This window comes from Nicotiana sylvestris, chromosome 8 (assembly GCF_000393655.2).
Source record: "Nicotiana sylvestris chromosome 8, ASM39365v2, whole genome shotgun sequence".
Lineage (NCBI taxonomy): Eukaryota > Viridiplantae > Streptophyta > Magnoliopsida > Solanales > Solanaceae > Nicotiana > Nicotiana sylvestris.
The window spans coordinates 99173853-99245941 of record NC_091064.1 but is presented as its reverse complement, the minus strand read 5'-3'; the positions used below and the strand labels follow the sequence as shown (position 1 = coordinate 99245941).

Genomic DNA, 72089 nt, shown 5'->3' with positions numbered 1-72089 from the left:
ATATATCGGTCTTTGAAGGTTTAATCTTTCCTTAAGCACTTCATTTTTTTCATTTTGGATCACATTTTCTTGACCCTTTGAGTCATTTACTTCTTCATAAGTGGCTAGAGAGACATACTGTCACTCTTTCTTGTTCATCTCAATCCTTTTTCTCCTTTCTAGTCTTTCCAATCCTCTCACTTTTGCTTTTATTGAATCCCTTCATTTCTTCTGCATTGTTCGCTTTCTTTTTGACTTTTTCTTTCTTTTTCTTTTGCCTTCCCTTTTCTTCCTTTTGTGCCTTATATCACTTTTGCATTCTTTGTCTCTTCCCCCAAACTTATACTTTTGCCAATTTGTGCTAAGGAAGATCGAGTGCCAAGATAGAATCATTTTAGAATGGATAAAGACTTGTATTATGGTTTTTGAAAGAATAAGGGCTATGGCTCAACGGGGTTTACTAGGGATATCATTTTTGGTGGGCTATGGATGTTTTCAAGTCTCAATTTGGATCAAGGATAGACTATAATCACTTCTCAAGTCGAGCTACACTTAGGATTTCGCCTAGCCAAACATTCAGGGCAAGTTCTAGACTTATTGGCACGGGACTTGGACTTGAAAATCAATACCTCACCACACAAGCTATATGATTGCTAAAGAGATATAGTCGAGGGTCCACAACAACCTTGGATAAGATTTGAGCAACACAAATAGTTCCGGGAAACCACTCGATGATTGTTTAGTCAACACAAGAGTCTCAAGGTCACAACTATCACCATCCTATACACACCAATTTGTTTTTAACCATAAGGCCAAAGGTAAATTTTTTAGGCTTAGGTGAAGCTTTTCCTGAGGCACTATGGTTCACTAGCTACTATTTGCACAAAAACAAAAAGGAAACAGACCCAAACCCTTAAGAAGATTGTTATGCCATCCATCATTAGGAAGAGCCACCCGGTTCACACAAACTCCACCTTTGGAAAGACCGTGGTATTAAGAAAACCAAAGGCTTATTGATTACGAAAACTTGTAAAAATAAGAAGCTACAAACTGAAAAAGAAGTTACTAAATGAAATAAGAAGCTATGTTATTAAAGAAAATTGCAGAAGAAGTTATGAAGTAAAATACGGAAAGTAAATTGAATATGTACAATAGGGGATTGAGATAAATATACATAAGAGAGAATAAATATATACATGAAAAAGTAACTTTATATATATACTAAAATTGAAAAATAACGAAAAGTTAACAAAGTAAATGGAAAGTTATATACATACCAAAGTGCAAAATAACAATAATGAAAAATCAGTATCATAATTACAATCCGATTGTCAATTCATCAGAATAGAATAGGACCACCCCCTCAAATGAAAACTAGCATTGCCCTCAATGCTAAATAGCAAAAACAAGATCAAAAAAGGGTTAGAGAGTAAAGAAAACTCCCTATGGGTCCTCCGTCTTCATGGGGTCTTGTGGTTGGGTCCCTAGATCACCTCTTTCGGGGTCCTGTGGCTGGCCTGAGGCACCTCTCTCAGGGTCCTCCAGCTCAATCTCCAAGACATCAGCCTGGGGAATCAGTCTCCTCCTCCTAGGCTTACCCGCAGCCTCCTGCTCTTGTACCTGCTCTGCCTGAGCTGCTGGTAGTGGATCCTCCAATAATAGCTCCAAAGGTATATTGCCAGTTGACTTCATCTTCTCCACCTCTCCTCTCAACAATTGCACTGACTCCTGTGAGGCCCGAGTCTTTTTCAACTTCTTCGTCTGCTTGGTCAGCTCCTTAATTGATTTTCCTTGAATTGCAAGACCATCAATGATGAGCTTATGGTTATCCATGAGCTTCTTCTGGTTGTCCAGAAGCTCCTTGAAATATTTCTCCACTGAAGCTGACACTTGGGCCTGTGCGGGAAATGACTGGGCTACCACTGAACTGGATAGTACAGACAACTTAGAAGTTGCTGCCTGCATCCAGTTGTTGATGCTGGAGAATGTCTGCTTCAACTTATGAGCAGTCAAAGGATATGCTAACGAGGAAGGCACTAAGGAAGGCATGAAAGTAGATGGTCCGGAGGAAGGATCTGGTATGGCAGTGGGAGGCTCAAAAGTAGTGACCACCACTGCTGGCTCTTCAGACTAGCCAGTAGAAGTAGTCATTTTGCCTTTGGATTTGGGGTTGCGTGGACCCTGAAGGCTGTACCATGAGAAGGGCTTCTTGGGCTTCACCTTGGTATCAAAATCCCTTTTCTCAACCTCCTGATCTTCTATGTATATGGTGAGGAAGTTCGGAAAGGGGTAGGATCTCTCACCCTTGTTGACCACTCTGGTGATCACCCTGGACATGATATTCCTGGCATTGATCGGGAACCCCACCATGATAGCCGCCACTATAATCACCCGGGAAACTGGCATGTCACTGTCATTAGTAGTGGGGTCTAATCTGTTGCACATAAATGTCTCCCAACCCTCTGCCTAGAATTTTAGGGTGTTCCTATAGATAGGGACCCCCGTTGCCAACCAAGCTGGAATAGTATCCAGAAGAGTTAGTATTGATGCTAACCACAGGCGGGCTGCCTCATCCATGGCCACCTTCTCTAAGTACAATGACTCATCTTCATCATTGAAACCAATATAGTCGTTCAGAGTCTTCCCACCAAACCTAATCTTCAGGATTTAAACCTCCAATCTGGGTATCCCCCCCTCCTGTAATCCAATCTCTCAGCATCTACATCGATAGGGTCCTGCCCAGGTGAAGAAGCTGTAGGAGAAGCCGGTGTTGTGGACTTACTACTCTCCCCTAAGCCATCAGACGACTCAGAAGAAACAGGAGCAGTAAGATAGGCTGGGGGTGTAGGCATGTCTGTCAATCTAAATCTACCTGGGAAGTCTGGTACATATATAGGCACAGAGTCACCCTTTGAGGCCTCTCGGGAGGGAACATAGTCACTTCCCTCGGAGTGGGATGCAGCTCTATCTGCAGCTCTGATACTTTTCTGCATTTTCCCAATTGATTGCCTGACTGCTAGGGGTAACTTGATTTGCCCTCGTCCCCTACCCCGGGAGGACTCTGCTTTCCCTTTTTGTTTCTCACTGGCTCCTCAAGATTTAACCATTGTCTGCATACATAATCAGTGGAAGATTGTTAGTAGTGGTGCTAGAAGAAGCAATAAAGAAAAGCTGATGAACAATTAACAGTGATTTAAAAAGTTGCAGAATCGCTAACAACGGATAAAGAAGGGCGGCCGCGGAATGAGCACCGCTGAGAACGAAAAAAGGGGAGCGGTCGCGGAGGCATGGGGTTCAGACTACCCATCCTCTGATTCTACAGAGCCGCTGACCGCAGAAAATTAGGCACGACAGCAGAAGTTGTACCGCTGTCCGCGGAAAGACAATCGCCTTCGCGGACCCATTTGGTATACTTCTCTGAACATGCGTACCGCTGACCGAGAGAAATGCAGCGCGGCCGCGTAAAGCGGGCCGTTGTTAGAGGAATTTCCCACCACTGACCGTGGTATTCAAGACTTCCAAACTTAATTTTTTCTCATGAACGCTGACCACGGAAAAACATCCGTGGCTGCAGAATTCAAAAATGACCTGATTAATCCTAGGGTTTCAATTTTTTCATGTATTTAGCGGTTATCATTTACACTATTAACCCCAACTAGGTATTTATTAATCAATCCTAACTATTTAAGCATAAGTTAATTACACTGATAAACCCTAAGTTAAAATTAAAAGAAAAAGAGGAAGAAGAAATAAAAACTAACAAACAAATGAAAGAACAATTAGAAGTGAGATTAGATTTGTAATGAGTGATGAGAATAGACTTTAATTTTGTGTTTGTGCGGATTAGGGCTTGGGTGAACAGTAAAAATTAAGCCGGAGAGTATTAGAGATCGAAAAGGGTAACATGTCTCTTGACCTTCTATTTATACAAATTACCCTGGGACCCACAGATCTTACCTGGCGTGGCCGCAGAATATCACTCCGGACCGCGCCTTTTCATCACAAAAGGGATGCATATGTGGCACCATTGCTGAGAGCGGAAAATGGGGCGCGCCCGCGGAAAGGCATCGCTGACTGCAAAAAATGCTCCGCGGACGAAACTTCAGAGAAGTCTCACTTTAGACTTTTCAAGCCCGCATCCGCTGCCAAATTACGCCTCCGCATACTGGCTTCCGCTGACCGCAAAAAATGGGGCGCTGTTAGCGGTCCAACTATAGACTTGTTAGATTTTCCAGCTTTGTCCTGCACTGCATCAAATATTCCTACACATATCTCACAACCAGTTATTTTAAAACAAATCCTACACTAAGAAGAAAATCAAAAAGAAGAAAAACACATGGGTTACCTCCCAAGAAGTGCTTGATTTAACGTCGCGGCACGATGCATGTTACCATCAATCATTTGAGATGGATCATTGCACCACGTGGCTGTCAACAAACTTGCCAAGATAGTGCTTCACTCTGTGCCCATTTACTCTGAAGATTTCACCATTTTTGTTTTTCAAATCAAGAGCACCAAACGGAGTTACAAGCACCACCTCAAAAGGTCCACTCCATTTTGACTTGAACTTTCCCGGAAACAGTCGGAACCAGGAGTTGAATAAGAGAACCAAGTCACCTTCCTTGAATTCCTTACTACGGGCATACTTGTCATGTAAGTACTTCATCTTGTCCTCATACAAGGACAAGCTGGAATATGCATGAAACCGAAACTCATCAAGCTCATAGAATTGCTCTACCCGGAGATTTGATGCAACATCTTATTCAAGATTTAACTTTTTCAAAGCCCACATGGCCTTGTGCTCTAACTCAATCGGAAGATGACAAGTTTTCCCAAATACCAATCAGTACGGAGATATACCAATTGGAGTCTTGTAAGCAGTCCTGTAAGCCTACAAAGCATCATCCAGTTTCTTTGACCAATCAATCTTATTTGCATTACAGTCTTTAACAATATGCTCTTAATCTCCATGTTAGAGTCCTGAACTTTCCCACTAGCCTGAGGATGGTAGGGGTTGAGCTGGTTTTGACTAGTCAGATAGATAGCCAAAACCGGTTCGATCCCCAACAACGACTCTAAAAGTGATCGGCTCCAACCCTATACCACTATAGAATGGCAAGAGTGGTCGATGCAGCTTTTACCCGAAAGGTCGGGATCGAATTCACATAGTGCTAATATTGATTTGGAATTGGGTTTCTATCTAATCTAGCTATGTGTGATGTTCTTAATTGCACTTCCAATCATGCTTTGTTTTGGTTACTATTCCACTTTTAACACTAATGAAGAATGAATATAAGCTAAGTGTGATATTTTTGTAAGGTTTTCTCAATTGGTCAAAAGGCACTAGGGAAGTGACTTACACCTAGGTGAGTGTCTAACAGGGTCTAAAACTTAGGACAAACTTATTGTAATTGGGATCATTTTATAACCATTGCACATAGTTACTCACTCTATACCTCTCGGTAATTTGAGTGACTTTTCCCTAATTGGCTTTCTCAAGCCCAATTGGGTGTTTACACAATGCAAGCAAAATTGGTTTAAGTCAGGTATTAATATCTCTAGGTTTAACCTTTTAATTGGGGCTATCAATCTCTTGAATGCACCCCAATTCCTTGTTAGCCTAAATTTCCTAGACTTAGTGTCTCTTTCTCGAGAATAGCCTAAGTCAAAAAGGCATAAATCAGTGTTTGCAACCACCAATTCAACAATTAAAGCATAAATCAAGCAAAATATCATTCACCCATAAAGGTTTAAGCCCTAAAATTGAAGACCCATGAAATACCCATACTAGGATTGGGTCACAACCCTTGCTAAAGGGTTTAGCTACTCATAATCAAAGATGAAGATGAAATATAAGCCATAAAAAGTAATTACAAGAGTAAAATCTAAGATTAATTGTTAAAGATGTTCTAAAATTACTCAAAAAGGTAAAAAACGGTTGTTCACGTGCACTACAAAACAACAGATACCCTAAAAATTTGAAAAATAACTATTTATACACAGCTAAATTTTTCGGACAAAATTGCCCCTACATAGATTCCACTAATAGCAATAAATAAGTTGCCTCGGCTCTTAGACTTCCACGGCCGTGCAAAAGCAAGCGCGAACCGTGGTTCTTCTCTTCTGAGCTGGATCTGAGCATGAGTTCGTTGGGAGCGGAAAATCAAACGCCTCAGATCTCCGTCAACCGAAGCCGTGAAATATGTTTGCGGACCACGCTTTTCAATTTGAGCTCAAACAAATGTTTTTGATTCTTTATTCCGCCGAGGGCGACAATTGGACCGCGACCACGTCAGATGATACCGTTGCCGTGCAATTTCACCGACGGCAGCGGTGACTGTTAAGCCCAAAATATGACTCTTTGAACCTTGCTACCACTGAGAGAGTAGTTAAGATTGCCTCAGCAGTGGGCCCTCCACGTTCGCATCTCTTTCTTCGCTATCGGCGCCCTTTTTACTCAGCTTTGAACTTGTGCAGGTTTCACTCCTTTATGAGCTAGTTTTGACTTTCTTGTCTCTTTCTAACCAAACACTGCAAACAAGCACAATAAGTTAGCTTTTCATAATACTTGTATACACTTTTAATCCAAAACCTAAGCAAAAAGGAGCATAAAATATGCTAGAATCCCTAGGTATCAGTCATATCAAGATGTATTGTCCCCGCCTTATGGGAGGTTCATCTCAGCAGAGGAGTCAGCCTTCGACTTTAGCACCATTTACTTGACCACCCACCCAGCCAGCTCGGGGTGGAGGTTAGTCAGCTAGGGGTCGCCCTAGAGGGGGAGGCCGATCATATGGCAGTTAGGCCCATTTCTATGCACTCCTTGCCAGACCAGATACCATTATTTCAGACATAGTGATCACATGTATTATATCCGTATGTCATCGAGATGCTTCTGTATTATTTGACCGTGGTTCCACCTATTCATATATGTCGTCATATTTTGCTCATTATCTGGACATGCCCTATGAGTCTCTAGTTTCATTTGTTCGTGTATCTATGCCGGTGAGCGATATTATTATTGTGGACCGTGTATAACGGTCGTGTGTAGTGACTATTGGGGAATTAGAGACTAGAGTTGATATTTTCTACTTAGTATAGTTGACTTTGATGTAATATTGGGCATGGATTGGTTGTCTCCGTGTCATGCTATTCTGAACTATCACGCTAAGATGGTGACGTTGGATATGTCGGGGTTGCCACAGATTGAGTGGCGAGGCTTGTTGGATTATGTTTCTAGTAGAGTGATTTCATTATTGAAGGCCAGCGGATGGTTGGGAAGGGTTGTCTTTCCCATTTGGACTTTATGAGGGATGCCAGTGTAAAGACTCCTATTATTGATTCGGTTTCAGTGGTGCGAGATTTTCCGGATGTGTTTAATGCAGACCTACCAGACATGTTGCTGGATAGGGATATTGACTCCGGTATTGATTTGGTATAGTGCATTCAGCCTATTTATATTCCACTGTATCGTATGGTACCGGCGGAGCTAAAAGAATTGAAGGAGCAGCTTTAGGAACTCCTTGATAAGGGGTTTATTCGGCTAGTTTGTCACTTTGGGGTGCACCAATTCTTTTTGTGAAGAAGAAGGATGGCACTATGAGAATGTGTATTGAGTACAGGTAATTGAACAAAGTCACAATCAAGAACAAGTATCCTTTTCCCCATATTGATGATTTATTTGACCAGCTTCAAGGAGCGAGGGTGTTCTCCAAGATTAACTTGAGGTCAGGGTTTCACCAGCTGAAGATTAGGGACTCAGACATTCTTAAGATAGCTTTCAGGACCCGATATGGTCATTATGAGTTCCTTGTGATGTGTTTTGGGCTGACCAATACCCCAGCAGCGTTCATGCATTTGATGAACAACGTGTTTTGACCTTATCTCGACTCGTTCGTTATTGTATTCATTGATGATATCCTGGTATACTCTCATATCTAGGAGGAGCACGTCGAGCATTTGAGGGTTGTATTGTAGTGGCTGAGAAAGGAAAGGATTTATGCCAAGTTCTCAAAGTGTGAGTTTTGGCTCAATTCAGTAGCGTTCTTGGGACACGTGGTGTCCAGTAAGGGTATTCAGGTTGATCCGAAGGAGATAGAGGCGGTTCAGAGTTGTCCCAGACTGTCCTCAGCCATAGAGATGCAGAGCTTTCTTGGTTTGTCTAGTTATTAACGTTGGTTCATTCAAAGTTTCTCATCTATTGCATCGCCCTTGACCAAATTGACACAAAAGGGTACTCTTTTCAGGTGGTCGGATGAGTGTGAGGCGAGCTTTTAGAAGCTCAAGACTGCCTTGACCACAGCTCCAATGTTAGTTCTGCCATCGGCTTCCGATTCTTATACCATATATTGTGATGCTTCTCGGATCGGCATTGGGTATGGTTTGATGTAGGAGGGCAGAGTTATTGCTTATACTTTGCGTTAGTTGAAGCCCCATGAGAAGAACTACCCTGTTCATGATTTGGAGTTGGCTGCCATCATTCACGCATTGAAGATTTGGAGGGACTATCTCTATGATGTGTCTTGTGAGGTGGTTACTGATCATCGTAGTCTCCAGCACTTGTTCAAGTAGAAGGATCTCAATTTGAGGCAACGAAGATGGTTGGAGCTTCTAAAAGACTATGATATTACCATTTTGTACCATCGGGGAAAGGCCAATATGGTGGCTGATGCCTTGAGTAGCAAGGCAGTGAGTATGGGTAGTCTTGCATTCCTTCCTCTTGGTGAGAGACCCCTTACAGGTAGATGTTCAGGCTTTGGCCAACCAGTTCATGAGATTGGATATTTCAGAGCCCAGTCGGGTCCTAGCTTGTGTGGTTTCTCGGTCTTCCTTATTTGATCACATCAGAGAGTGCCAGTATGATGATCCTCATGTGCTTGTCCTCAAGGACAGGGTTCGGCACGGTGATGCCTGAGATGTGACTATTGGTGATGATAGGGTATTGACGATGCATGGCCGGATATGTGTGCCCAATGTGGATGGGCTACGGGAGTTGATTCTTAAGGAGGCCCACAGCTCGCGGTATTCCATCCATCCGAGTGCCGCGAAAATGTACCAGGATTTGAGACAACACTATTGGTGGGGGAGGATGAAGAAAGACATAGTTAGGTTTGTAGTTCGGTGTCTCAACTATCAGCGGGTGAAACATGAGCATCAGAGATCGGGTGGTTGCTTCAGAAGATAGATATTCCAAAGTATAAGTGAGAGCGTATCACCATGGATTTCGTAGTTGGTCTCCCACAGACTTCGAGGAAGTTCGATACTATTTGGGTGATTGTAGATTGGCTGACCAAGTTCGCGTACTTCATTCCTGTGAGTAATACTTATTCCTCAGAGCGGTTGTCTGAGATTTACATTAGAGAGATTGTTCGCCTTCATGGGGTGCTAGTTTCCATTATTTCAGACAGAGGCACACATTTTACATAGCAGTTTTGGAGAGCCGTGCAGCGAGAGTTAGGCACTCAGGTTGAGTTGAGCACAACATTTTACCCTCAGACTGACGGACAGCCCGAGCGCATTATTCAGATATTTAAGGACATGCTACGCGTTTGTGCCATTGATTTTGGGGGTTCATGGGACTAGTTCCTGCCACTCGGAGTTTTCTTACAACAACAGTTATTAATCAAGTATTCAGATGGCTCAGTATGAGGTTTTATATGGGAGGCGTTATAGATCTACAATGGGTTGGTTTGAGCTAGATGAGGCTAGGCTTTTTGGTACAGACTTGGTTCAGGATGCATTGGACAAGGTGAAACTGATTCAGGAGCGGCTTCGCATGGCGCAGTCGAGATAAAAGAGTTATGCTGACAGAAAGGTTCGTGATGTGTCTTACATGGTTGGGGAGAAGGTCTTACTGAAGGTTTCACCTATGAAGGGTGTTATGAGATTTGAAAAGAAGGGCAAGTTGCACCCTCAGTTTATTGGGTCGTTTGAGGTGCTTCGGAGGATTGGGGATGTGGACTTTGAGCTTGTTTTGCCACCTAGCTTATCGATTGTGCATTTAGTATTTCATGTTTTTATGCTTTGGAAGTATATCGGCGATCCAACTCATGTTTTGTATTTTATCATGGTTCAGTTGGATGGTGATTTGACTTATGATGCGGAGCCGGTGGCTATTTTAGGGTGTCGAGTTCGAAAATTGAGGTCAAAGAACATAGCTTCAGTGAAAGTACAGTGGAGAGGTCAGCCCGTGGAGAAGGCTACTTGGGAGACTGAGTGAGATATGCGGAGTAGATATACACACCCATTTGAGGCTCCGGGTATGTTTCTAGACCCGTTCGAGGACAAACATTTGTTTAAGAGGGGGAGGATGTAACGACCTGGCCGGTCATTTTGAGATTTGTAGCCTCGTTCCCCTATTTCCTGCTTATTTTGTGTTCTTCAGCTATATTATGACATATTGGGTTATCTAGTTCGGGTTCGGAGTGGTTTCGGGGCGAATTGAGACATATAGTCTCTTATTTGAAAGCTTAAGTTGGAAAAGTTGACCGGATGTTAACTTATGTATAAATGAACTCGGATTTAAATTTTGATGGTTATGTTAGCTCCGTTAGGTGATTTTTGACTTAGGAGCGCGTCAGGAACGTGATTTGGAGGTCCATGGTAGATTAGGCTTGAATTGGCGAAAGTTAGAATTTTGGCGATTTTACCCGACAGTGGAAATTTTGATATCGGGGTCGGATTAGATTTCCTGAAGTTGGAGTAGGTTCATGGTGCCATTTCTGACTTGTGTGCAAAATTTGAGGCCATCCGGACGTGGTTTGGTAGGTTTTGACATCGTTTGTAGAATTCGGAAGTTGAGAAGTTCTTTAGGCTTGAATTCAGGTGTGATTTGGTGTTTTGATGTTGTTTTGAGTAATCCGAAGGTTCGACTAAGTTCGTATGATATTATGAGACGTGTTGGTATGTTTGGTTGAGGTCCCGAGGGCCTCGAGTGAGTTTCGGGTGATTAATGGATCATTTTTTGCCTTGGTGAGATAGCTGATCTGGTGCTGTGTTTTGTTTCTGGTTTCCTTTTACGTGTTCGCGAGAGGGGCCTCGCATTCGCGAAGAGTGTTTTCTGAGATGGTGAATTTTTGTTCTTCACGTTTGTAAAGGAGAGGACGTGAACGCAAAAAGTAGGGTATTGTGTGCATCTCGAACGCGTGAGTGGTGTCGCGTTCGTGAACAGGAGTGAGGAAGTTGGGGACCCCAGATCCTTGGTATACGGGTTCGTTAGGATGAGGGTCGCGTTCGTGAAGATTTGAGCAGGTAAAGCATCATGTTCGTGAAGCTGTTGTCACGTTTGCAAAGAGTAAAGTGGAGAGGCAGTCTGAGTTGGTCTATGCGAACGCGAGAGGACAGTCGCGTTTGCGAGTAAGGAAATCTGGGCACATAGTTTCAATTTCAAAATCGAGGGTTTGAGCTCATTTTTCATATTTTAGGCTAGAGATCACAGATTTGGGCGATTCTTGAAGGTATTTTCGCGGAGTTGATTGGGTATGTGTTTCTCACTTGATTTTGGTTAAATCCCATGATTATATCTATAATTTTATAAGCTAATTTATGATTTGGGATGAAGAATTGGGGAAAAAGAGGAAGTGTACGTGAGATGGAATTTTGAGGTTTTGATGGGAATTTATTGTCGGATTTGAGTATATTTAGTATGGTTAGACTCGTGAGTGAATGGGATTTTGTGTTTTGTGACTTTTGTCGGATTTCGAGACGTGGGCCCGGGGGCCGGGTTTGAGCCAATTTCGGATTCATATAATTTGGTATTTTTCTTGTGAAATTGATTCTTTTAGCCTATATTGATCGTATTGTATTGCTTGTGGCCAGATTTGGGACGTTTGGAGGCTGATTTGAGAGACAAAGGCATTACAGAGTAGGATTTTGCTTGGTTTGAGGTATGTAATACTTTCAAACTTGGTTCTAAGAGTGTGAAACCCCAAATTATATGTTATGTGATTGGTATTGAGGTGAAGCACATGCCAAGTGACGGGCGTGTATGTGTGCACCGCGAAAATTGTGACCTGGGTGATTCCATGGCACCATTTAGTGATTCTATCCTGTTGATATCCATGCTTTCATTATGTGATAAAGTATTTGAACTGTAAATCATGCTAGATATAATGTTTAGGCTTTATGTTGGTATTTGTTGGGATCCTTAGTGGTCATTTCTTGTCGTCATCTCATTATTTTCTTTAATATTCCGTACTCAGTCATGTTCATACATTTTTATATCATATCCTAGTCTCAGTTAGTTATTGATTCATAAAATTATTATTTCGGGTTTGTTTTCATGACATTGTGAGCCCCTGGGTGAGACTGGAGAGATTGATGACTGAGTGAGTCCGAGAGCTTGGTTATGAGTGACAATTATTGGATCAGGCTGCACGTCGCATCGGTTATATTGATGATTATGATAGTGCTTGGGTTGTAAGAGCCCCTTCGGAGTCTATAACACACTCTTAGTAAGCGCGGATGATATTATTGAGGGGTAGATTTCCCTGGACATGGATTTGTCCGAAGTACTTGATACCTGCAGATGGATTTCTCCACAGGATTAGATTGACCTTTTTCCTTGGTACTGGGTAACTTACAGTCAGTGTTGTATATGTTCTGCGATGGATTTCCCTGGGCTGGATGGCCATATACTGTATCGAATGGTTGAACAATTGAGAGTGGGAGCACATGGTTCATTTCATATAGTCTGTGCATTGGCATGTAGAGATAGCTGAGTTGTATACCTTACACTGTTCAGATCTGTATTTGCTTTATTGCCTTGAGATGTCTATTTAACTTGAAAGCATGCCTACATTTCTGCACATTTATTCCTATTATATTTGTTGCGGTTGAGTTCGTCACTACCTTTCTGTCCAAAGTTTGAACTTGTTACTTACTGAGTTGGTGTATTCATATTACTTTCTGCACCTCGTGTGTAGATCAAGGCGATACTGGTCGCAGTGGTGGTTGCTCATTGAGGTTCCAGAGTTTGGAGACTATCGAGGTACCTGCATGGTATTCGTGGGGTCTTGACTCCCCTTCTCTATCTTGTGTTGTACTTTCAGTTTATTTATCTAGACATTGTAGTTGACTGTATTCTGATCTACACGCTCATGTACTTAGTGACACTGCGGTTTTGGGCTGGATTGTATCGTATATTGGGATTTCTTATGTTTCAAACAGTTTTCTTTAAATGTTAAATGCTTTCATTAATGTTTTCAAACTTATTGTTGTTGTGTTGGGTTTTGTTGAGTTGAGGCTGACATAGTTCCATGATAGGGCCCATCACGACGGTTGATTTTGGGTCGTGACACAAAGTCATTTGACATGAAAGAAATGGGTGAGGCAGACTATACCCTTGGAGTTAAGATCCAAAAAGACCGTTCCAAAAAGTTATTTAATATATCTAAAAAATACTTACAAAAAAAAGGATTTTGGAGAGTTTTTGCATGAATAGCTGCAAATCTATGGATACTTCTATAAAGAGAGGTGAATTTTTAAGTCTTGAAATGTGTCCTAAGACTAAAAATGAAAAAGAAGACATGTCTCGAGTTCTATATTCAAGTGTTGTCTGGAGCTTGATGTAGACTATGATGTGTGCTCGTCCGGATATTTGTTATTTAATATGTTATTGTGGATATAATTTATACTTGAGAGGATATATAATGCTGATTGGGCTGGTGATCGGAATGATAGAAAATCAATATCTGGTTATACTTCCTTACTTAAAGGTGGTTCTATTAAAGTAAGAAACAAACTTGTAATATCCTTTTAAAGATAGAAGTTGAGTGCGTGGCTTGTGCATCTACAATACAAGAAGTTGTTTGGTTAAAGAGATTCTTTGAGCATTTGCATATTACAAAGAACTCTCAAGGTCTCATTACTCTTTATTGTGATAGTCAAGTGGCTATTGCATACACAAAGGATCCTAAGTATCACAGCAAGAAAAAACATATTGACATCAAATATAACATTGTGAGACATATAATAGCATATGAAGAAATAAATTTACAGTTGTTCCTATGCAAAATATGATAGCTGGTCCTTTTACAAAGGCGACATCTAGAGACCTGTTTGAGAAATATGTTATGCCTCTAGGTTTGCAAATGATATGAACATGATTATGTGTTGTAAAATTAATTGATTATTATAAAATGCTCATCAATTTTTGACTCTTGAATTTGTGTTCATATCTCATATGCATGTGATAATATATTTTTTTGACAAAGTGTTTCGAACAAATCACGAGATTAACTCTCTCACACGAGTAATCGCCTCTTACGTTGAGAATCGTGAAGTGGTGAGACCTTATAGAACCTTGAATAGTGCAAGGTCATATTTCACTTGTAAAGGTCGGTCTTGGCACCTAGTCATACTTACAAATTCCTCCATTCGATTATGACTTGTTTTGTAAGCCAGATGCGAATTTCTCTAAGAAATTGGATTTGAGGATTATTAAAGTGAGAAACTCAAGTTAGATATCTGGAGGTGTCTAGAAAAGATTCGTACGATGTTGTATGGGTAAAAACTATTGAGACATGTGCACCAATACAAGGCAAGATCACCATAACACGTATTTCATACCACATATGCTAAGAGATCGATGGGTTAATGAAAGAGTAGATTCCTGGTTTTTCATTGTGTGAGACCCAGAAAGTCAAAATTAGATTTTTATTGGAATACTCTTTGACTTTTTACTGTATTTTGAAGTACCAATCAATGCTGCTACTTTAGCATGTCACTAATAACTATGACTGATTTGGCAATTCATTGCATGTCTAGGAAAGCAATTGATCTGGGGTAGATAAATTCGAGTAGAAAAGAAAGACAACAAAAAATTAATAATTTAACTTATATTTATAGGCCGGCCATTACACTAATAGTCTAATTATAAATATAATGTTATACATTAATAGGTTCATCTCTTTAGAGGACGAGGGATCGGATAACTAGCTACTGGAGTAGCGAGTGATTTTTGGGATACTACGAGTAATGAAATCTTCATATTAGTAGTGAATCCTTTCCGCTTGTGATTGGATTCTACATGAAGCTTATGTATAGCCTTAAATAGTTTGATAAATTATAGTTCTTGATGGTTGCAGGTCACACGAACTACTTGTCTGTATGAGTTTTATGTGTTATTTTCATGATACTGATTTGAGCACAACTCATTATGAGCAAAGTGGGAGATGTTAAATATTAGATCCGGGTATCAGTTCACTTCATATGGGCTGACCCAAGCTATTTGAAAAAGAAAGAATTTAGAAAAAAGATAAGGTTTAAAATAACTTCTTCCGAGAAGTTGCTACACGTTTAAGTGTAGTGGGAGCAGTTTTCTCATAACTGCTATTTTTCTTCTCTTCATCAATGTGATATTTCTTCTTCTTCAAAACAAGCAGAAGAAAGAGTAACAGAAAAATCAAAAAATTCTTTCTTATCTTCTTCTCATCAACACCAAAATGCATTTAGTTTCGTAGTAATTTTGCTTTGTTTCCAAGAGAAATAAAGTGGATTTAGGAATAATTTATGGGTTGAGATTTGATTACGTTGCATTAACATGTACAAATTCATGTCCTTGTTACTGTATTTTGTTTACAGGAAGAAACATTAATTATTATTTTTCTTCCCATTATCCCTTTCTCTTTCCTAGTAAATCAATTAATTTCTACCCTCAAATTTTGGAGAAAGGACATTTGGATCCCAAAAATCTCATAACTGGTTTGGTTTGATTTTAATTAAAAAAGAATTCAAATCGATACTAAATCAATTTGATATTATATGTATATATTTTTAAATAGTATTTTATACATAAAAATATTTATTGTAATGTAATTTATAAATACTCTTTAACTTTGTCATACATTTTAACATCAGGTTTTGGCTTACAATTTTTGCCCAGTATTCATATATGTCGCACAATTTAAGTAAAGCCCAAACAATAATTTTCTTTACACCCCTAATGTTATTAAGTACTTATAATGGTAGCTTCACAAGGATAATTTATGTCACTTGAATTCTGCCCGAGGTTCACCACTACGCGGTGTGAGCACGTGATTTTTGTTTCGCGCGACAATAGCTCCAAAAGAAATAAAAAATGTGACAAATGGTCCTGCTGTACAAGTTTTGGATTTTGTGTGGCATATTCGTTAGTTATCTGTAATCCCGTCCGTGTTTATTTTTAAAATAAATAAATAAAAAATGTGCATCTTTCATTTTTATTTCTGTCATTAAGTGATGTTAGTATAATTAATGTCAATTGTATGTAAAATGTTGTTTATGGTTTTATATGGTATTATTTGGTAAATTAATTCAAAAGAAAAAAAAATAATAATAAAAGAGAAGAAAGAATTCTCGGACTTGGGCCAGTCCAATTTTAAATAAATTGGCCCAAACAACTCAGCCCAAAACCCGTGCTTGCCCCGGTCCAGACCAGCCTACTTTAAGAACGTCCAAACGACGCCGTTTTAATCCAGTCTGATCTGGGCCGTTGATCTCAGATTGATCAACGGCCAAGATCACTTCCCTATAACCCACTGATGAACCCGACCCGTTTCCACCCGGACCGACCCAAACCCCTTTAGGATGAAACGACACCGTCCCCCATCAGCCAAGAGAACCTGACCCTTCATCGCACCCCATCCAATGGCTAGGAATCAACCCCTCACTAACTATATAAACCCATAACCTTTACCCTGCCCCCTATCCGAACCCCCAGCCTTAGGTCACCTTCGTCCTCATCCCCTTCCCCTCCAAACCCTAGCCGCCCCTGTATTCTTCACCATGAAAGCCGGCGGCATGAACGCCGGTGGCCTTCACCTTAACACCATAGGACCATCTCACCCCCCTGAACATGGATCTGTGGACCGTTTAGTTCGAATCATCCTCTAGGTCCTCGAATCTTCATTTGAAGATTCGAGCAAAACTCGATCTACACCGATCTGCCCTAGATTCATACCAGACAATCACCGGACCCCCCTCGTGACCAAACCATGCTTGGTTTGGTCCGAATCTAACCAAGAAAGCCCAAAACCCAAATCTGCCCTCTAGAACCCTAGGTTTCCTCGTGCCTGTTCCGTGCCTGTTCGAACCAAGAGATTAGGGTCTAATGGACCTTAATCGAAGTGTTTCTCATTTGAGAAACATTTCGATTAAAGTCCGTTCAACCTTGAGAAAGGGTCTGTACAACACAAGCTGATTTTTTCTGTTTCTGCTTTCAAAGTTTAAGGTAAGTTTGTTTTCTCTTTGTTATTCAGTACGTGTGTGGTTTAAAGGTCTGTTCGTATTGGCCGAATGTCTTGTGTAATTTGTTGTCTTTGAATTTTTTACCAAATGTATCCTGTCCACCTTTCCTGAACCTATGTGTTTGATTAAAGGCCTTCTTCTATTCACTGATAACATGTATGTATGTATGTGCTGTGCAATTAGCTGAATTTCAAATTTGAACTGATTAACTGATTCCTCGAGTACAATTCTGCTGGGTCAGTATGACTCGAGTCATGTGTTCGATACTATTAAACATCTGATTTTTGGTTACGATTGTACATGTTATGATTAATATAGTCGAGTCGACATGTGTCGTCAATTAGTTTCAGCTGCCTGAACAATAACAAATCGATTTGCTTCTGCTAAGCATTGCCTGAATCAATTAGGAACTGATTTTAGTACTTATAATTGTTAATTTGAATCAGAAATGTAAAATCAATGTTTTGTTCAGTTACAGTTCTGAAATAGGAGGGCATGTGCACTTGTGCACCACATGTGCATTTGTGCACAGCCTGTGTCCTGCATAAGGGCTTTTTGAATTAAATAGTTTGACAGCATATGCTGTCAGACTACATTCTGCTGCCCATACTCTACTTTAGTTTCAGAAATAATAAACATTACTCAAAAGTGAGTCTGCCAGGGAATATCATAGGGTTTTGTTTATACTTAATTAGCTAAGTGGAATCTGAAATAGGAGAGCACATGGGAGGGGTGTTCTAATGGTCTGAACAGGCTGTTAAAGGTTTTAGGTTTATAAAAGAGGGGACTTCCATCAGTTTTGGGGGACATGAGATAGATCAGATAAGAGGGAGGAGCTGAAGACATACACTTATAGACATAGATACACACACACAGACATGGACAAAGAGAATACATACAGAAAACTTAGTTTGGAGATTGAGAGTTGAAGTTCTGAAAAGCAGAAAACTGGAAAAGAACTCTGTTTGATAACACAGACAGACAAAACTAGAAATTGCATTCTTCTTTGCTGTCTTGATTTCACTGGTCTTGACCTGTTTGTCCGATACTGTTTTCTTCTAAATCCAACTGAGTCTGTTGGTTGCTTGTTTGGTTTACTCTGCGACTTGGTCTAGCTAGGATCTTGATTCTACTCCAATTATTTTGTTTGTTGCTGCTGCTGCTATTCTGTTTCTTGCTGCTGCTGATTTCCCCATCTTCTTCCTCTTCTCCTTTGCATTTTCAGTATTTCCAGGTACACATCTCGAGTCTCACATTGGTGTAGCTGATTGTAACATTGAAAAGCATGAATCGAAAGATCTGAAGAATTTTAATCATCTGTTGCCTTACTTATAGCTTTGCGAATATTGTTAAAGTTGTATAGATCCTTTAACTTGTAGCCTAATAGAGAATACATTAGTAAGCTTGTACTTAATTAATGTTTATGTTGATTTGAAACTGTGGTGTTTGATTCGTTTAGTAGCATACAAGATGTAAATATAACTCATGGAATGTGAAACTATTTAGTGCGATTGTTAAAATTAAATTAACTCTTTCAGCATGCTTTGAATAAGTAGGGGCAAATGGCTGTTAAATCTAGCCAAATATAATACAGTTTTTGAATCACCCAGTTTCGATTTCTTTAGGCAGTTTATAGGACTAGTTTTGAATATCATCGGTAGTATTCTTTAATAAGGAATCCTATTAACCCTGTTTAAGCAAGTTAATCTAAATTCGACTTAAAGATGTTTGTTCGGGTTAAGTGTTGTATTTTGTTAGAATAAACGGATTTCTTTGTCAAATTAAAGCATTTTTCCATTGAAGTATAATGTCTTCTCAACTTTGTAAATGATTAACCATAAGAATCCGGATTGGGCCAAAGCATATAATTAAATTAGCATGTACCTTCTTTCTTCTAGTTTTAGGAACAAACGCATTAGAAATATAGCCACTTTAGGATATCCTTTCTAAAAATAGAGACGAGCCTCGCCAAATAAAACGCAAAATTGCGGGGCCCTCAATAAATAACCACAATAAATTTTTTAGAATTCGGGATAGGCCGTTTAGTGAATTTCATGGCCTTCTACAAAAATAATAACGCGTTAGACTCTTTAGGCGCGACTTAATAATTTAACCTTCTTAAACACGGGTGCACATTGATGTGACCCAAATCCAAATCTCAACGGAGTCAAAATGTGTCGACGAACACGGGTGCATTGATTGTGACGCGGTTCGAGATGCATTTTCACGACGTTGCAATTCTATAAAAATAAATGATAATAATAAAAGCAGTTTAAACTTAATAAAAGCACATAGGTCACAACATGTATTTGAACCAGATATTTAGCCATTATAACAATTTAAGTGACCGTGCTAGAACCACGGGATTCGAGGGTGCCTAACACCTTCCCTCGGGTCAACAGAATTCCTTACTTAGAATTTCTGGTTCGCAGACTTCATTTGGAAAAGTCGAAAATTTCCTCGATTTGGGATTCGAGATAAACCGGTGACTTGGGACACCAAAAGCCAAACCTTTCCCAAGTGGCGACTCTGAATTAAATAAATAATCCCATTTCGTATATTGTCACTTAAATTGGAAAAACTCCCTCGCGCATTTAACCCTTCGGAGCGGGGCGCGCAAAAAGGAGGTGTGACAGCTCTGGCGACTCTGCTGGGGATTATTAACCCAGAACCACTGGTTCAGGGTTCAAGAATTCGAGCTTAGAATAATTGTTATATTTGGCTTTATTATCTGATATTTATTACATGTTTTGACATAACGTGCTAAATGTTGTTTTTTACCGCTTTGATATTATCTGAACTATATATAAACTGTGCCGAACCATTCTCTCTTCACCTCCGGGGAGAAGCTCGCTGGCCGAGGCTCCTTATTCTGTTAGTGTCGATACCTGAAATAAGAAAGAGGACGGATAAGTTACGAAGCCGGACGGCCTTTTGGTTCCCGGTAAGTTGCCCCTCCTCGACCCGAGTTGTCCGCTCGGGTACACAGTCTAGAACATCTACCCAGGTTATAAACTTAGTATAACGAAACCTCATGCCGGATCCCTAGTAGGAACGCTTATCTGCATCATGTTGCATTTGACATAGGGGACTCAACACAGGGGTTGAGTCCGTCTAGGACAGGCAACCTGGAATGAAAAGACCATCCTGCTGCATCCCGTTTGTTTTGCGCATCTATTTGCTTCAGATTTGCGTGTTAACCGGTTTCCGAAAAATTTTCAAAAATAGCAGGGTAGGTAGATAATTACTTATTCTTTTGAAAAAAAAAAAACCATGTCCGAGCAATGTTAAACCTAACCGGAATTTTCTAAAATATATAAAAAATGATAAAAAAAAGCTTGCCTTTCAGTTCGACTATTCCTTTTAATCACTTTCAAAATCCAAAAAATATATAAATAAAAAATCAATTTTTTTTTATTGTTTCATTTGTAGCACCTCTTTAAAAGATTTTCAAAATTTCAAAAAAAGAGGAAGTTTTAAATGTGTAAATATTTCCTTGGTCTCTTTTCAAAAATAAATAGTAAAATGAAAAACAAATCATATAACAAAATTTCAAAAAAAGGGTTATTCTTCTTTAAAGGATTTTATTTTTTTTTCCCCTATTTTGATCCGACCGAACTACGCCGGTTTGATTCTCGCACGGGATGAGATACGTAGGCAACCCTCGGCGGGTCCAACCTCCCGTTTTTGCAAAAAAAAAAAATCTAGATAATTTTAATTTTTGAGTCTAATAAAGTTTATCACCCTAAATAAATGTGCAGGATGAGCACGATACAAAACGAACCGTTTTCAATAATGACCAAGATCCCTTTTGAGTTGCGTTATGGTGGAACGACTTAGGCAAGGAGGGGCAAGGCAAAGTGAGGAAATATCTGAAAAATCTCCCGGATTTACTAGACATTCAACCTCGGGGCGATATTATCAGATCATTGGTCACTTACTGGGATTCGGCACACAATGTATTTCATTTTTCAGACTTCGAACTCACTCCGACGTTAGAGGAAATAGCGGGATACATTGGGGGTGATGAAGCTCCATTAAGGTTCAAATACTTGATTGCACCTAGGGCCGTCACGGTACACCGGTTTCTGGATTTTCTGAAAATACCCCGAACATTTCACCATCCAGATCTTGCCAAAGGTTTCTGCAGTCTCCATCTCATGTATGCTAGATATGGTCATGAGGGCGGGTTCAATAAGCCGGATTTCAAACTGTGTAGTAAAGGCAACCGACAAAAGTGGGACGAACACAAGCAGTTAGCTTTTATGACAACCTTCTTAGGTCTTATAGTGTTCCCAAGGAAGGACGACAACATCGATCTAAAAGTAACTGGGGTCGTCAGTACTTTGCTCACCCAAGATAAAAGTACTCTGGCACCTATGATTATGGCTGACATTTTCCGGGCTCTCACTGCTTGTCGAGCCAGGGGCGACTTTTTCGAAGGATGTAACCTACTGTTGCAAATATGGATGACCGATCACTTATGGCACCGCTCTCCGCTCTTGGGTTACGGTTCGCCCGAGAAGACTTGTATTGGAGAATTCTACACTAGAGTCAAAGGTTTCAATCTACTTGAAGGCGTCACATCATGGACCTCATTTTTCCGAACTCTCACTGCTAGCCAAATCCAGTGGACGCTCGGATGGTCGCCTATTGAGGAAATCATATACATGCCAGCAACCAGGCCCCACTTTCTGTTGATGGGACTTAAAAGCATCCAACCCTACGCACCATATCGGGTTTTGAGGCAACTTGGGAGGTATCAAGTGGTGCCGAAAGATGAAGATCTGAGTACCCAAGTGATTGGGATCAGTCCAGACGGTCGTTTTCCCGAAGAAGAAGTTCGCCAAATCTGGAGTGAGTGCCAACATCTGACGACAAGCACTTGTGTAATGGATATAGCAGAAGGGGAAGTTGCCCCAGGATATCACGCTTGGTTCAGGGGCGACCTGTCTTGTGAAAGACCGACTAAGAGACCGCACCTCAAAGATTTTGTGGAATCGTCCCAAGGGCAATGGAACTGGTTAGCAAAAGAAAAGGGGTATCGGGCCGAGATCGGTGATTTGAAGCTACAAATTGACAGTCTGAAATTCAATAACAGCATACAAATTGCGGCGGATCGAAGCGAAAAGAATAAATTGGTCCGAGAGAATGAAGAACTTGAGGCCCAAATCCAAAAATTGAGATTGTCTCTTGATGAACAGCCCAGAAGTCGATCAGACCAACAGTTGATTAAGGGTTTGAGAAGAGAAGTCGCGGAATGGCGAGATGGTTTAGAAGAATCGGGAAAGATTATGGCGAAGCTCAAGGCACAGTGGGGAGTAAAAGTAGAGAAGCATCGCCGATACTTGAACCAATCGAAACGCGACCACGAGAAAACTGTTGCCAGAATGAAGAGAGAGATGGCTATACTTGAGATCAAAGCAGCTAATCAGGCCAAGAATTTCCAAATTGAGAGCAGATACTGGTACGACTCATTAGCCCAGATGAAGTTGGAAGTACGGCGACTGAAGCACCAGCATATACAGGATGCTCAAGTATTCAAGATATGTAGCGATCAGATAAAACGCCTACTCATAGAGAAGAAGCAAACCAGAGATAGGATCAAGGCCATTGCCCATGCCATCACCAGACGATGTCTACGATGTGAGAACATGACCAGCGTTACCGTCCTCTCGGCAGTGATGAGTTATGTCAAGCAGACCATGCATGAGCTGGAGCAGCTCGAGAGGGATCTCACACCTGGGACCACGGCAAGGCCGAACGATGCCCCGCGGACACCAATTTTCAAAACCATAATGTACTCATAAGTCAAGTCTGTATCTTAGCATCTTCTGCCTGTTGTTCCCATCAGGGTGATTTTTAGTCTATTTTGAGTCCATGTTTATTTTTAAAGTTTGCTCCTTCTTTCGCAAAATGTAGTTTGTAATAGACCGCTTCAACAATAAAAAGGTTGCTTCTTTTACGCTCATTTGTGTTTTTGAACTACATGATGATCTGATTCAAGTGGCGTCGTGATACGTAGGCAATCCTCATCGGATCCGGTCGCATTTTTACCGCAAAAATAATAAAAAAAAAACATAAAAGAAAAACAAAAAGAAAAAATGATAAGAAAAGGGAAGCCTAAAAAAAAGAATGCCGGAATGACGCATGCTTTCGTCGCAAACATGTAGAATTCACTTAACTGTATAGGTGCATCATGCTCAATGTGAGGTTGCCTATCTGTTATTTTGTTTCAAATTAACCATGCGTTTGTCGTTGAGTACCATCCAGGTTTTGGAAAAGACGGTTGGTTTGGTGAAAGTCTGGCCTCGCACTCATACTTCACGAGGTCAAGGAGAAGTGTTCAACTACCTGTTGTTAGAACCAGAAGCAGTACTCACACTTACTTCACCAGGTCAAAAGGAAGTGTGGAAATGTCTTCAGAAATTCCGTTGCAAACAATCCCTGTCTCCGAGGAGAGCTCGATCTCAGCCGTCCTCACACCTGAATCCGCAACTGCGGAAGAAAACAGAATCTTACAACTCCGCATGTTGGAAATGCTGGACGACTGGAATAATGGGAAAGAGTCGCCAAGTGTCGTCCCCGGATTCCCTGAGTTATTCTCCAGGTCAAGCGGGACTTCTAATGTCCCCATAAATTATCCTGCCACCCCATTCGGGTACCCAGCCACTTCAGCCTTCTCTGCTGGATCGCCTTCTGGGCCTCATCCCCGAATGTCAGCCACCGATGCAAGCATGAACATCTTTACTGCACCGCCCTGCCCGATTACGGCACAGCCTGCTACGTACAAGCCAAGCTTTGACTCATCTTCTTTTACATTCCAAGCACCCTCATTCTCAATAGAACCAACTAGGTTCGCTACCAGCGCTAATCCTTCACCGCGTCAGTGCGAGCTTGCACCCGGGCAGGATCAGAACCCCAGAATCGCAGAACAAAATGAGATTGCCAAAAGAATGAGAAGCCTTGAACAAAGTTTGAAGAATATGCAAGGATTGAGCGGACAGAAGAGCGTCTCTTACGCCGACCTATGCATGTTCCCTCACGTGCACCTGCCAGTAGGTTTCAAGACCCCAAAGTTTGAGAAATACGATGGGCACGGTGACCCCATTGCACATCTTAAGAAATATTGCAACCAATTGCGGGGAGCCGGCGGAAAAGAAGAACTGCTAATGGCATATTTTGGGGAAAGTCTAGTAGGGATAGCTTCGGAATGGTATATGGACCAGGAAATGTCCCGATGGCATATATGGGATGATCTCGCCAGAGATTTTGTGAAACAATTCCAGTATAACATTGACATTGCACCAGACCGAAATTCTCTGTCGAATTTAAAGAAGAAACCTTCAGAAAGCTTCAGAGAATATGCTATTAAGTGGCGTGAGCAGGCGTCAAGGGTGAAGCCTCCCATGGATGAAGTGGAAATGGTCACTACCTTTCTCCAGGCTCAAGAGTCTGACTATTTCCAAAACATGATGTCAGCCATGGGAAAGCCGTTTGCGGAAGCAATTAAGATTGGAGAGATGGTGGAGAATGGCCTGAAAACAGGTAGGATTCTGAGTCAAGCAGCCATAAGGGCGACCTCCCAAGCCATCCAAAGCGGGTCCGGAGGAATGGCAAGAGGGAAGAAAAAGGAAGAAACGACCATGGCAGCCTCGGAAGCAAGGGAATATTGTCATCCCAGGCCCCGTTTTCCGGAAAGAACCCCACAACACTACTACCCCCACTCAAATCTGGCATACGCTCATCAACCCTATATGGTCATGAATGCCCAGCCTTATGCCCATCCGCCGCAACAAGCCAACCGAGGCCCAGCTCCACCTCCCAGAAATCAGCCTCCTTACCGCAACCACTATAACCCACAACCCCCGCAGAATAACTTTCGCCCTCAGGAGCCACCTCGAAGGCGGACTTTCACGCCCATCGGTGAACCATACTTTACTTTGTTCCCGAAGCTAGTCCAGTTGGGTTTCTTGCAACCAATCCCTCAAACAAGGCAAAACCCGACGTCACCTTCTTACAAAGCTAGAGTCAGATGCGCCTATCATTCAGGGGCCGAGGGACACGATACAAATGACTGTTGGTCGTTGAAAAGAGTGGTCAAGAATTTGATAGAGCAAGGGAAAATAGTGCTAAGGGATGAGGAGATCCCAAATGTGACTAACAATCCATTGCCTGCTCACAATAATGGGCCGCTGATCGGGATGATTTGTGAAGACAAAGAGTTCGACCCTGCTCTGAAAGCTATAATCGCCATTGTCGACATGGGGAAAAGGCCCGAGACAGACCAGAAACCAGAAAAGGGGGAGGAGGCCAAGGCTATAAAGAGCGAGCCTGAAAAGAAGGTGGAGAAAAAAGTGGTACCGGTAAAGGATGGAGTTCTTTACATACCACGAGGTCGAGCTGAGAAGACGCAGAACTTCGGGATCGAAAAGACAAAACCTATGTACGTGCCAAAAGGGGCCTATGTGGTCCGGGGGACGATTCAACCACCTCAGCTGAATGAGCCAGTGGTTATCGGACGCGTGCCACAAAAGCCAATGACCAACTCGTCCACAGTACCATGGAATTATCAGAAGACTTTGGTAATGTACAAAGGTAAAGAGGTCATGGGAGAACTTCCAGAAAATACTTTCATTGGAAGGTATTCAAATACCCAAGAGATGAACAACGCCACACAAAGGCGCTTCCCACCAAAGAAGCCTGTAAGCGTTGAAGAAGCGGAAGTGTTCTTCCAACAAATGAATATGCCGGATTACGAAGTGATAGATCAACTGCGCAAGTACCCCGAGCAAGTGTCTATGCTATCATTGTTGATGAGGTCGGCTGAGCATCAAAAGATCTTACTGAAGACCCTGAATGAAGCACATGTGCCAGTTGAAACCTCGGTTGAACAACTAGAACGGATGACGAAAAGATTCTTTGCCGTCAACCAAATCTCTTTCAGCAAGAACGATTTACCCCCAGAAGGAGAGGCACACAACAAGGCCTTGCATCTAACAGTTAAATGCGAGGACTACTATGTCAAGCGGGTAATGTTGGATGGGGGATCAGGTGTTGACATTTGCCCGCTCTCCACGCTACAAAGAATGGAAATTGGGACCGGAAGAATCCGACCCAACAATGTCTGCGTAAGGGCTTTCGACGGCATCAAGAGAGATACCATGGGGGAAATAGACCTGTTGTTGGTCATAGGACCAGTCAAGTTTGAAGTAACCTTTCAGGTGCTCGACATGGATACATCCTACAATTTCCTCCTCGGCAGACCTTGGATCCATGCGGTAGGAGCCGTGCCTTCCACTCTTCACCAGATGGTGAAGTTCGAGTACGAAGACCGAGAGATCGTGGTCCATGGGGAAGACGAGCATGCTATCTATCGGGACCCATCCATCCCATATCTTGAACCGAGAGAAGGGAGCGAACATACGGTCTATCAAGCTTTCGAGATTGTACTAGCAGAGCAGCACAAAGAGGGAATACCCTGCCCCCAGCCTTTCTTGTCTAACGCCTCAGTTATGGTGGCCAAAGAGATGATCCGGCACGGATTTAGGCCAGGGAAAGGGCTTGGACGAGCCCTTCAGGGAATAACAGAACCCATTACCTTGCCAGTCACCAAGAAACCTTTTGGACTAGGCTTCAAACCTACTCCAGCAGACAAAGAGTGGGCAAAGAAAAGGAGAAATGAGGGTTGGAAGTTACCTCAACCATTGCCAGATTTGTATGAAACCTTCATCAGGCCAAGATACACCGAAGAAGAGGACGATGAGGTCTTCACGGCTGAGGAAATCGAGGAGATATGTGGGGAAATGAGAGAAATGCTCTACGAGACTCACATGGTTCAACCAGGTGAAGGCACAAGCGCTGCTGAGATGCTGTACGTAGGGCCGAACGCCAAACTTCGAAACTGGGAGGCCACGCCATTCCCGACTAGACGGAAGTCCGGGTAGACCTGTCCTGCCACCTTTCCTGCGTGTCGCAAGTTATCTCCAGGACATAACTTGAACGTTTTCTTCCTTTCAATTGTTGTTTTGAATTCCTAAGTTGTAAACATTGTTGTCTTCCAACTTCCCAAAGAAAAATATAAAAAAAAATCGTCATTGTTTTCCCATTTTTTCTTTTGTTCTGATTTTTGTTATTTTTCCTTTTATCTTTCCTTTCAGTTATAATAATGCGGCTTTAAATATGACATGCTTGCGGACTTCACGCCTAGATCACAACGAGCTATTTAACTATGAATTAATGAACTCAGAACCAAAATATGACGAAGAAGAGGCTTTTAGGGAAATAAACCGAGAGTTGGAACATTTCGAGAATAAACCTAAGCCAAATCTGAATGACACTGAACCGGTAAATTTGGGAAATCCTGAAGAAATCCGGATGACCAAAATAAGCATTCACACGGACAAGAAAACGCGAGATGCGATAATTCAACTTCTTTTTGAATTTAAAGACGTGTTTGCTTGGTCATATGATGACATGCCGGGACTAGGTGTTGATCTCGTGGTTCATAAATTGCCGATCCATCCTGATTGTCCTCCAGTTCAACAAAAGCAACGAAAGTTCAAAACTGAGGTCAGTGACAAGATTAAGGAGGAGATCACCAAACAACTGAAAACGGGAGTGATTCGGGTAGTCCAATATACAACATGGTTGGCAAATGTGGTTCCAGTACCGAAAAAGGACGGGAAGACTCGGGTATGTGTAGATTACCGAGATTTGAATAGAGCAAGTCCCAAAGATAATTTCCCACTGCCCAACATCCACATCCTCGTTGATAATTGCGCCAAACACGAGATACAGTCTTTCGTAGATTGTTACGCTGGGTATCATCAGGTATTGATGGATGAAGAGGACGCCGAGAAAACTGCCTTCACCACGCCTTGGGGCACCTACTGTTATCGGGTCATGCCATTTGGTTTGAAGAATGCTGGGGCTACTTACATGAGGGCCATGACTGCCATTTTTCATGACATGATGCATCAGGAAATAGAGGTGTACGTGGACGACGTGATAGTCAAGTCCAGGACGCAGGATAATCACATCCAAGACTTGAGGAAATTCTTCGAGAGATTAAGGAAGTATGACTTGAAGCTGAACCCAGCCAAATGTGCTTTCGGAGTTCCGTCGGGCAAACTTTTGGGCTTCATCGTAAGCAGGAGAGGTATCGAACTAGATCCAACTAAGATAAAATCTATCAGAGATCTACCTCCCCCGAGAACGAAGAAAGACGTGATGAGTTTGTTGGGCAGGTTGAACTACATCAGTCGGTTTATTGCCCAGCTGACAAGCACATGTGAGCCCATATTCAAGCTGTTAAGGAAAGATGCGGCGATCAAATGGACAACTGAGTGTCAAGAAGCCTTTGATAAAGTCAAAGAATACCTTTCGAATCCCCCAGTCTTGGTCCCTCCAGAACCAGGGAGGCCACTTTTCTTGTATCTGACAGTCTTGGAGAACTCTTTCGGTTGCGTCCTCGGGCAACACGACATAACCGGAAAGAAGGAGCAAGCAATCTACTACTTGAGCAAGAAATTCACCGGCTACGAGGCCAAATACACTCTGCTGGAAAGGACATGTTGCGCTCTGACGTGGGTTGCTCAAAAGCTGAGACATTATCTCCAAGCCCACACTACTTTCCTCATAAGCAGGCTGGATCCTTTGAAGTATATATTTCAGAAACCGATGCCTACTGGGAGACTGGCCAAGTGGCAAATCTTGCTTACTGAATTCGACATAGTCTATGTCACTCGCACGGCAATGAAAGCCCAGGCGCTAGCAGATCATTTGGCCGAAAATCCGGTCGATGAGGAATACCAGCCATTGAGTACCTACTTTCCAGATGAAGAAGTAAACACCGTAGAAGTGGTCTCGGAGGAAGCTCATGTTTGGAAGATGTTCTTTGATGGAGCCGTGAATGCCAAAGGTGTAGGAATTGGGGCAATTTTGATTTCGCCTTCTGGTCAGCATTATCCCACCATAGCTAGACTGCGTTTCTTTTGCACAAACAATACAACTGAGTATGAAGCCTGCACCATGGGCATGCATATGGCGATCGATCAGGATGTTGAAGACTTACTGATTATGGGAGATTCTGACCTGATTATCCGGCAAGCCCAAGGCGAATGGGAAACTCGCGATGTCAAACTTATCCCTTACCGACAGCATGTGGAGGACCTCGGCAAGCGCTTTGCATCAATAGAGTTCAGGTATATCCCGAGGTGTCACAATGAACTGGCGGACGCACTTGCTACTCTGGCTTCAATGCTGCCCTACCTGGGCAACGCCCACGTCGATCCTTTGGAAATCCAAATCAAGGAAAGACACGGTTACTGCAATGAAATCGAGGCGGGATCAAATACGCAGCCTTGGTACCATGACATCAAGAGGTTCTTGAAGACACAAGAATACCCCGAGCATGCTACTGGAGATCAAAAGAGAACCATTAGGCGGCATGCAAGTGGTTTCTTTCTGAGCAGTGAATTGTTGTACAAGAGGACCCCGGACCTCAACCTCCTAAGATGTGTCGACGCCAAGGAGGCGAGAAAGATCATGCACGAAGTACACGCAGATGTGTGCGGACCTCACATGAACGGGTATGTCTTAGCAAAGAAAATCCTTCGAGCAGGTTATTACTGGATGACCATGGAAAAGGACTGCTTTAGTTTCGTTCGGAAGTGTCATCAGTGTCAGGTGCACGGTGATTTGATTCATGCACCTCCCACGGAGCTGCATCCCATGTCTGCACCTTGGCCATTTGTCGCCTGGGGCATGGATGTCATTGGACCAATCGAACCAAAGGCTTCGAATGGACACAGGTTTATACTGGTTGCCATCGATTACTTCACAAAATGGGTAGAGGCTGTCACTCTCAAGTCGGTCACTAAAAAAGCTGTAGTGGATTTTGTACACTCAAATCTTATCTGTCGTTTCGGTATTCCTGCGACTATCATTACAAATAACGCGGCAAACTTGAACAGTCAATTGATGGGAGATGTATGCGAGCAATTCAAGATAACGCATAGGAATTCTACTCCTTATCGGCCGAAGGCCAATGGTGCTGTGGAAGCGGCGAACAAAAACATCAAGAAGATTTTGAGGAAAACGATCCAAAGTTCCCGACAGTGGCATGAACAGTTACCATTTGCATTGTTGGGGTATCGCACTACGGTACGCACGTCAGTAGGAGCAACTCCTTATCTTTTGGTTTATGGGACAGAGGCTGTAATACCGGCAGAGGTAGAAATTCCTTCTCTTCGAACCATTGTCGAAGCAGAAATCGAAGACAGCGAGTGGGTCAAGACTCGATTAGAACAATTGACTTTGATCGATGAAAAGCGAATGGCCGCGGTTTGTCACGGACAGTTGTACCAACGAAGAATGGCCCGCGCTTACAACAAGAAAGTCCGACCCAGGAATTTCGAAGTAGGTCAGCTGGTACTGAGGCGTATTCTGCCACATCACGAGGAAGCGAAAGGGAAATTTGCTCCAAATTGGAAAGGCCCATACATCATAAGGAAGATATTACCGAGAGGAGCATTGTATCTAGGTGATATCGAAGGAAATGACCCCGAAACAGCAGTAAATGCAGATGCAGTCAAGAGATACTACGTCTGAATTATACTCCAGTGGTCCTGACACATTTGAAAATGGCGAAGGTTTTACTCCCCACTACCCCCAAACACTACCAATTCTCTCTACAAGCCATTTGAGCCGGTCACATCCCTTCAGCGACCAATATTTAAAAAAAAGAAAAGAAAACAAAACAAAACAAAACATTGATTGAGGCCTGAACTACGTTTGACTTGATTGTGAAAGGGTACGTAGGCAGCCTCTCCCTGAGGTTCAGTCACACCAACAATAAAATCCCATTCACCCTGAAATTGAAACCGGGGCACGTCGAGTAGTTTAGAAGTTAGTATCATCTACCTCTCTTTACCAAGCGCAAGCCTTCAAATCAATTACCAAAGATAGTGGGAAGCCAATAAGCGTCACAAATGGAGACCGACACACTTTGAATTGAGAGAGATAAAATGAGAGAGTCTCGTCGGTGAAAACCTTCGGGCACCGCGAGGCGACGGGAGTAGAGAGACCGAAATGAGAGAGCTTGTTTAGTAAAAACTCACAAAGGGTGCTATCAAGCGATGACAGGAAGAGAAATGAGAGAGGTCAGCCAGCGAAAACCTGCAAAGGGCGCTGTTGGCCGAAAGAACGACTCCACCCCAAGGAAGTTTCGGCAAAGTTTCACCGGTTCAGAATCACAGATCCGTTTTGTTTCGGCAGGAAACGCAAGCTCATTGAAGATCAGGCGTCCAGTCCAAAAAGCATGTCATGTCCATTTAAAGCCAGTATTGTCTTCCTCATCTAAGTCTTTCTCGTCCCGAAGGCGATACTCCTTTTCTGAAATCTGTTTTCTCTTTTCTTTGTTTTTCTTCAAATCTCTTTCATGTTTAACCCCAAGTTCTAGATATACCGGAAAGGACAGGTGGCAGGTTTGTTTGCACGGAATTCCGTTTCATGAAGGAAAACACCTCGTTTCGTTGGTACGTCTGTCTAAACCTGAAGAATCATGATGTCTGGCGGCGTTCGAAGTAAAGAGAAAAGAGAGAAATTTCCCCAGCAAGACCGCTTCGGACAAATGCCCACAGAGTTCCCCCTTGTACAATTCCCCACAGAGTCTCCCTAATATATAAAAAAAAATGGAATCTCCCCAGCACATCCCCAGCGAGTCCCTTTGTAAAAATTCCCCAACAAGCTTACCCCAACAAATCCTAGAAAGACCGCTTTGAAACAAATCCCCAGCATGACCCGTTGTACAAAAATCCACACAAAGAATCCACTTTGTAAATATTCCCCCACAGAGCTTCCTTTTGTACAAATCCCCACAGATTACCTCCAATAAAATCCCCGTCGAGAATCTCCAAGCAAAACGGGACACAAAAAAAAAGGAAAAAAAAAAGGCCTTACGAGGCAAATCATCGCAGAATCTGGAAATACAAGCCTGAGCAGTCTAAATGGTTTCGCCATTCGAATCAAATCAATGACGGGACTTCACAACAGAAATAAAGACGCAACAAAGCAGCTGGGAACGATCAAGGTCACCGAACCGACTGTCATTTCCGAACTAACAATTGTTCTTTGTCTGAAAAGTTGAAACATGTATAATCCAAGACAACCGTGCAAGAAGCAGGTGTTGCCCAAAGAAGAAGGTTCACGGGTACGAGAAATACTTTGGCAATAATGAATTCACTCGAAAGGTAAGTTTCCACGAAACTCCCTTTTATCTTCTACTAAAACAAGAAAATTCAAAAAAAAAAGAGGTCGCTTAGTATTCTTGAACTTTGTCCCAAGCTAGCCAGCATTAGGGTTTTAAACCCTAAACTGGGCTTCTCCATGCAATCAGCATTAGGGTTTTAAACCCTAAACTGAATTTTTCCTTTAGTCAGCATTAGGGTTTTAAACCCTAAACTGAGCTTTTCCTTCCAGCCAGCATTAGGGTTTTAAACCCTAAACTGAATTTTTCCATGCAATCAGCATTAGGGTTTTAAACCCTAAACTGAATTTTTCCTTTAGCCAGCATTAGGGTTTTAAACCCTAAACTGAGCTTTTCCTTCCAGCCAGCATTAGAGTTTTAAACCCTAAACTAAGTTTTTCCATGCAATCAGCATTAGGGTTTTAAACCCTAAACCGAATTTTCCCTTCAGCCAGCATTAGGGTTTTAAACCCTAAACTGAATTTTTCCTTTAGTCAGCATTAGGGTTTTAAACCCTAAACTGAATTTTTCCTTTAGTCAGCATTAGGGTTTTAAACCCTAAACTGAACTTTTTCCATTCAGCCAACATTAGGGTTTTAAACCCTAAACTGAGCTTTTCCATGCAATAAGCATTAAGGTTTTAAACCCTAAACTGAATTTTTCCTTTAGCCAACATTAGGGTTTTAAACCCTAAACTGAGCTTTTCCTTCCAGCCAGCATTAGGGTTTTAAACCCTAAACTGAGTTTTTCCATGCAATCAGCATTAGGGTTTTAAACCCTAAACTGAATTTTTCCTTTAGCCAGCATTAGGGTTTTAAACCCCAAACTGAGCTTTTCCTTTAGCCAGCATTAGGGTTTTAAACCCTAAACTGAGGTTTTCCTTCCAGCCAACATTAGGGTTTTAAACCCTAAACTGAGTTTTTCCATGCAATCAGCATTAGGGTTTTAAACCCTAAACTGAATTTTTCCTTTAGCCAGCATTAGGGTTTTAAACCCCAAACTGAGCTTTTCCTTCCAGCCAGCATTAGGGTTTTAAACCCTAAACTGAGTTTTTTCATGCAATCAGCATTAGGGTTTTAAACCCTGAACTGAACTTTTTCCTTTAATCAGCCTTAGGGTTTTAAACCCTGAACTGAACTTTCCCTTTCAGTCAGCATTAGGGTTTTAAACCCTAAACTGAATTTTTCCTTTGGTCAGCATTAGGGTTTTAAACCCTAAACTGAATTTTTCCTTTAGTCAGCATTAGAGTTTTAAACCCTGAACTGAATTTTTCCTTTAGTCAGCATTAGGGTTTTAAACCCTAAACTGAATTTTTGCTTTGGTCAGCATTAGGGTTTTAAAACCCTAAACTGAACTTTTCCCCAGTTGGTCAGTATTAGAGTTTCAACTCTAAAAACTGAACTTCTCCCCAGCTATTCGGTATTAGGGCTCCAACCCTGAACTGAGCATTTTTATCTTCCTTCCTCAATTTTATGAACTTCCTGGCGAATAATTAACGAAATTTTCCTAGTGAAACTGGGGCAGAAAATTTCGTTCGTTTGTTTGTTTTCTCCCGCAGGTCTAACCTCGAGCCACACGGATCGAAATGACCCACGAGATGAGTCTCAACTCAGAATCAAAAAAGAAAAAGACAAAAAGAAGATGTCCCGAGATACCGGAGAAAATGGAAGGCGGATCGTTCCAAGATTTGATTAAGGTCCAGAACTCTGCCAGTCACGTCTCACTGAGTATCCCAGAGGTTAAACAAGCACCTACAACTCGCAAGCATCAAGATTCGGATCGAAGTCTCCAAGCAAAATCAGCTAAGACCCATGATCAAGTCGCAAAAGAATCATAGATAGGGATCTTGTAACTAGCAGTTGACATGCATATAAGTATTTAGTTCAGTTTCAATTTTTCTTTGGTTGTAATAAGGCGGTCAGTAAAGCAGGTGACAACAGCAACAGCAGTAACAACAAGCATTGCAATCCCATGGTAGTCCCAGCTACCGAAGCTTCCCGAACTACATTGACCTGATTCCTGTTTAGCCTAGGATATGTAGGAAATCTTTGAAGCAAAGATTCGGTCAAATCTTTCAAACACATGCTTCACACGGAGTAGTCCATAGGCAAAAATCGCTCATATCTGCTCACTTTATCTTTGCACGAAAACTCTTCGTGTTTCCGAACAAAGAGGGGCAGCTGTGAGCACGTGATTTTTGTTTCTCGCGACAATCGCTCCAAAAGAAATAAAAAATGTGACAAATGGTCCTGCTGTACAGGTTTTAGATTTTGTGTGGCATATTCGTTAGTTATCTGTAATCCCGTCCGTGTTTATTTTTAAAATAAATAAATAAAAAATGTGCATCTTTCATTTTTATTTCTGTCATTAAGTGATGTTAGTATAATTAATGTCAATTGTATGTAAAATGTTGTTTATGGTTTTATATGGTATTATTTGGTAAATTAATTCAAAAGAAAAAAAAATAATAATAAAAGAGAAGAAAGAATCCTCGGACTTGGGCCAGTCCAATTTTAAATAAATTGGCCCAAACAACTCAGCCCAAAACCCGTGCTTGCCCCGGTCCAGACCAGCCTACTTTAAGAACGTCCAAACGACGCCGTTTTAATCCAGTCTGATCTGGGCCGTTGATCTCAGATTGATCAACGGCCAAGATCACTTCCCCATAACCCACTGATGAACCCGACCCGTTTCCACCCGGACCGACCCAAACCCCTTTAGGATGAAACGACACCATCCCCCATCAGCCAAGAGATCCTGACCCTTCATCGCACCCCATCCAACGGCTAGGAATCAACCCCTCACTAACTATATAAACCCATAACCTTTACCCTCCCCCCCCTATCCGAACCCCCAGCCTTAGGTCACCTTTGTCCTCATCCCCTTCCCCTCCAAACCCTAGCCGCCCCTGTATTCTTCACCATGAAAGCCGGCGGCATGAACGCCGGTGGCCTTTACCTTAACACCATAGGACCATCTCACCCCCCTGAACATGGATCTGTGGACCGTTTAGTTCGAATCATCCTCTAGGTCCTCGAATCTTCATTTGAAGATTCGAGCAAAACTCGATCTACACCGATCTGCCCTAGATTCATACCAGACAATCACCGGACCCCCCTCGTGACCAAACCATGCTTGGTTTGGTCCGAATCTAACCAAGAAAGCCCAAAACCCAAATCTGCCCTCTAGAACCCTAGGTTTCCTCGTGCCTGTTCCGTGCTTGTACGAACCAAGAGATTAGGGTCTAATGGACCTTAATCGAAGTGTTTCTCATTTGAGAAACATTTCGATTAAAGTCCGTTCAACCTTGAGAAAGGGTCTGTACAACACAAGCTGATTTTTTCTGTTTCTGCTTTCAAAGTTTAAGGTAAGTTTGTTTTCTCTTTGTTATTCAGTACGTGTGTGGTTTAAAGGTCTGTTCGTATTGGCCGAATGTCTTGTGTAATTTGTTGTCTTTGAATTTTTTACCAAATGTATCCTGTCCACCTTTCCTGAACCTATGTGTTTGATTAAAGGCCTTCTTCTATTCACTGATAACATGTATGTATGTATGTGCTGTGCAATTAGCTGAATTTCAAATTTGAACTGATTAACTGATTCCTCGAGTACAATTCTGCTGGGTCAGTATGACTCGAGTCATGTGTTCGATACTATTAAACATCTGATTTTTGGTTACGATTGTACATGTTATGATTAATATAGTCGAGTCGACATGTGTCGTCAATTAGTTTCAGCTACCTGAACAATAACAAATCGATTTTCTTCTGCTAAGCATTGCCTGAATCAATTAGGAACTGAGTTTAGTACTTATAATTGTTAATTTGAATCAGAAATGTAAAATCAATGTTTTTTTCAGTTACAGTTCTGAAATTGGAGGGCATGTGCACTTGTGCACCACATGTGCATTTGTGCACAGCCTGTGTCCTGCATAAGGGCTTTTTGAATTAAATAGTTTGACAGCATATGCTGTCAGACTACATTCTGCTGCCCATACTCTACTTTAGTTTCAGAAATAATAAACATTACTCAAAAGTGAGTCTGCCAGGGAATATCATGGGGTTTTGTTTATACTTAATTAGCTAAGTGGAATCTGAAATAGGAGAGCACATGGGAGGGGTGTTCTAATGGTCTGAACAGGCTGTTAAAGGTTTTAGGTTTATAAAAGAGGGGACTTCCATCAGTTTTGGAGGACATGAGATAGATCAGATAAGAGGGAAGAGCTGAAGACATACACATATAGACATAGATACACACACACAGACAGGGACAAAGAGAATACATACAGAAAACTTAGTTTGGAGATTGAGAGTTGAAGTTCTGAAAAGCAGAAAACTGGAAAAGAACTCTGTTTGATAACACAGACAGACAAAACTAGAAATTGCATTCTTCTTTGCTGTCTTGATTTCACTGGTCTTGACTTGTTTGTCCGATACTGTTTTCTTCTAAATCCAACTGAGTCTGTTGGTTGCTTGTTTGGTTTACTCTAGGACTTGGTCTAGCTGGGATCTTGATTCTACTCCAATTATTTTGCTTGTTGCTGCTGCTGCTATTCTGTTTCTTGCTGCTGCTGATTTCCCCATCTTCTTCCTCTTCTCCTTTGCATTTTCAGTATTTCCAGGTACACATCTCGAGTCTCACATTGGTGTAGCTGATTGTAACATTGAAAAGCATGAATCGAAAGATCTGAAGAATTTTAATCATCTGTTGCCTTACTTATAGCTTTGCGAATATTGTTAAAGTTGTATAGATCCTTTAACTTGTAGCCTAATAGAGAATACATTAGTAAGCTTGTACTTAATTAATGTTTATGTTGATTTGAAACTGTGGTGTTTGATTCGTTTAGTAGCATACAGGATGTAAATATAACTCATGGAATGTGGAACTATTTAGTGCGATTGTTAAAATTAAATTCACTCTTTCAGCATGCTTTGAATAAGTAGGGGCAAATGGCTAATAAATCTAGCCAAATATAATACAGTTTTTGAATTACCCAGTTTCGATTTCTTTAGGCAGTTTATAGGACTAGTTTTGAATATCATCGGTAGTATTCTTTAATAAGGAATCCTATTAACCCTGTTTGAGCAAGTTAATATAAATTCGACTTAAAGATGTTTGTTCGGGTTAAGTGTTGTATTTTGTTAGAATAAACGGATTTCTTTGTCAAATTAAAGCATTTTTCCATTGAAGTATAATGTCTTCTCAACTTTGTAAATGATTAACCATAAGAATCCGGATTGGGCCAAAAGCATATAATTAAATTAGCATGTACCTTCTTTCTTCTAGTTTTAGGAACAAACGCATTAGAAATATAGCCACTTTAGGATATCCTTTCTAAAAATAGAGACGAGCCTCGCCAAATAAAACGCAAAATTGCGGGGCCCTCAATAAATAACCACAATAAATTTTTTAGAATTCGGGATAGGCCGTTTAGTGAATTTCATGGCCTTCTACAAAAATAATAACGCGTTAGACTCTTTAGGTGCGGCTTAATAATTTAACCTTCTTAAACACGGGTGCACATTGATGTGACCCAAATCCAAATCTCAACGGAGTCAAAATGTGTCGACGACCACGGGTGCATTGATTGTGACGCGGTTCGAGATGCATTTTCACGACGTTGCAATTCTATAAAAATAAATGATAATAATAAAAGCGGTTTAAACTTAATAAAAGCACATAAGTCACAACATGTATTTGAACCAGATATTTAGCCATTATAACAATTTAAGCGACCGTGCTAGAACCACGAGATTCGAGGGTGCCTAACACCTTCCCTCGGGTCAACAGAATTCCTTACTTAGAATTTCTGGTTCGCAGACTTCATTTGGAAAAGTCGAAAATTTCCTCGATTTGGGATTCGAGATAAACCGGTGACTTGGGACACCAAAAGCCAAACCTTTCCCAAGTGGCGACTCTGAATTAAATAAATAATTCCATTTCAAATATTGTCACTTAAATTGGAAAAACTCCCTCGCGCATTTAACCCTTCGGGGCGGGGCGCGCAAAAAGGAGGTGTGACACGCGGCAGTCAAGTCCGGCCTTGACTTTAGCCTTTCCAACACTTAGAATTACTTTAGGACGTTTGAGACTTAGAATAAATTTAGGCAGCAAGAAAAGTAAAGGCACACACGAATTTACCGGAATCTCTTCCCAACTCGTATTATTATATGAATACAAGAACACAATAAGTCAACCCTATAGCCAAGAACAAAGAACACCCTAGTTCCCTGCCCCAAAAATATTTTCCACCATTAAGAATAGACTTAGACAAAATTTGGCTAACACATATGCCACAAGCTAAGATTCTTCCTTTTGGGACAGCCTTATGCACATATTTATATTGCAGGCTACCCAATTACACTTGGCAGCAATTTAGACAATCAGTTGACAAGCCCCAACTGATGGGCAAAACATGCACATGCAGTAGTTACAAAACGTGTGCAAGGCACATGGGAGGCAGTTGGCGCCTTTGAGGAACATTCAGTTGGGGCAGCAATAAAAACAGCATACTTAGAAAACCTGTCAACCACAACCATAATCAAAGATAACTCATTAACCTTACGGAACCTGCTAATAAAATCCATCGAAATAGATTGCCATGTTTTTTCTAGAATAGGCAGAGGTTGCAGCAAACTTGCCTCTTTCTTCCGCCCAATTTTGTCAAGCTGACACACAAGGTAACTCTTCACGTACTTGTAGCCAAAAACCAGAAGTTGAAAATGGCCTAAAAATGGTCCGAAACCACCACGAAACTCACCCAAGTCCCTCTGAACCCCGTCCGAACATACCAACAAGTCCCAAAGCATAACACTGACCTATTTGAGGCGTCAAATAACACATAACAACATCAAAGTCTTGAATCGTCGATCAAGATCAATCTCTTAAGTTCATAAACTTCCAACTTCGAATCAAGAGTCCGATTCAAGCCTAACCAATCCGGAGTGAACCAAAAATTTTGCATACAAGTTCCAAATGACATAACAAACCTATTCCAACTCCCAGAACAACAATTTGAACCCAATATAATCAATGTTAACTCTTGGTTAAACTTTTAAGCATTCCTAACCTTTAAATTTCCAATTTTTGCCAATCAGTGCTGAAACCTTCTAGAAACATTCCAATGCAAATCCGGCCATACGCCCAAGTCCAAAATCGCTATCCAGACCTAACGAAACCATCAAAACTCCGATCTGAGGTTAATACATAAAAGTCAAACTTGGTCAACTCTTCCAACTTAAGGCTTCAAATATGAAAATCATTCTTCCAAACTAATTCTGAATCACCAGAAAATCGAAATCAACGATACATACAAGTCATAATACATCATATGAAAATACTCACGACTTCAAATAGCCGAACGGAATACAAATGCTTAAAACAGCTGATTGGCTCGTTACATAATTTGACTTATAAATATAGTAACCTAACACAACTAATTTGGTTGTAAAATAAAAAATTCTTATCAAACCAACATATGTAAATATAGTAAACTAACACAATCACTCCCTTAGGCTTGTAACACTAACACATCAATAAGCAAGAATTGGAAATAGCATCAAATGATGGGACCCATCATCCGAGACTTTTTGACTGCCGAATATAACGTTCCAAAATTATGAGATAGCCGTTATAGCAATGAATGAAGCTCCACTGATGTAACCCCTAAAAAGCCTATGGAAAAACATCTCCCAATTACACAACTTCAATTGCACTGAGAAAAATCAGCTTAATTTTCTGGTTTCTTCTACTTCTCCCTTCATTTTAGACAATGGCAGATTTCTCTTTTCTTTCTGATAATAGCGACAATGAAAAAGCAGTAGATGAACTCCTTTCTCAAGAAATGGACCAATCTGTCCTTGAACAAGTTGTTGCTATAAACTGCTCTGGCTTTACTGACTCTCTCCTCCCCACTCAGCTCGAAACTCGCTTTCGCAAACTCAAATCCCTTCCAATAACATCCTCAAAACCTGATACTCTCACAAAAAGTTCCAGAAGTTTCTGTTCCTCAGAGTTCCCAAAAACCAAGAAAAGTTATGATGATGATGACAATGAGAAAATTGAAGGAACCCCAGTTGAGGAAAAGGGTTCAGAAGTGAATTTGGGACATGGGTTTGTTCAAGAAAATGATGTTTATACAAAAACACCAGTTCATTCGAATAAAGATTATGTTTTTACAAAATCCACAGATGGAAAAAAGGGGGAAAAGTCAAAATCTTTGTCTGGTTCAATGTCATCAGATTCTTGGGAATTTTCAAAGGATTGTTTGTCTCCACCCTCTATTTTATATTTGTGTTGTCCGGTAATTTCTTCCATTCTAATGCAACCGCAGCTTATCCGTTATCCACAATTCACGTTTTGGAAAATATATGTTTGTTTACCCTCAAAATCGGATAACAATTAAATTTATATGTGATTTTAAGGATATGCAATATAACTTGATACAAATTAAGAGAACAGATTGATATTGAAATTGATGATAAGAGAATAACTGTAAACCACTCAAATTGAACAGCCTTGGCCTTCGAGTTCTATCACCCTCGAATCAAGAAATGCCTTAACTGATGTAAGAACAGAATAACAAGATGATAAAGGCTAGAAATAACAGTATATTGCTTTCTGCTGCGTATTAGAATGTGTGTTACATAATGAAACCCCCTGTATACAGTGGCGGACCTAGTGTTTAACCAAAAAATGAAATTTTAGACAAAGCTAGAATTTAGAAGAACACGGGTTACTGATAATCAAAAGAATGTATAAAGGAAGTAATTTAGGTAGCAAGAGAGTAATCAAGAGAAAAACAATTAAACCAAAGTTTATTCCAATAGTGTTTCGTGTCCTTACAATTGATCAGATATCTCCCTTTTATAGATATCTTGGAGATATACGTTTTGCCCAAATCATAATGAGGCTATTATGAGTAATTAAAGACATTGAATGCTACGTTACATAATCATTACATTCAATACAAATTCTCTAACGTATTCCACATTTAATTCCTATTAAATGATGTATCTGTAGTCTTTTGTATTGTCATATTCATTCCTTTTGATTCTCGGACATAAATGACTTAGATAGGTACGGGCGCTGAGTTATTTGAATAACTGTCCGTGCCTCCTCCTCTGCAATTTGCTCGTATCTGCTGCAACTCGTGCCTCTTGGCTAGTTGTAATTCTGTGACTATTTGACCAGTCTACGTGTCTCGACACGTCACATTTATATTTAAATACAATTTTTTCCAATACAGATAGTCCCCCCACTTTTGATTTATTCATCAGTTGAATATTTGGGAAATGGATTTCATTAAAAGAGAATTTTTGTCACCATTAATGCTATGACAAAATTGACGCTTCAATTGTCGCTTCCATTTAATGCTCCGTACACGTGTCATTTTTCCATTGGTTCTGCAGTTTTGCAGCCCTTTTCAAGGTTTTTTAATGGTTTCACTATTCACGAAGTGCCAGTTATCATTATTATGGCCCTTCCATCACTGCACTTTTACCTTTGGCGGTTGCTTATTAATATAAATATAACTTCTTTCCTTGCCTTTTACCACATAAAGCTTATTGAACACTTAATTCCTCAAATCTCAGTTCACTTCTTCCTCACATTATTCTTATTCGCCATGTCTTCACCAAACCCTAACCCTAGGAGAGTTCCCATTGTTGATACCTTCCCTAATGCCCCCATTAGGCATAGAATGGGAGGTAGGCTTCGTAGCTTAGGGTTTTACTCGTGGTGGTAGTTCGTCTATACCTTCTCCTAGTTCTGGTCCTTCTTCTAGAACCAGAGGTTCCCTTTCTCACAAATCTTCTTCTAGGTGTAAAGAACCTTCTGAACCATTACATGAGCCTTTAGCAGAGGAGATAGTCCCTACAGAACCCTCTTTTTACCATGATAGGGAGTCTCTTAGAAACCAGGTTTTCGCTTTAGATCGTGCTGATGCTTACCCTACTCAAATTACAGAAGTTTTGACTCATGTAGTTCGCAAAGACTGCCATTGGAGTAGTGATTTTCCCATTATTATCCCTAATCCAAATCAGAGAATTACTTCTTACTTGACTGGGTTCTCTTTTGTTTATACATACCCTTTTACTTTAGGGCTCAAACCAGCTATTGACCCAGTCATTCTTGAATTTTGCCATTTCTTTAATGTCTGTTTGGGTCAAATTGGCCCAATCATATGGAGGGCTATTGCCTGTTTGAGGCATTTAACCAATATGGCTGATGTTTCCTTTACTTTCCCTCACCTGATTCATCTTTACTCCCCTAGGCTTTTCCGTAATGGCGTTTTTACCCTAGTGGCCAGGAGTAAAAGGGTTTTGGTGAGCCCTAAAGATGACAAGGACCGTGGCTGGTATGCCCAGTTTGTTGCTGCCCCCACTGTTGGCTTAGTGGGTAAGGATAACGTCCCCTTCCCTGAGAAGTGGAATTTTACACGTAAGTCTTTTATCCTTCTCGTGCCTTTTTTCTTCAAGTTTATCAACTTCTCTAATTTTGCCCCTTTTTTTAGCAACCATGGGAGTTGTGGAGGATATTCCCAATTTTTGTGGTTGGGTAGATAAATTGCTGAAGACCGCACAAATAGATGGTAGGTCTTGGAGAACACTTTCTAACCGTTACGGTTGGAAAGTAAAGACTCATGGTAAGAGTTTTTATTTCATCTTTCATATATATATATATATATATATATATATATATTTGTCTTTATTGCTCTAACTCCCATCCTTCTTTTTATCAGGATTTGCTATTTGAGGAGTTAATACTGAAGCAGTTGCGGCCTCTCGTGTCTCTTCGAGAACCCGTACTCCTTCAGGGACCCGTATCTCTTTAGAAAGAGCCCGAGAAATAGTCTTGGGTTCTTCTTCTGCGAAAAGGAAAGCTGTTGAAGAGAAAGACTCTGAAGAAGAGGAAGATGGGGACTCCCTGGTGACGAGGCCACGAGCTAGGAGACGCATCGTCTCTGATGACGAAGATGAAGTTTCCCCTCGTCTTTCTGTTTCTCTTACCAAACTTGTTGAAACCCCAGTAATAATTCTTGACGATGATGTCACTCCTCATGATACTCGTGAGTCTATTGATCAACATTTCATCAGTGGTTTTGGCAGTGGAAGTTTAGGGCCTGTTTTAGATGAAATACCCTTATCTTCTTTTTCAACTCCCGTGCCTGTGATTCCTTCCTTACCAGCCCCAACTGTTTCTGTTCCTTCTTCTACTGTTTTCACTTCTTCTACCGCTCCTCCTTTGACAATTCCCCCTCCTATCATTCATCATACGGAAGTGGGCTCTTCAAGTAGAAGTGCCGCTATGAGGAGGGTAACTATTGAAGTTCCTGCTGATAGCAGCTTTTTGAGGAAGTCAGGTCAGGCAGATGTATGGCTGGAGCCTTTAATTGGCCTAATTGAAAAAGCAAAGCTGGAGAGCCATAGTTCCCTGACTCTAATGAATGATATCGTGCATTCCACTTTGAAGGTATTTTCATTCTCTCCCTTCTTTACTTTGTAATTTTTTTTATCTTTGGGATTCTTATTTCCCTTCCTTTTTTTAGGCCAATCTTATCGGCACAGAAATGATGAACATAATCCCCCTCTTGGAGAAGGTAGCATGTGATTCAGAGAAGATAGCACGTGATTCTCAGTTGGAGGCGATCAATTTGAAGGAAAAATTTGAGAGTGCACAAATTGATATGGAAGATTTACAAGAGAGCAAGAGTACCTTAGAGCAACAGGTGCGGGCTTTAACTTCAGAGTTAGTGATTGTAAAAGCTTCCTCAAGCCAAGTAGAAAAAGAAAAAAAACGTCTCGAATCCTCCTTCTCAGAGCAACTATCTAAGGCCAGTGAAGAGAACAGAGAGTTGAAGGCTTTTGAGTCAAAAAGAAGTTTACGTTGGGGAGCTCGTGCAAAGCTTAACTCAAGCACAAGAAGACCTTCGAGTCTCTGCTGATAAGGTGCGTGCTTTAGAGAGCTCTCATGCCTCTCTTCAAGCTTCTTATAACTTCGCCTTGGCTGAAAATGAAGAGCTAAAGAATGAGATTGCTGATTGGGAAAAGGATTATGAGATCCTTGAAGAAAAATATGTTGTTGAGGTAAGTTGGGCATTTTTGAATTCACGTCGTGATACCCTAATTGAAGCTGGCCAAGAAAACTTCAACCTGGAGTCGGAGTTAGCTAAGATCAATGAAACCATTGAAAAACCTCAGCAAACTCAGGACTTCCCTTCTCCCGTGGTTGAAGCTCCCGTGAATGTTGAAGCTGATACGGGTATCCCAACTCTTTCAAGCCCAATCGAGCTTGTTTCTGCAAGCCAAGTTGAAACCGCATCTGTTGATGCACCTGCCCAAATTGAGCCCGTTGCTATTGATGCTCCTACTTCAGTTCCACAAACTTCTCAGTGACCAGTTTTAATCATTTGAATGATTTTGTTTTTGTTTTTATTTTAGAAAATTGTAATCAAATCCTTAGCTTCATTTGAGGGTTGGTTTTGGAAACGCAAGTCCCCAAGTCTTTTATAGGGCAATTTGTATAAACAATTTCATAGTTTTATGACTAAGTTCATACTTAGTCTTCAGTTTTAAGTATTAAGAAGTTTTTCATGTTATTATCTTAAACTTTTGTCTGCTTTATTCTTGCCTTTATTTTTAAGGACTTATAGAATAATTTGCATTTTTGTTCTTCGAAAATGCTTCTATTAATCTCATGACTAACAAATTTAAACATGAGTTTAATAAAAGAGGGCCCTTTTATATTTCAACACTTAATGAAGAAGACGTCTCAACTTCATAATGGTGTTATCATACGATAAAAGAAATAGGAATGCACATGTTTCTTTGAAATAACTTTGACAAGTTTTGAATAATACTTTACATGTATTTGAATTACATCTATAACTTTCTCGTAACTGTTTTTCTTGTAACAGATTTTTACAAAAGAAGAATAATAGACACGAGGTTTTTCCTTATAACCCGTTTTAGTACATAGCCTTTACCCTAACTATAGTGAAGTTTTTCTTTGGCCTTAGCTCGTGGCTCCATCTCGTGACTTTGTGACTTTTACTCTGCACTTGACTCTTTTAGGCTTGATTTTTCCTCAATCTTCTTTGCCTTCTTTATACACATGTCTGTGTATATTATGTAGTCCCCCAAGTGTTTGAATGTTGAAGTATGAAGCCTCGAGCACTTGATAGTTTCTCTCATTTGGTCCTTTTCCTGAAAAGGAAAAACATATGGGACTCGGAGGTGCGATTATAGATGAAGAGTGTTTAACCCGTTTGAATTTCTATCAGAATAATTGTAACCCTAGGCCAGGAAATTTAGGTTATTCTGTGTGCCTTACAGGTCGTGACTCACCATTTAGTACGGGTTAGCTTTTTGCCTATCATCTAAAATCGTTAGTAAAATTTTAACAATTCAAAAATTAAATTTAAAATGGTGATACCTGACCGTGGGTATTCCTTAGAAATAGTATCTCTTCAAATGAACAACATTCCAATGTGAAGGTAGTATCTTGCCATCCATTGTCTCCAGTTAATATGCTCTCTTTCCTGCAATATCACGAACTCTATAGGGTCCTTCCCAAGTTGGACTTAATTTACCCGCGTTAGCTGACTTTGTAGATTGAAAAACCTTTTTAAGCACGAAGACCCCCACTTTGAAGAATCTGATGCGTGCTTTTCGGTTGTAATATCGTTCTATGACTTGCTTTTGTGCTGCCATTCTTATTAATGCAGCTTCTCTCCTCCCCTCGAGTAAATCTAGATTGACCCGTATCTCCTCGTTATTAGATTCTTGTGTCGCCTGCGTGAACTGTGTACTTGGTCCCCTATCTCAACTGGAATTAAAGTCTCAGCTCCATAAACCAATGAAAACGATGTTTCGCCTGTACTTATTTTTGCAGTTGTGCGATATTCCCATAAAACTCTGGGTAACACTTCAGGCCAGTTACCTTTTGATTATTCTAATCATTTCTTTAAATTATTGATAATAACCTTGTTCGTTGATTTTGCTTGTCCATTACCCACCGGATGATAAGGTGCTGACGTAATCCTATTAATTTGCCAACTTTGAAAGAATTCCGTGATTTGAGCTCCAATAAATTGAGGGCCATTATCACACACGATCTTCTTTGGTACACCGAATCAGCATATGATATTCCGCCAAATAAAATCTTTGACTTCCTTTTCTCGCACCTGTTTAAATGCTCCTGCCTCCACCCATTTAGTAAAATAATCAGTGAGTACGACCAGAAACTTTACCTGTCTTTTTGCTTGTGGTAATGGACCTACGATATCCATTCCCCATTTTATAAATGGCCATGGCGCAATGACCGGATGTAATAACCCGCAGGTCTATGCATATTGTTACCGTACCTTTGACATTTATCACATTTGGCCACGAAACTTCTGCTTATTCTTTCATTTTAGGCCAGTAATAACCTTCCCTAATTAAGGTTCTTACCAATGACCTTCCTCCTGCGTGATTCCCGCAATGTCCCTTGTATATTTCTTTCATTACATACTCCGTTTGCGAAGGTCCGAGGCATCTTGCTAAGGGACCACCGAACATTTTACGATATAAATTTCCTTGCTTTAAGCAGTACCGAGCAGCCTTCTTTCGAAGCGCATGAGCTTTTTTTATCATCAGGGACGGTACCATACTGCAAAAAAGCAACAATCTCGTTCCTCCAATCCCAAGTTAAATTATTAAAATTTACCTCATTCTTATCAGGATCGAGAACTGAATGAAATAAATGTATAACTGAGGCATTTGCATCGCTTGCCACATCAGCTGCAGATACGAGATTAGCTAGGGCGTCCGCTTCAACATCTTCATCCCTTGGTATTTGTATAACTTTCCAAGTTTGAAACTGCTTTATCAATTCCTGTACCTTTTCTAAGTATTTTGCATCCTTGCTTTCCTAGCTGTATAAGTCCCCAGTATTTGATTAACCACGAGTTGCGAATCACTCTTGATTATAATCTGATTTATGCCAAGCTCTCGTGCCAATTCTAGACCTACAATCACAACCTCATACTCTGCTTCATTGTTAGTTATGGGGTGACATTTAATAGCTTGTCGAATGGTTTTACCCGTAGGTTGTACCAAGACAATCCCTAAACCTGCACCTTTTACATTAGACGAGCCATCAGTGAATAAAGTCCAAGTTCCCGGGTTAGCTCCATTGAATACCTGTAATTCTTTTTTTACTTCTAATTGCATCCCCTGGCTAAAATCAACCACGAAATCAGCTAACACTTGTGATTTTATAGCAGTTCTAGATTGGTATGTGATTTTGTATTCACTTAACTCTATTGCCCACTTAGCTAACGTACCTGATAACTCATGCTTATGTAATATATTACGTATAGGGTAGGTAGTTACTAAAGCGATAGGATGACACTGAAAGTAAGGTCTTAACTTTCTAGATGCCATGATTAATGCAAGTGCAAGTTTTTCTAACTGAGGATACCGCGTCTCCGTATCTAACAAAGATTTACTAACATAATAGATAGTGGATTGTTTACCTTGTTCTTCTCGGACCAAAACAGCGCTTACAACAACTTCCGAAACAACAAAGTAAATGAGTAGTCTTTCCCCAGCCTTTGGTTTTGCCAGCAAAGGTGGATTTGATAAGTACGTTTTCAAATTCCTGAGTGCCTGTTGACATTCCTCATTCCATTCAAAATGATCCTGCTTCTTAAGGGCTGAGAAGAATTTAAAATACTTTTATGATGATTTAGAAATGAATCTTCCCAAGGCTGCAATTCTCCCTGTTAATCTTTGAACTTCTTTCTTATTTGAAAGTATATCAAGGATTTCTTCAATGGCCTTAATCTGTGCAAGATTCACTTCAATACCACGGTTAGAAATAAGAAAACCCAAAAACTCACCGGATGCAATTCCAAATGCACCTTTTCGGGATTTAACTTCATATTAAATTTGCGCAAAATTGAAAATGTGTCAGATAACATGATATGTGATCTTTTGAATACTGAGTTTTAACAAGCATATCATCTATATATACCTCCATAGTCTTTGTTAAATGCTCTTGAAACATTTTGGTAACTAACCTCTGATACATTGCACCTGCATTCTTTAGACCAAAGGGCATTACTTTATAACAGTAAGTCCCCCTGTCTGTTATGAATGAAGTTTTTTCTTCATCTCCCGGATCCATTTTAATCTGATTATAACCTGAATATGCATCTAAAAAACTTAATAGTTCGTGACCTGCAGTTGCATCAATCAATTAATCTATGTGTGGTAGTGGAAAAGAATCTTTAGGGCAGGCTTTATTAAGATCTGTGTAATCTACACAAACCCGCCACTTACCGTTCTTGTTTGGAACTACAACAGTGTTAGCTAACTAGTTAGGATACTTTACCTCACGAATGAAACCAATTTTTAGCAATTATTGGACTTCTTCTTGAATCACCTGATTCTTGAAAGTTCCTTGCTTTCTTTTCTTTTGCTTGACAAGAGGGTATGATGGATCTTCATTTAGTTTATGAGTCATCACCTCCTGTGGTATTCCTGTCATGTCAGAGTGGGACCAAGCAAAGCAGTCCACGTTAGTTTTCAAAAATTCAATTTAACTTACCTCTCATACCTTGGCTAAGATTGGCTCCAACATAGACATTTTTATCAGGCCATTGAGCAAATAACATGACAGGTTCTAATTTCTCTATTGTTGTTTTGATATTTTCATTCTCTTCTGGTTCTTGAATGGTATCAGGCCTTGAATCTACATTTGTTTGCCCTTGTTCAGTTGAGGTTTGTGTTGTGGTGTCCTCAACTGCCTTCTATGATTGCTATATACCTTCATTTCTCGTGCTTGTATTTACAACAGAGTTGATAGCCCTGGCTATATGATGATCTCCACGAATTTGATAGATTCTCAATGGCGATGGAAATTTAATAACTTGATGCAAGGTTGAAGGAACAACATCCATTTCGTGGATCCATGGTCTCCCAAAAATCATATTGTAAGCCACCTCCATATCTACCACCTAGAACTTTGTATCTTTGACGACTCCTTCAGAGGATATGGTGAGTGTTACCTCTCCTTTTGTGAGGACACTAGAATTATCAAATCCAGATAGAGTATGCGCCTTTGGTATCACTTTATCTGCAGCTTGCATCTCACGTAATACTGTTAGCAAAATAATGTTCACGTAACTACCTGGATCAATCAAAACTCGTTTCACATTAGTATCATGTACAATTAAAGATATTACCAGTGCGTCGTTAGGAGGGGTTAATACGCCATATGCATTTGCATCATTGAATGTAATGTTGTCTTCCTCTAAAACATGCCTCACCTGTTTCCCTTGGGTAATTGTTACTTTGGACATTTTGTTAGTTGCAGTATATGATATACCATTGACGTCTTCACCCCCACTTATAACGTTGACAGTTCTTTTGGGAGAAGGTGGTTTTGGAGCCTCCTGCTTGTTCTTCATGTAAGCTTGCTTTCCTTTCTCACTGAACAACTCAGTAAGATATCCTTGTTTTAATAAATGATCAACTTCACTTTGTAAAAATCTGCAATTTGCTATTTTATGTCCGTGGTCATTATGAAACTCGCATCAATGGTCAGGGTTGCGCCTTTTTGGATTTGATATCATTTCCTTTGGCCATCGAACCTTGTCTCCCATGCTTCTCAAAACAGCTACGAGGTCGGAGGTGCTGATGTTGAAGTTGTAACCACCGAATCTCGCTTTTAAATTTCTATTATCATCTCGTGACTCATAGTTGTTTCGCTCGTTCCTGAATCTTGATGAAGAACCTGAGTCTCTGTTTCTTGATCTGTGATCGTACCTTTGATTATCCTGCTTTGACCATGAGTCCTTTCCCGCAGGTCCCATGTAAGGCTTGTACCTGTTTTTACCGAATCTTTTTTCGGTCTCCGTACGTCTCGAACTTACCTTTTCTTCTTTTTGAAATCGTGGAATAGTATCTTCCTCAATCCTCAGCTTCACGCTATACCTGTTTTAGACATCATTCCATATTGTAGCTTGGAATTCTCGAAGGCTTTCCTTGAGTTTCCTCGTAGCTTCCGAGATTTTTTCATTCAAACTACTTGTGAAAGCTATAGCTTCCCAGTTGTCAGGTACACGTGGTAATGTCATTCTTTCACGTTGAAATCTGTCCACGAATTCTCTAAGCAGTTCTGAGTCCCCTTACTTGATTTTGAAAATATCCTCCATTCTTTTCTCTACTTTTTGAGTTCCCGAGTGTGCTTTGATGAAAGAATTTGCAAGCTCAGCAAAAGAATTTATAGAATTTTTGGGTAAACGAGAATACTATGTTAGCGCTCCTTTGGTGAGCGTTTCACCAAATTTTTTGACTAATACTGATTCAATCTCCTGCTTAGTCAAATCGTTGCCTTTGACGCCCGTTGTAAATGCAGTCACATGATCTCGTGGGTCTGTTATTCCATCATATTTTGGAATATTAGGCGTTTTGAACTTTTTTGGAATTGGGAGTGGAACAACACTTGGCTTCCAGGGTTGTTGCGAATATCTATCCATATCTACCCCTTTGATTGTGGGCGGTACCCCGGGTATCTGCTCTATGCGCTCACTTTGCTCCTTGAGCTGTTTCTGCAAGATTAGTACTAAATTTTATAAATCAGAATTAATTACATTACCTGGTTCTCTCTCCTGTGATTCACTGAGAGTTCCACCGCTGCCTGAGTTAACAAGCCCGGAACGAGGGTTTTCCAAAGTGTTATTATTTGGAGTAGGTGTGGGTGTTGCAACAAGTAACTGGTTAACAAGTGCCTCAACAGCTTTGTTGACCTGAGCAACAATTAATTTTTGCAAAGCTTCATCAACAGCTTCAGCATTTTCAAATTGAGCATGCTCGTTTATTTGAGACTCATCAGAAGTACCCTCACGAGATTGCCATGGAGAGTCTCGTGGAGTAGGAACTTGAGTGTTAATATTCTGTGGATCTCCCTGATTTTGTTGGTTCTCTTGGTTTCCTTGAGTGTTATCACTGTTGTTCGACATAGTTGATACAACAAGGAAAGTTAAGTGAAAAGAAAATAGATTATCAGTTTTCCGGTAACAGAACCAATTTGCTTAACCAAAAATTAAAATTTTAATCAAAGCTAGAATTTAGAAGAACACGGGTTACTGATAATCAAAAGAATGTATAAAGGAAGTAATTTAGGTAGCAAGAGAGTAATCAAGAGAAAAACAAGTAAACCAAAGTTTATTCCAATAGTGTTTCGTGTCCTTACAATTGATCAGATATCTCCCTTTTATAGATATCTTGGAGATATACGTTTTGCCCAAATCATAATGAGGCTATTATGAGTAATTAAAGACATTGAATGCTACGTTACATAATCATTACATTCAATACAAATTCTCTAATGTATTCCACATTTAATGCCTATTAAATGCTGTATCTGCACTATTTTCTATTGTCAGATTCATTCCTTTTGATTCTCGGACATAAATGACTTAGATAGATACGGGCGTTGAGTTATTTGAATCACTACCCCGTGCCTCTTCCTCTGCCATTTGCTCGTATCTGTTGCAACTCGTGCCTCTTGGCTAGTTGTAATTTTTTGACAATTTGACCAGTCTACGTGTCTCGACACGTCAGCTTTATATTTAAATACAATTTTTCCCAATACACCTAGAATTTTGTTCAAGTAGGTTCAATTTAACAATGCAATATTTTTGTGATAACAATCGACAGTAGAGATTTCCATGTATAACAAAGTGAATTTTGTATGTTGCTCTTTTTTACCATCATGCCGCTGAAAAATGTCATTTTCAGGTGCTTTTTTTCTACATAAAAAATGGTTAGAAAGGAAATATCCATTTTTCTTAATGTTCCACTAAATTTTATAAAAAAACTCTTACAATCTTTAACCAAGTATAAGAAAGTTTCCTTTACAGACTTCTATTTAAAAATTTATGTTTTACTCCCAATTAATCTAGCCCTTTAAAAAACCATAAACAAAATAAAAGTAAATAAACAAATAATTTACTAAAACAATAACTAAGAAAAAATATAAAACTAGCTCACCTTCACGTAACACCAAAAGAGGAAAAAAGTACAGAACTATTTAAGGTATAAAAGTACTAAAATAAACATAAAGAGCACAGTGTAAAAAATAGACTTCAAATTATAAAAAATATCCAACTGGTAGCCGCACAGTGCAGAATCTAACTCATGTCCCTTCACACTAAAATGAACCAGCTTGACCACAGAACCATCAACGACAGTCGTTCAGGCTAGGTTCATTATATATATATATATATATATATATATTACTGTTTTCACACAAAATTTACATATCAAAATATTTAAAATTTACGACAAATCGGGTTCAGTTGAACCCACTTGATACAAGGTGGGTCCGCTCCTTCCTGTATAAAGTAGGGGTATACTACTCTTGATATAATTTTATGCCAGGTAAAAATTTCATGATTTGCTAATTAATCGGTCTTTCCTTGTTATGTGCCGAGATTTCCGCCGTGATCTCCAACCGATTGCGGATATTTCGGCTTCTATTATTTGGCTCGGCTAATTTCCCTCGATCTTGTTTGGTCTCGATCTTGTTCGGTCCCGGGGTCATGAACTCAACAATTTAACTTCGCACAATTGTTCGATATAACCCGAGGTCGAGCCTCAACCTGTCATGTTTCAGTCTCGATTGGTCACACAATAGACGAATCCGGCTTCGATCGTATACAATGATTTAGCATTTACAGGAACTTAAACATTTAGAATGGTCTTTACTTATTGTGTACGGGCCCTGCTGGCCCGATCTCTTTTTTCTAAGTTGATCTCAAACCATTGTTGATAATATAAATGGAAAAATAGGAATGTAAGCTTCTTAGTGCCTTAGATTCTGCAAATGATTTTCACTTTCCAGATCATGAATCTTTTAACCACTGAAGGTAGGGTAATCTATGTTCATTATAGGATAATCTTGATAGTGTAAAGAGGGATTCACAGCATCTAGCTCTAATATTTCTACAGAAAAATTCTGCTTAATGTTTTTTTTTTTTTGGTTTGTCTTTCTAGTTCATCTAATATCATTAAACCACAGGTGCATCAAGGAACATGATCCGTATAACATAGCCTTTTTTTTTAATTATTGCTTGGTACATATAAAAGAGAAAGTTCCTAGTGGAAACACAATAATTAGATAGATAGAAGAATCTAGCTCGTATATTTCTAAAGAAAATTCGGCCGTGATGTATTTTTGATTTGTCGGTCTAGTTCAACTAATGTCATTAAAACACATGTAGAATCAAGACGGATGATCCATATAACATAGCTTTAGTATTACTAGTGGGAGCACAATAATTGGATATATCGCATAATCTAGCTCTGATTTCTTTGGAGAAACTCTGTTCTTTATGGTATTTTGGTTTGTCGGTCTAGTTCAACTAATGTCACTAAACCACAGTTAGAATCAAGACAAAATGATCCATATAACATAGCCTTTTGCTGAATATTGTATTCATAGAACACGAATACAAAGGAAAATTACCATAAGTGAAGGAATATTTTGAGAAACAATTGAGATTGAGTTGTCAGGAACATTTGGGAATATGAATGACTAGGAAAATGTGATGATGAAACTTCTTTCATAACATTCAATTTGTTGCAAACGACAATTAATCTTGACAGATAAAGTAAAGTGATCAATTATGTATTAACATGCTCTGCCTTGTTCATAGACCATTGTGATGTACTCATGCCTTTATCACTATTCGAATTTACCTTTCATGCCTGCTTGGTTCAACTTCCAAGCCCTATCATCGCTTTTAGTATGGGTTTCAATTTTTCCCTCCAATGAATTAACTGCTTTCTGTTTCTTCTTTGATACTCTATTTGTCAGAACATTGTTTTCATGTAACAATTCAGTTGCAGGATCTTGATCATGATTTATGCAATTTTTTCATGTAACATTGTTTAATCTATCTTCCACTATGCAATTTTTTCATGCCATCTCCTTATCAATTTTAGGCTATTAGGTAGCCCTCGTGGTTTCCACTTCGGAACAACGTTCTAGCTTTTGTGTTGCTACTAGAAATTATGTGCAACTCCGCTGTACCTTAATTTTGTTGATATCCCTTACAGACTTTTATTTCCTTTGTGGTTTTCTACTTTATTTTCTTTCGTGAGGTGATAAATTTCTTTTCGGACCTCTGTCTTGCGTGGACCAATAGTATCATATATGCAAATGATGGATGATATATGGCTGCTTCACCCTTTATATATTGAACTTACACACATCTGTTTAGCTCCAGTAACTGAGCTTTCAGAATGGTTTTCAGTTAATAAGACATAGACCTTGCTGGAATCGACTGCCACTGATCACTGCTGCTTTGACGTATGTTTTAACCATTGCCATCTTAAAAAGCTAGAGCTTTAGAATGGTTGTAACTAAACATATCAACACTTGAGCAGTTTGACATACATGAGGAATTTGACCTGTTTTTGGGTCAAAGTACTCATATTTCTAGAATGATCACTAACATGGATTAGTGTTTATTCTTTAAAGGGGAGGAAGGAAATGATGTTGGTGAGTGAACAGGATTGTTCCCTGATTATTATTGTCAGGCATACTATCGATTATATTTTTTTTCCCGGTGTAACCATTTGATATTCGGAACTCATTATCTCCCCCCACCCCGGATTAATATGGATTCACCCGCGGTAAAGCCCATTTTACCCTCCTGATGGGTTTACAATGTATTAGCTTGATGTTTAGATGATCTAACAAATTTACTGTTAAAGAACCAGATAAGGAACCTGCCACACTTGGTACACATCGCAAATCAACGGATTCCAGCTAGTGTGAACAGCTACAACTACAGAAGATAGAGAACCAGTACAAGGACCTGATACCCTTGTGTTTCCCTGATAGCAGTACGAAGTCAACTGTGTACAGCTGGAAAGTGACTGCCTGCACTATACAAAGAAACAGTGCAGCACAGTTCTGCAGTCACTTGTCCTTTGACCAACCAAGTGATTACATCATTTATTGTTTGGTGGACTCATATAAACTATCAATTGGTATCAGAGCGGGTTCCTCCTATCAGGATAACACCTAGGAAGGATCCATATAGCTGCTCCACCAAATTTTGAAGAAGGTCAATCTACGTACAGACCACCCAGGTTCAATGGGCAATACTATGGGTGGTGGAAGACGAGAATGCATGATTTTATTATGACAGAAGACTTTGAGTTGTGGGATGTCATATGTGATAGTCCTTATATCCCAACAACGAGTGTCAGAGATCTTCCATTGATGATGCCAAAGACCAGGAAAGAATACACCGACGCAGATAGGAAAACTATGGAGAAAAATTTTTGTGCCAAGAAAATTTTGGTGTGTGGCATAGGACCTGATGATTACAACATGATCTCGGCTTGTCAAACAGCCAAGGAGATATGGGAAGCTTTACAAATAGCACATGAGGGAATCATTCAAGTAAAGCAATCTACGATTGATAAGCTTACCACTGAGTATGAGCTCTTTAGGATGAAAGACGATTAATCTATTCAAGACATGCACACAAGATTCACTTCCATTATAAATGAGTTACACTCACTTGGTGAAGTCATTCCCAGGAACAAGCTCGTGAGGAAAATTCTTAGCATCCTGCCTAGTTCATGGGAAAGTAAAGTGAATGTTATTACTGAAGCAAAAGACCTGCAAGAGCCGACGATAGACAAGCTAGTTGGAAATTTGAAAACCTACGAAATGAAAAGAAAGATAGACAGTGAAAGAAGAGAACCAAAGAAGAAAAAGAACCTGGTACTCAAAGTTGAAAGCAATGACTCAAGTGAGAAGGACAGTGACATGACTTACTTAATCAAAAGATTTCAGAAGATGGTCAGAAGAAATGGTGGAATACTAAAAAAGGGCAACTCAAGCAGACTAAAGAACTATGATCTCTGCCATAAATGTGAGAAGCCAAGGCACTTCATCAAAGATTGCCCTCTTATTAAGCAAGAACGCTCCAAATACAATCCTGATAAAGCAGCAAAGAGGAACCCGGTTCCTGACAAACACTTCAAAAGGAAGAGATATGCTGACAATGTGGTGAAGCAAGCTCTTACAACATGGGGAGATTCCTCCAGTGAGTCTGAAGAAGAAACTGATGTAGGTGACAGTTCTATGATGGCAGTTGAAATTGAAGAAAATGAATATGATTCAACATTTTCTTTGATGGCTCAATCAGATGATGATGAGGATGATGACAATAATGAGATAAGCTTTAGGGATGTTCAGATAAATCTGAAATCCTACTCCCCTAAGAAACTCATGTCATTAGCAAGTGTATTAATTGATGCCTATCATAGTCTTGTTGAGGATAAAGATACCCTGACCTTAGAACTAGGAGAAGCTGAACAAACTAGAGATGATCTGGTAGTGTGTGTAGTTGATCTGAAGGAAAGAATAAGTAATCTTGAGAATGAAAAAGTGGTTCTAACTGAAAAAATTGCTAGTGTGGAACATGAAAGAGATGATTTAGTGGTTGTAGTTGTTGACTTAAAGGAAACCATTGAGAATTTTATTAAAGAAAAAGAGTCCTTAATGGAAAAAGTGAATGCTATTGAGCAGGAGAGAGATGACCTTCTAGTAGTGATTATAGACTTAAAGGAAATAATAGAGGAACTTGTAGCTGAGTGTAGGCCTGGAAATTCTGAAAAGGGGAAAGAGATAGCTAGTGAGGCACACATTAAGCTTGAAAAAGAGTTAGTTGCTATGAGAACTAATTTGTGTGCTGAACTTGAGAAAAATAGGCAGATCCAAGTAGAACTGGAAAGACTAAAGAATAATCTTCAGAAGTCTCTTAAACAGACCTGGTCCTCGGAAGCTATTACTGCCATGTATATATGTTAATAATGGCGGTAACAGGCAGGGAATAAGGTTTCAAAAGGAGAAAACTCTTTATAACCCCCACCGCAAATATGTTACTGTACCCGATAATTCGCTATGCAACCACTGTGGGAACAATGGGCATTTCAAGGAAAATTGCCAAGCCAGGGTTTAATCTCTGAAGAAAAACAATGTTTTTGCTGAGAAAGTAACTGCTGAAAAAGGACCAGGTGCCACTCATAAAAAACGCATGTTATCTGCATGGACTAAAAGAGCACTTATTCATCCTCTTGCTTATTACAAGGGACCCAAACTTTCTTGGGTTCCTAAATCTAACCCTTGATTTTTTTGTGTAGGGAACAGTGAAAGGAAGAAGTCAACAATGGTTCATGGACAGTGGTTGCTCAAAGCACATGACTGGAAATACTATGGACTTTCTTTCACAAAAAGCCCTGCAAGGAGGGAGTGTATCATTTGAAAATGGGAAAAGGGGTACATTCTTGTTGTTGGAAAAGTTGAAAAGTCACTCACTCAATTGAGAATGTATACTATGTTAATGGTCTTAAGTATAGTCTATTGAGTGTTTCTCAGATTTGTGATAAAGGAAACAAGGTGGAGTCCTTGTCTAAGATATGCACACTTACAAATCTGGTAACTGGTGAAGTGGTACTTGTGGCCAAAAGATACAAAACATCTATGTTGCTGATTTCAAATCTATACAAAGTGGTGATCTGAGTTGCCTGAAAGCTGTTGATGATGATGCTGAACTCTGGCATGGAAGAGTGGGGAATACAAGCTTCTCTCTTCTAAATAAACTAGTTCAGAAGGACCTGGTTCGTGGTCTGCCCATGTCAAAGTTCAAAGAACACATAGTCTGTGATGCTTGTGCTAGAGGGAAGCATGTGAATTCCTCATTCGAGTCAAAGAAAGATGTCAGCACCTCAAAACCACTTGATCTCCTTCATATGGATCTGTGTGGACCTATGAGAGTGCAAAGAAGGGGAGCGAAAAGGTACATCTTTATGATAGTGGATGACTACTCCAGATTCACTTTGGGCTCTGTTTCTTAGAACAAAAGATGAAACCTTTGAAGTATTCTTATCCTTTGTAAAGAAAATCCAAGTGGAAAGGATTATCTTGGAAAATTTGATGCCAATAGTGATGAAGGAATCGTTTTGGGGTATTCTTCTCAAAGAAAAACTTCCAAGATATACAACAAATAGACTCAATGTGTTGAGGAAGGTGTTCATGTAATCTTTGACAAGTCCTATCCCCCTGTGAGAAAATCAACAAGGATGATCAAGATAGAGAACCTTACTTGTTCCAGGTGAAGTCATCGACATGACAAATGGAAAGGTAGATATGATGAGTCAAGTGAAGGAGCCAAGTGGAGACAATGCAGTTTCTTTCTCAAGGGAACCAGGTACCACAATTACAACCACTAAAGCTGAAGAAAGAGTGGTTGATGTAGTGTACAATTCTCCATAAGTAGCTGAGAGAAGAATACAAGGGAACCATTTAGATCTACCCAGCTCCTCTAGAAATGAGGTTCAAGTACCCAAACTGGAAACACAAAATCTCCCGTCTTCTTGACAACATAATTACCCCTATAGATTCAGGTGTGCAAACCCGATCAAAAGCCAGAAATTCACTTGCTTTCTCGACCTTTCTTTCCCAAATAGAAGCCAAAAACATCAAGGAAGCCTTAAAGGATGCAGACTGGATTGCAGCCATGCAAGATGAGTTGCATCAGATTGAAAGGAACAATGTATGAAACCTAGTAACTAGACCCTCAGATCGAACCATCATAGGAACCAGGTGGGTATTCAGGAATAAGCTTAATGGACATGGAAACACTATAAGGAACAAGGCTAGGCTAGTGGTTCAATGTTACAATCAGGAGAAAGGAATTGATTATGATGAGACATTTGCTTCGGTTGCTCGCATGGAAGCTATTAGAATCCTAATCACTTTTGCATCACATATGGAATTCACTCTGTTCCAAATGGATGTCAAAAGTGCATTTTTGAATGGATTTCTTAAGGAAGAAGTCTATGTAAAGCAAATTCCAGGGTTTGAATGTCATGAACACCCTGAATATGTGGTAAAACTGGACAAGGCATTGTATGGGTTGAAGTAGGCTCCTCGAGCTTGGTATGAAACAATGTCAAAATTCCTCTTAGAAAATAGTTTTACAAGAGCGAAAATTGACAACACATTGTTCCTGAAGAAATGGGGGAGGAACCTGCTTATCATTTAGGTGTATGTTGATGATATCATTTTTGGGGAAAAAGCCGATTCACTGTGTGAAGAATTTGCAAAACTCATGGGAAGTGAGTTTGAAATGAGTATGACTGGTGAGTTGAATTTATTCTTGGGTCTTCAAGTGAAGCAATCCACAAAGGGTACATACATCTGCCAGTAGAAATACATCAAGGAGCTCCTGAAAAGGTTTGATATGGAAGCATCAAAAGTGATAGATACTCCCATTGCCACTGCCACTCGACTGGACATGGATGAATATGGCTCTTCTATGAATTAAACCATATATAGAGGCATTATTAGGTCTCTTCTCTACCTCACTACCAGTAGACCTGGTATTGTCTTTAATATGGGGCTATGTGCAAGGTTTCAGTCAAATCCCAAATCTCATCTGAAGGCTGCCAAAAGAATTCTGAGATATCTTAAGGGAACACAGGACCTGGTCCTGTGCTACCCCTCAGGTGATAATTTTAATCTTATTGGGTATGTTGATGCTAACTATGCAGGTTTTCTTATGGATAGGAAAAGTACTTCTGGAATTGCTCACTTTCTAGGATCATGTCTCATCTCATGGGGTACAAGGAATCAAAACTCAGTGGCTCTTTCAACAGTCGAAACAAAATATGTAGCCACAGCTTCCTGTTGTGCTCAGCTCTTATGGATCAAACATCAATTTGAAGATTTTGGTGTGCATAATGACTGTGTGCCTCTTCTATGTGATAACACCAGTACACTTAACATGGCCAAGAATCTAGTTCAACATAAAAGAACCAAGCACATTGATGTAAGACATCATTTTCTGAGGGACAATGTGGAGAAAGGACTTATCTACATGAATGCAGTACAGAAGACCAAATTGCAGATATCTTCACCAAAGCTTTGAGCAGAGAACATTTTGAAAAAAAAAATAGGCTGGAGTTGGGGTTAATAACGCCTAATTGAGAACCCGATTCCCATCAGTTGGCTATGAAAGTCACCTACATGTAACATTAACTAAAGTATTTTCTGGCCAAATCTAACTCACTTAAATACTGTTGTAGGTAGACACACATGATGATTATAGAAGCTTTAGATGCACTGCATAGGTGGTAAAAGAGGATTAAAATTTTCAAAGACAGGTCAAGAACCTAGTTCTTGTACCACAAGTTAGTAGTCCTGTACATTTTTCATACATATCTTAAAAATGTTCGAAAATCAAGTGCCATGTCATCCACATTTTTAGAATCTGCTGTCACGTCTTTTTATTTGAAATCCCTTTTATCTTCCTTTAAAACGTTGTGATTTCCCACACACTACCTCCGTTTCAGAACCGGTCTCTCTCTCTCTCTCTCTCCCTCATAATTATCTTCTCTTATTAAAGCCCTCTCTTCTTCTTGAACGATCATACTCCTCTCATCATACCTACTCTAAAAATTTCTCAACTGTATCTCACCCGATAATCCCTTCTTTAGTAGAGATCACCCAAAGAAAACCCTTGAGCCTTCCGTCCCTGATGAACCCTCTGTCACAATTCTTGTCTCAACCACTGAAAACACCTCCAACCCATATTTCCATACACCCTCTAGTTCTCATACGACTATCTCAAACCTCTCTCCTTCTCCTAATCATGGACCCCAAAAACCCCAAAATTCGATAATCATTCATCTCTATCAATTGAAATTCTCACCGACCAAAACAAGGGTGGAGAACAGGGTGAAGTCCGAAAGATTGTAGAGGTCTTAGGGGTTAGTATTGATCAATCTTCAGTTGTTCTTACTCCTGAGTTAGTGACGCCCATGGAGTCTCTCGAGGAGGAAACCATCACACACATACTTGTTGTATCTACAGATGGAATAGTGCATGAGGTAATCTCTGGTGTGCCCAAGTCTCAAAGAAATAAGACACAAGGGTTTGTGGAAGAAGAAGTTGTGGTGCTCTTTGAAAGCGCTGCACCAGCAGAAACTACTAGGACTTCTCGTGAAGGACCCGACCCCTCTCCAGAGGAAAAGGGTCAAGGATCCTCCTCCCAGGTTAGTTTTTCTCCTGCACCCTCTCCACATTTTGTTATTGAGCCCTTGGAAATTCTGGTTCCTGACATGAGGTCATGTGATGAGCAAGACCATGATAACATTGCTATGTATGCTTTCATTATCAAGAGGAGGGCAGTTATCAGTCCTAACTCTTCTACTAGGTTGAAAGCAATATAGGCTTTTGAGTCTACCCTAAAAAAGAGCAAAAGGAGCAGTAAGAAGAAAAAGAATAGATTGGTGAAAAATGGAGAAGTGGTATGTGACAAGGACATTTCTATGGTGGAAGTCAATGAGGAAACAAAAGAGGAACCCAATTCCTTGGTTAACAGATCTCAAAAGAAGAAATAATTTGCTTCAGTGGAGGATGTTACTCCCCCTAGTTCAAAGGTGAAAGGTGTTATGAAAGGAGGAAAGTTGAAACATGTTGTGAGTGAACAATATTTTTCTGATGAGGATGTGTTGAACAAGTCTAGTGGAACAGCAAAATCAAGTGTGAAGTCTGGAAAAAGGAAGTTGGAACCTGTGAAGGAACCTGTTTTTGCAAAGAGAGTGAAAAGTGAGAGTAGGTCTACTACAAATCGTTTGAGGCACCAAAAGGTCTTGTTGGGTCGCACTTTTGACCCAACAATTTCTGAGATAGCTGGCATGAGACAAGTAATTGAGATGGTTGAGTTTCAACGTTAGGGGCATCTATTCCAAATAGATGCACCCAAGGTATATGAGGATGAGGTCCAAAGATTCTATGCCGACCTCTTTCCTGTTGACATTGACCATATTTGTGCTTTAGTAAATGGGATGAATATTGTGTTTGATGTTGCTCTTCTTGGGGAAATTCTTAAAGTCCCTTCTGATAGTAAGTCTTCTATGAAATATGTGTGTAGGTCAAACTTTAGGAATGCTATTGTCAATAATGGTGCAAACCAGAAGGGGGAACGGGTTCACAAGAAAGCCTTGCTTCCTGTTTATCAGTTATTGTTTGAGCTGGTGAACAAGGTTTTTCTACCCCGTGCTGGGAGGAAGTCCATTACTTCAAAATCTGACTTGTATCTGATGGAGTTACTGGATGGATTTACAGTTGTAAACTTGCCTACTATCATGATTGAGCATATGCAGAAGGTGGTGACTTTCAAAGATGGAAACCATGGTCTTCCATATGGGTTTCTTCTTAAGCACGTTTTTAGTTCTTCAAAGTTCCATTGGGACAATGCAAAGTAGGGACCAAAAAGTAGACCTTCTCTCAAACAACTTTGGAGGAATGTGAGTGTATCGAAAAGAATGGAGGGGTAGGCAGTACTTCAACAATCTCTCACCTCATCAATACTCAAAACAGTGCAACTAAGGAGATTCGAAAGTTAAAGGTGTGGAACACTATCCTGGAAAGTCAGCAGGCCCAAGGGGCCTCAGGGTCAAATGAGGAGATAGCTCATTTGACCAAAGAAAATGCTGATCTTAGGGCACAAGTGGAGAACCTGAAAGAGAAACTACTCACCGAGCAAACATTGGTGAATGCCCGAATAGATCTTGTTCTCCAAACTCTTGCTGAAGCTTCCAAACCCTCTCCTCCTAGTGTCTCTTAGGCAGCCCTTTCAGTGACAAGTTTCTAGATTTTATGTTCTTGTTTTGATAACTTGGCAGTTGTTTTTGTTTCTTTTTGTGATATGGATGGGATGTACTTGTACTGCTCCCACTGAACATAGTCCAATCTTTGCCTTTTCTATATAGCAAAGGCATATGTTTTCTATATATAAAAACTATTCTCTTTTGCTATCTAATGCTTATGTTTCTCTGTTTCTCTTTTCTATCATGTTGTGCGCACATATGTGGCATGAGGTAGCTAGGCTAGACTTCTTTATGTTGCTTGCTTGCTTGTGTATTTTTAATGATACCAAAAGGGGGAAGTATAATTGAAACATGGATCTGATTAAGGGGGAAGCATAGAGTCAAGGGGAACTTGTGAAGTTCCTATGCATAGAGTCATGGGGGAACTTGTGAAGTTCATGTTGCTTCATCTGGTTAATTTTTCTCTAAACATGGGTTATCCGTTTTAAGTTTGTCGTCATCAAAAAGGGGGAAATTGATGAGTTTACAATGTCTTAACTTTATGTTTTAATGATCTAACAAACTTACTGTCAAAGAACCAGATAAGGAATCTGACACACTTGGTACACATCGCAAATCAACGGACTCCAGCTAATGCGAACTGCTACAACTACAGAAGATAGAGAACCAACACAAGGACCTGATACCCTTGTGTTTCCCTGACAGCACTACAAAGTCAACCATGTACAGCTGGAAAGTGACTGCATGCACAGTACACAGAAATAGTGCAACACAGTTCTGCAGTCACTTGTCCTTTAACCAACCAAGTGATTACATCATTAAAGTGATGTCATCCAAGTTGTATTAACAAGAGTGTTACAACAAAACATCACTTGAACACTTGAGAATTTACTTCAAACATTCAAGCCATCTGACATTCGAGCATTCAATTCTCAAGTGCATCAAGAACAAAGTTTAACACTACTACGGACCAGTTCCTAGATCTAGTATCTTGTTGTCCTTGTTGAGTTGTAACTTTGTAATTGTTCTTCATTGTAATTCCTAAGTTGTTTAGCTAGAAGCATTGCTTAGGAACCCCCTTGTAAAACCATAAACCCATAGTGTTTGTGTCGTGACTAGAGTTAGTCATGAGTTGAAGTTTTTATAATAGGTGTATTGCAAAGTGACTTGTAATAAGTGTATTATAAGTTAGTCAGGGATTAAGAGTTTAATTCATAGATTGCATAGGTTGTAATCTAAAAATTGCTCATAGTGAAGTTAAAATCATACTAGAGTAGGTCATGATTTTTTTATCCTCTTGAGCAGGGATTTTTCCACATAAAACTCTCTATCTTATTTACTTACTATTTTATTAGCGTTATCAGTGGAACCTCATAGAGGACCTGGTCTCTCTATAGTTTGGTAGACTCATATAAACTATCACCTCCCTATTGAATAGTTTTTTTTTGTGAAGATCCACATGTAGACACCAAGGATTAGGACCACAGTCCGACAAGCACATTCAGAATATCCAAGACCCAAGAGATTGCAATAGCTTTAAGGGTTGACTAAAATGATCATGGAAGGATCAATATTGAGTCCTTAAGGAGAAACAAAGCCAATTCACCTCTTTGAGATGCGTTCAGAGTCCAATTTTGAGGCCGTACACAAAGTCAACTCGAGCATTGACGTGATCGAAAGAGAGAGTTGGAGGGGGGGGTCCACCATGAAGCTTCAATAAGTAGTTGTATCACAACATCGGTAGGTGCAATCGCAACATTAATGCTGCAGAAAGTTTATCACATAAGAACTGTGATTGTAGTCCTCGCAGAAAACGAAAGACAGCCAAATAAGAACAACTAAGTTTGCTTGCAGTACATTTGAGTGGATTACAGACATCGCAGCATACCAATGTCCAAAGAGACTTTTAATTGCAGGCTTATTTTCACTTTTTGCCCATTAGGTTTCTATTTGTGGCTTTGGCCATTTTATTTTCTCTTTTTCTAGACCCCCTATAAAAACTATTTATTTTGTAGTATTTCTAAGTTTTGATGATTGATGACTGCACTCCTTTGAGAGAGAGATTCTTATAGAGTATCTAGTTCTGCTTGTAGACTCTTTTTCTTCAATTAAGGTAAGTTTCAATGGATGACACTTTTCAAAGTACCAAAAAACTAAAGGAAGTTTCGCTTTATTTTCCTGATGTACATCAGCTTACATTTGTTTTTAACAATTTTACTTTTTATTTTAACTTTTTTCAACAGCAGAAGCACATTATCAGAGCGATATAGGATTTGAAGCTTTGGGTAACTATATCAATTTCAAGTTAATAATTATGCAATAGATTGTAATGACCTGATAGGTCGTTTTGAGTACTGCTCCCCTTTTTGTGTTTTGAGAATGTTCATAGCTTTATTTGATGATTGTCTGTGGTCTGTATTGTTTTCCGAAAAGTCTATATGCAAATTTTTAAAGAAAATGTGATTTTTGACTTTAAAAGTGGCAAGAATTGACCACAGTCAATATTTTTGGTAAACGACCTTAAATCAATATTGTGATGATTCCGGTAGGTTTGTATGATGAATTTGGACTTGTAGGCATGTTAGGTCGGGGTCTCGGGTGACCCAAGACTATTTCGACACTTTTATGTGAAAAGTTGAAAATTGAGTTTGAACTTTTAAAATTTTGAGTTTTGGTGAGTGATTCTTTATTTTAGTCGTTATTTTGATGAGTTGAGCTTGCGAGCAAGTTTGTATGATGTTAATATACTTGTGAATGTTAAAATTAGAGCCCTAGAGGCTCGAGTGAGTTTCGGATAAATTGTGGATTGTTTTTGCATAGTTGAAGGATTGCTGGTTTGCTGCGCTGTAGGTCTCGCATTTGTGAGGACCTATTCACAAATGCAAGCCTCGGATTTGCGAAGATTGGGAAGAGGCTGTGCAATTCACTTTTGCAAAGTCATATCCGCTTTTGTGAATGGAAGGGTATTAATAAGTGGGTAAAAGCCATAGTTATCAACTCCCCCGAACTTAAGTCTTTGATTGTCCTCAAACAACTAGATGAATCCTCTCCTTCTCAAATTGTATGATCATTTCAAGGAGTCACCCAGAAGTCATTTATATTCAGTTGGGACCAATAATTACCCACAACACTTATGCATTCTAAACAAGGTGTCAATTTTGTTTTAAAAAAAAGGTGCATCTTGCTCATCTCATTTAATTCTAGTGTGATATTTGAGACTCAAGAGTTAACTTCGCTCATCAAGGAATCTTATTCTTTCATGTAGTTCATGGTGGACTCCAAGCTCTTTCTCTTCTATCTTCCATTTGCATTGCTCATTTCAAAGTTCAACATTCAATTTCTAGTGCAACAAAAGTTTAGCTCTTCTCTTGAATGATAATGTATATGCATTGTCATTCAAAAGATATAAGACTTTACATAAAGACAATTAAAGGTCCAAGTTAGCCTCCACACATAAAAAACAAATGCACGCGGGCAGTTTAGGCAATATATAATTTTAGAATCGAGATTTAAAGTCATATAGACATGGTTTCTAGGTGATTTTGGATTCCAGTAATGTATATGCATTGTTGCTATTCTAAATGGCTTAGACGAGGAGGCAGTAAACTATTTGTAGACTCGGGGTCATTAGCACTGATTTTATAAATAGGCATCTTAGGCTAGTGACATTGTCCTATAAGCATGATTTCTAAGTTGTTTGCGTAATAGGCATTGAAAGCTATTAGAGACTGGGAATTACCAGCGTTTGATTCTATAGACATGCTTTCTAGGCAGATAACAATGTTCTATAGGTAAGATTTCCTAACAGTTGATATTTGAACTTGTTATTATCATACTTACTCCTATAGACATGCTATCTAGGTGGGAGTGTAATAAAATGGCAGAAGCAATTGATTAAGAGATTAGTGTCCTATAGTCATGATATCTAGATGGACAACACACCAAAGTAATAAAGCAATTCGATCAATTAGTTATTTGAAGTCCTATGGATATGATATCTAGCTTAACAAAAGCATATAATATACATCCTATAGGCATGTTGTCTGAATGCACAGTAATAACATGGAGATCAAGTATGACAATTAGTAGCATGTTTGAGATAGTGTACGAGTATTAAATAAATTAGAGGTGTGTGCAACTCCTATAGATATGATTTCTATTAGCGTGCAGAAGTAGAGCGAGTTAAACATGATAGCAAAAAAACCAAGTAGACCATATAGACATGTTCTCTACCCTTTATGCAAGAACAAAGCAAACCCAATCCCCAATTGCACTAATGCCCCAATTATTCGTTATTACAAGTTACATGCCAAAGATCAATAATACAAAATCAAAGATGATAAAATACGGACTCAAACAAATACAGGCCTTATCGTATAGTATAAGCACACTATAAAATAACCCAGTAAATTTCTGGGCCTTCAGAATCCTCACCAACCAACAGACCCAAATCTTAGTCTCACAAAGATAGTAGAATCTTCCTGAATCCAATGCCCAGATCCAATAACACATATGTCCTAACACCAGGCCCAACAAATAACTTAGCCAAACAGATTCCAAACTTAAGCACACAAGTGACAAACCACTCAGGGAATTGATTAAACAACCTTTCACACTTAACTTCTAAAGTTGTGACAGACACCAGCTCTACCCAAAGCACATAAATAAGATCACATGAAATACTGACAAGATCACAAGGAAGGTTCATGCTTGCATTCTCAGAAATAAAGCTAAAGTAATAGGACTGACCATCATAAGATAGTGAACTACTCCAAAGAGTTTTAAAAGTAAAATGATTTAGAATTAGCCTAAAAGAACTTTAGACACAAGATTTAAACATGAAAATCCAATAAAGTCATAGAACAAACGGAGCATACCCTTCACATGAAAGTTTTAACAGGGAGGTCTAGTGAAAAAAAACAACATAACAGAACAAGTTCATGCTCGAGTAATCACTTAGCTGAGACTGAGAAAACATTAACATGCTGGGCATCAGTTACAATACCAAAAACCTAGAGTAAATACAATAGGTCAACTCCACATCAATAAGAAAGACAAACATCAAACCTTGTACTAATTTGCCACATATATGAGACAAGGCTGGTTATGAGATTTACTCAAAGGTCTCACTAATATTAAAGAACACAGGATTGTGCAAGTCAAGAAAACATAATAGAGTTACAAATAGCATAGGAACAAGATTACATCGAGCAATAGAATTCCAGAAAGGTAAAAGTTGGGTAGGAATGTCTCAATAGGAATTAGAACACATTCTGGGCATGCGTTGGTTATCATGATAGTATAGAACAAGGAAAGAAGCCAAACTCAGAATAAGCAACAGGTACAAGTAACAAACTATTCATAAACATAATGATTAGAAATCATTCAGTTTGGACACACATAACGGGCATGTATTGAGGCTAGTATATTAGGCTAAGCATTTGGACATGACTTATAGAGAAATAGAAAATTAGGCATAAAAGATTCAGCATGAAGAGAGAAATTTTGAGCAGGAACATAGTCTTACAAGGGATTTTAGTATAAAAAATCAAAAAAGTTTAACAACCATCAATTAGGATTCAATTACGAATTAGGAAGGCATCGTGCATCAACTTAGCCATCCGTATGTAAGTTAACATCAAGACTTGCACATAATTGAAGCTAGTGGAATTATAGAGTTGTAACGACCCGATCGGTCGTTTTGAGAATTTGCACTTTGCTCGCCAATTCTCGGGCATGACTAGCCTCGTATGATGTATTATGACTTATGTAAATCGTCGATTTTGGTTTTTCAGGTTAATCGAAACAGATATGGAAGAATGATTCTCAACTTGAAGCTTTAAATTTGAAAAGTTTGACTAAGTTTTGACCTTTTAGTAGCCGATCTCGGATTTGGATTTTATTATAATATTTTTAGCTCCGTTAGGTAATTTTGGACTTGGGAACATGTCCGGAATGTGATTTGGAGATCCGTGGTGGAATTAGGCTTGAATTGGCGAAATTGGAAATTTGACGATATACGCTCGGTAGTAGAAATTTTGATAACAGGGTCGGAATGGAATTTCAGAAGTTGGGGTAGGTTCATGGTACCATATGTGACGTGTGTGAAAATTTTCAGGTCATTCGGACGAGGTTTCGTAAGTTTCAACATCATTTGCTGAATTTGAAAGTGTAAGAGTTCTTAGGCTTGAATTCGAGGGTGATTCGGTGTTTTGATATTGTTTTGAGTATTCCAAAGGTTCGACTAATTTTGAATGTTGATATGTGACTTGTTGGTATTTTTGGTTGAGGTCCCGAGGGCCTCAAGATAATTTTGGATGGTTATCAGAGAGTTTGAAAATTTTGTAACACAGTTAAAGCTGCTGATTATGTCTTAACTGCACCTGTGGAGTGGGAACCGCAGGTGTGAGGTCCGCAGAAGCGGGTATGAGGCACAGGTGCACAGATAGGATAGCAGATGTGGCTTGGTCCCCGTATCTGCGATGACCATGGATGCGTCAGGATATCGCAGAAGCGGAAGTGGGCTTTTAATGAAATTCCACAGAAGTGGTATGGTTTTTGTAGGAGCGGTCCTGTAGATGTGGGAGTGGGACCGCATATGCAGTATTGCAGGGCAGAACCTATAAATTGGAGACTTCGCGAAATTTGGGTCATTTTCCACCATTCTTGTTCGGACTTGGATCTTTTTGAAAGGTGTTGAAGAGTGAATCAAGGGGATTTTCGTGGAGGTAAGATACTTGAACTCAATACTCGTAATTATGATGATTTTCAGTTGTTTAAGCATGTAATTAAAAGAAATTAGGGATAGAATTGAGGGGTTAGGGCTTGGAAATTGGAGAGTTTGAATTGAGGATTTGAGAGACCATTTGAGGTCGGATTTTGATGAATTTGGTATTTATAGACTCATGAGTGAAAGAGCTTTCTAGTTTTGTGATTTTTGATAGATTTCGAGACGTGGGACCGGGGCCGGGTTTGAGAGGATTTCGGGATTTGTGCATAATTTGATAGTTTTCCTTGTGGAATTCCTTTCATTGGCACATGTTGATGGTATTATTCTGGTTGTGAATAGATTCGGAGCAATTGGAGGCCGAGTCGAGGGGCAAGAGCATCACAGAGTAGATATTTGACTGGTTTGAGGTAAGTAATGATTTTAAATCTAGTCCTGAGAGTATGAAACTCCACATTTTGCATCGTTTTACTATTTTTGAGGTGACACACATGCTAGGTGACGGGCGTGTGGGCGTGCACCATTGGGGATGTGACTTGGTTCATCCTGTAGCAACAATAAGTTCCTTATTTAGTTGAAATTATATGATACTTGTGTGTTTTAGAAAGAATTTCTGTATATTGGGCTGAATGCCATATTTGGGCCTTGTGCTAGAGCTGTTTGGACCCTTAGGGGCCTTTTCTTAATATCCTCTCACTATTTTGATTTAAGATCTATACTCAGTCATGCTATGTTTACTAATTTCATAAACTTAGTCTTTATTACTTCGTTTTGATGCATAAAAATGTTATTTTGGGTTGAGCACCCTGTTTTACTGATTGCCCGAGTGGCTTGAGAGGTTTATGACTGAGTGAGGCCGAGGGCTTATTTTTGTGAGAATATTTATGGGGTCGGGCTGCACACTACAACATGTTGTTACTGATATAGTGGCTTGTTATAAGGCCGAGGGCCTGATTAATTTATGTCACGAGGTGGCTTGTTATAGCGCTTGGGCTGTAGGATCCCCTGCGGAGCTTGTACACCCTCAGTGTGCGCGGGTACCCTGAGTGAGTGATATGATATTTTTCCCGAGGGGATATTCTTGATTCATGTTGTGCCTGAGGGGCTATTTATGAGTGATTATGAGGTATGCCCGAGGGGCTGTATATGAGTGACAATGATGTTTGCCCAAAGGGATGTTTATGATTCATGTTTCCTCGAGGGGCTGTATACGAGTGAGTTTTGCCTGAGGGGCTGATTATGTTTTCATCATTTTTTTACTCTCTATTTTATCACTTTGTTTGAAACTGTTGAAAGATGTTTTAAATGATTTTACTGAAACTGGATTTAAATGAGCTGAGTTAATTCAAATTCTGATTTTAAAAGCATGTTGTATTCTATTGAGATTTCATGATATGAAATATATATGTTTTATTGCTCGTCACTGTTGCCGAGTCTTTATTTACCTTTATTGCTTACTGAGTTGGCATATTCACATTACTCCCTACACCGTGTGTGCAGATCCAGGGGTTGCTGGATGTGCTAGTAAGTGTTATTTTCATCCGTCATGGATCTATTGGAGTTAGCAAGGTAGCTGCATGGCGATCGCAGTCTTGCTCTTCTCCCTCTTATCTTCCTATAGATGTTATTAGTTGGTTTCCAGATTGTAGTAGTCTTAGTATTATCAGACAGTTCTTAGTAGATGCTCATGACTAGTGACACCCTGATGTCATGTTTTTTTTTTCCGCACTTTCTTATTTAGATTTATCTTATAATGTTTTATTGTTTAAATAGCTTGAAGTAATCTCTAAATTGAAATATCAGGCTATTTGGTAAAAGAGTCAGCTTGCCTAGTTCTACGATAGGCACCATCATGACCGGGTTGGTTTTTGGGTCACGACAAGTTGGTATCAGAGCCTAGGTTTTATAGGTCTCACGGGTCATGAGCAAGTTTAGTAAAGTCTTGCGGATCGGTACAGAGACATATATACTTATCTTCGAGAGGTTGCATAACCTTTAGGAAATTCCACACTCTTGAATTCTTATTGTCCGTTATTGATTCAGCTTGAAGCGTAACTCCTTGAATTCCTTCCACGCATTTATGTGTGCGCATGAGCCTTAGTATCAACTATGCTCGACGGCTTATGGTTCCCTGAACGAGCGGCGAGATTGATTTTTGTGTGTTGATGTTGGGCCAGTCTGGAGGACTTGAGGCTGGGCTTTGCCTGTAGCT

General features: G+C 39.9%; 3 protein-coding genes across 3 annotated transcripts; 2 read left to right on the top strand and 1 right to left on the bottom strand.

Moving 5' to 3' along the window:
- Nucleotides 1-47340: 47340 nt before the first annotated feature.
- Nucleotides 47341-47880, bottom strand: LOC138875439 (uncharacterized). The gene has a single exon (XM_070154267.1). The coding sequence runs from the start codon at nucleotides 47878-47880 to the stop codon at nucleotides 47341-47343; it is 540 nt and encodes a 179-aa protein (XP_070010368.1).
- A 7765-nt stretch (nucleotides 47881-55645) lies between these two features.
- On the top strand, nucleotides 55646-55990 carry LOC104240583 (uncharacterized). Its single transcript, XM_009795447.1, has one exon. The coding sequence runs from the start codon at nucleotides 55646-55648 to the stop codon at nucleotides 55988-55990; it is 345 nt and encodes a 114-aa protein (XP_009793749.1).
- A 12-nt stretch (nucleotides 55991-56002) lies between these two features.
- Nucleotides 56003-57343, top strand: LOC138875438 (uncharacterized). The gene has a single exon (XM_070154266.1). The coding sequence runs from the start codon at nucleotides 56003-56005 to the stop codon at nucleotides 57341-57343; it is 1341 nt and encodes a 446-aa protein (XP_070010367.1).
- Nucleotides 57344-72089: the final 14746 nt, after the last annotated feature.

What these genes read in the sequence shown, in the direction of transcription:
- LOC104240583 (XM_009795447.1), top strand. Translation starts at nt 55,646, where the DNA reads ATGCATGATTTTATTATGACAGAAGACTTTGAGTTGTGGGATGTCATA.
- LOC138875438 (XM_070154266.1), top strand. Translation starts at nt 56,003, where the DNA reads ATGCACACAAGATTCACTTCCATTATAAATGAGTTACACTCACTTGGT.
- LOC138875439 (XM_070154267.1), bottom strand. Translation starts at nt 47,880, where the DNA reads ATGGCATCTAGAAAGTTAAGACCTTACTTTCAGTGTCATCCTATCGCT.